General features: G+C 48.1%; 1 protein-coding gene and 1 pseudogene across 8 annotated transcripts; both read left to right on the top strand.

Annotated features, from left to right (window-relative positions):
* Positions 1-15432: 15432 nt before the first annotated feature.
* Positions 15433-16114, top strand: LOC309808731 (large ribosomal subunit protein mL40-like; annotated as a pseudogene). The gene is made up of 2 exons: positions 15433-15438; positions 15542-16114. The product of its transcript is annotated as a large ribosomal subunit protein mL40-like (transcript).
* Positions 16115-35219: 19105 nt separating this feature from the next.
* SPINDOC (spindlin interactor and repressor of chromatin binding) lies at positions 35220-50894 on the top strand. Of its 7 annotated transcripts, none has more exons than XM_082629594.1 (7): positions 35220-35596; positions 35842-35931; positions 38914-39243; positions 39322-39471; positions 39622-39774; positions 39913-40113; positions 50872-50894. In XM_082629594.1, exons 1-7 carry the CDS (start codon positions 35470-35472, stop codon positions 50877-50879), a joined length of 1059 nt encoding a protein of 352 aa, XP_082485720.1. In that variant the 5' UTR covers positions 35220-35469; the 3' UTR covers positions 50880-50894. The 7 variants fall into 7 exon arrangements, with proteins under 7 accessions (XP_082485720.1, XP_082485715.1, XP_082485718.1 ...); XM_082629589.1 differs by lacking the exon at positions 50872-50894 and adding an exon at positions 46594-47393 and having other exon boundaries at positions 39622-39759; XM_082629592.1 differs by lacking the exon at positions 50872-50894 and adding an exon at positions 46632-47393.
* Positions 50895-51291: the final 397 nt, after the last annotated feature.

The raw sequence follows: 51291 nt of genomic DNA, 5'->3' as shown, positions 1-51291 counted from the left end.
CCCACTTCTGACACCAGAACAGTTAAAAGATAAACTGAGGCATACTAAATTTTTAGGGAATTTATTTGAGCAAAAATCAATTCAAATAAGGCAGTGCCAAACTGAAAGTGGTTAGAAGTGCTCTGTTGATGGGAGCTGAAGAAAACTTTTATATGGAAAAACTGGAAGCAAAGTAAGGAAAGTATTGATTGGCTATAACTTAAATCCTAGTTGGCTCTTTGTGGTTGTTTGTCTTTAGGTTTTGCTTTCATAACCTTGAGATATTCGCAGGCTTAGATTTTGGTTTGCTTCCGTAGGTGATGTAGCATTAGAGCCCCCTCAGGCTAATGGCCTCCTTGCTTAATTAATTTCACACCATCATCTCTCCTGCACCACTGCATCAGCCTCCTCCTCTATCTCCCTGCCCCAGTCTTGTCCCCTGCAATCCATTCTCCACAGAGCACTAGAATGATCTTTCTAAAGCAAATCTGGTGCAGTACCTCCCTTGCTTAAAGCCCTCTGGCTTCTCATTGCCCTCAGAATCAGAATCCATTCCTTCACAGCCCAGATTACCCCTTATCCTCATCTCTAACTACTAGCACTCCAGGACCCCTCAAGGAGGAGGCTGTACACATACTGCACCTGGAATGCATTTCTCCCCCTGCTCCTGGTTCAATTGTCCTCATACTTTAGGTTTCCTGTAGGCATTTCAAGGACCTATGGTGGTCTGCTGCAAAACCCAGTCAGGAAAACACAAGAATATAATTACCTTCTTATTTGTATGTCAAAATAATGTACTGAAATGTTAATTAGTCTTCTGTTCTCACTGCTGTGGAAGAATTAGCAGGTCGTTGATCTGAAAGCCTGGGTTCACAGAAACAAAGCAGCTGGATTGTTCCAGAGGGGAAGGATCTCAGCAATTGAAGGTAATCCTGGCAGGATTCCAGGGGAGGCAGGGAAAAGATACCTGTGGACATCTCCTAGGTCTTGAGAGCAATGGAGAGGGTCTCTGTGGACAGGAAAAGGCTCACCTGAGAAAGCCAGGGTAAAGGAAAGATCTGAGGGCAGAGCAAGAGTGTGTCAGGGGAGTGGAGGTAGGGAAGATTATTCTAGGCATTCCAGCATGTGCAAAGGTCCTGTGGTGGAAGGAAACAGACTCATATAAAGAGGAAAGTGGCATGGATGAGATATGGCTTGAGGCAGGGCCAAGCATGCAGGATTTTAAAGGCTTTGTTAAGGATTTTGGTTTTTTTTCTAAGAGTAAGAGGAGGTAACCGAAGGGTGTTTAAACATTGTGAGGGAGGTTGACATTATCAGATTTATATTTTGAAAAGATAACTGTGGAAAGATATTGCAGGGGAACAAAGAGTAGAGGCAGGAGATGGATAGAAAGCCTTTGAACTGGACCAGGAGAAAAAAGAGGAGCTGCTAGGAATATGACAGTGGATGTGGAAATGTAGAATGCAGGCAGATTCCAGAGTCACTGAGGAAGTTCAGCAGAAATGGGTGAGGGACAGTGGGAGGAGAGGGAGGCTCCAGTGATGATGTTGAAGTTTTGATTTGCATGAAAGGAAAGGTGATGGTGTTATTTTATTTTATTTTTTTACATCTTTATTGCAGTATAATTGTTTTACAATGGTGTGTTACTTTCTGCTTTATAACAAAGTGAATCAGTTATACATATACATATGTTCCCATATCTCTTCCCTCTAGCATCTCCCTCCCTCTCACCCTCCCTGCCCCACCCTTCCAGGCGGTCACGAAGCACCGAGCTGATCTCCCTGTGCTATGTGGCTGCTTCCCACTAGCTATCTACCTTACTTTTGGTAGTGTATATATGTCCAAGCCACTCTCTCACTTTGCCCCATCTTACCCTTCCCCCTCCCTTTATCCTCAAGTCCATTCTCTACGTCTGTGTCTTTATTCCTGTCTTACCCCTAGGTTCTTCATGACATTTTTTTAAATTCTTAAATTCCTTAAATTATTTTATTCTTAAATTAAAATTTTTATTCTTAAATTTTATCCTTAAAAAGTTTATTCTTAAATTCCTTAAATTCTTAAATTTCTCTTTCTGACTTACTTCACTCTGTATGACAGACTCTAGGTCTATCCACCTCATTACAAATAGCTCAATTTCGTTTCTTCTTATGGCTGAGTAATATTCCATTGTATATATGTGCCACATCTTCTTTATCCATTCATCCGATGATGGACACTTAGGTTGTTTCCATCTCCAGGCTATTGTAAATAGGGCTGCTATGAACATTTTGGTACCCGTCTCTTTTTGAATTATGGTTTTCTCAGGGTATATGCCCAGTAGTGGGATTGCTGGGTCATATGGTAGTTCTATTTTTAGTTTTTTAAGGAACCTCCATACCGTTCTCCATAGTGGCTGTATCAATTCACATTCCCACCAGCAGTGCAAGAGTGTTCCTTTTCCTCCACACCCTCTCCAGCCTTTATTGTTTCTAGATTTTTTGATGATGGCCATTCTGACTGGTGTGAGATGGTATCTCATTGTAGTTTTGATTTGCATTTCTCTAATGATTAATGATGTTGAGCATTCTTTCATGTGTTTGTTGGCAATCTGTATATCTTCTTTGGAGAAATGTCTATTTAGGTCTTCTGCCCATTTTTGGATTGTGTTGTTTGTTTTTTTGTTATTGAGCTGCATGAGCTGCTTATAAATTTTGGAGATTAATCCTTTGTCGGTTGCTTCATCTGCAAATATTTTCTCCCATTCTGAGGGTTGTCTTTTGGTCTTGTTTATGGTTTCCTTTGCTGTGCAAAAGCTTTGAAGTTTCATTAGGTCCCATTTGTTTATTTTTGTTTTTATTTCCATTTCTCTAGGAGGTGGGTCCAAAAGGATCTTGCTGTGATGTATGTCATAGAGTGTTCTGCCTATGGTGATGGTGCTATTTATTGAGCTGTGGGACATTGGGAGAAAAGCAGGGGAGGGGGAGGGGGCAGATGAGCTGGGGAGCACGTGGCTGCAAGTACCAGAAGGCAGAGGCTAAACTATAAGGCTGTTTATTGTTTACAGATGAAGCCCGGAGGTTGGAGTTTCCAGAGTTTTCTCAGACTCTTTCCACTCTTCAGCCCCGTCATTTTTTGCATGATGGCTTTTTACTCCTATGTTTGTTGTCTCATGACAGATATAGCTCCATATATCATGTGCTCACACCAGCGTTCCAAGTAAAAAGTAGGGTGCAGGGGCACAAGGTCCTTCCCTTCAGGGGCTCTGTCTTTTTATCTGGGAAGCAAAATCCTCTCCAGAAACTCCCCAGCAAATTTCCCCTTGCCTCTCATGGGCCAGAACTGGCTGCATGACCATACCTGGACACAAAGGAAGCTAGGAAGATTTGTATCAGTGACAAAGATTCTTCCTTGACAAACTCCAGTCAGGCTCCTTTGAACTCTATTCTCAACTATGCCCTGACTTTTGGGCTTCTGTATTCATCTCTGCATCATTCAGTTTTAGCAAGACTCTGTTAGGTCAGTTTAGCCACAATCCCACCCTCACCCCTGAGGTTTCCATTTAGTAATTTTCCATCCACTGACCCCCACCCTGCTCCTTGGCTATAAATCCCCACTTTTCCTTATTGTGTTCGAAGTTGATCCAGATCTCCCTCCCCTAATACAAACCCTCATTGTAGCAGCCCCTTGAATAAAGTCTACCTGATCATCGTCAACAATTGTCATGAATAATTTTCTCTTTAACACCAGTCATTTGGCAAAAAAGAAAAGGATTATCACTGGTAGTTTAGAGTAATCATAATTTATCCCCCGAGGCTGAGGGCAGAGCCTATATTCCTAAAATCAAGGGAGTGCTATCTACTTCCCGTACCAAATGGGGATCTCTCAGCAGGGATAAAGGAGATGGGGAAGGGCTAATGGGTTGCAATGAACTGGGTGTGCACAGAGAGTATCAAGGTCAACTATCATTTGTGCAGTCCACATCCATGCTTCTTTCTGGAAACAGCAACTCCATTTTTCCTTTTGGAATTGTGCTTCTCACACTTAAATCAAGTGGTTCGGGTGTGGCTGATCTCATCCCCCACATTGTGGGACTGGTGTATGACCCAGGTAATGTTGCCAGATAAAGTACAGGATGCCTACTTGGGACATATGGATCTTCACATTTTATTCATTATTTATCTGAAATTCAGATGTAACTGAATGTCTCTTGGTTTTTTTTTTTTTTTTTTTTTTTTTTTTTTTTGGTGGTACACGGGCCTCTCACCATTGTGGCCTCTCCCATTGCAGAGCACAGGCTCCGGACGCGCAGGCCCAGCGGCCATGGCTCATGGGCCCAGCCGCTCCGTGGCATGTGGGATCTTCCCGGACCGGGGCACGAACCCATGTCCCCTGCATCGGCAGGCGGACTCTCAACCACTGCGCCACCAGGGAAACCCTGAATGTCTCATATTTTTATTTATGAAATCTGGCAACTCCAGATCCAGGCCTACCAATAGGACACAGACATTGGTTTGGAAAAGGCCATGAGTCCTAAGCCAGGCAGATGAGAACCCCCTTCAAACATTTGATGGAGCGCTCAGGAAAGAGGCTTTTTTATTTCACTGGGTTGCAAATCTAGCAGAACATAACTTCAGCTGCAGGAGTCAGCCTAAGACCTAGATCTGGCTCATCCAAAGATTCCTTCTACAAATTACAATGATTGGTTCATAGCAAGGCATAAAACCCAAGCAAAGGCAGCAAGACTTGAGCCTGGAGCTGATGATGGAATTATTGGGAAAACAGAATCTCTGTCTGCTGGAGTCACTGAGCTGGAAGCATGTAAGCCTGTTGGTGCTGGTGACCATCTCACCCTAATGTGAGGAGGGTAAGCCTAGAAGTTAAGTCAGCAGAGGGAATTCCCTGCCAGTCCCATGGTTAGGACTCCACGCTTTCACTGCCGAGGGCCTGGGGTTAATCCCTGGCGGGGGAAACAAGATCCCACAGTGTAAGTCCTCAGAAAAAAAAGCAGAAGCAAGAGATGGAAAAACAGATACTGTGTCTTGTCAATATCATTGAGCCTCTAATATCAATCAGCCAGGCCTGAAGTTATCCTACCCCTGGACTTTTCAGTTAACTAAGCCAATAATTTTGCTTTACGGCTTAAACCAGTTTGACTTGGAGTTCTGCCACTTGCCACCAAGGGAATACTGATTAGGGGAAGATCCCTGGTTCAATTTTGGACATGTTGAGTTTGAGATGCCTCTGATGTCAAGTAGGCTGTTGCATGTGTGAATCTGAGCTAGAGGTTTAAATTAGTAAGCCTCCTTTGTATAGTTGGTGATTGAATTTCCCATGCCTAGAACCCAGCCTGGCATAAGTTAGGCATTCAATGAATATTTGATGAATACGTGAATGAATGAATATAACAGTCTGATAAATTCTTAGTAGCCCTTCAGAACCAGAAGTGCTGATCAGTCCAGGTTGATGGGATAAATAAAATGAATACAGCTGAAGAAAATATTAGTGAACTGGAAGACCAAATTGAATAACTTTCCCAGAAGGAAGATTCAAAAAAAATTAGAAAATATAAAAGAAATAATATAAGTTACAGAGTATTAAAGTAGAAGTAAAAATATCCAGATAATAAGACTTCAGAAAGAGAAAAAAAGTTGGAGAGGAGAAAATATTTGAAGAAATAATGAAAGTAAATTATACAGAATTTAAGAAAAGATCAAAAGACTTCTGTTTCCAACCAGGATATAGAGGTTTTCAGCAGACCAATGCTCCCACTGCAGAAGTTAGAAGAAAAACAAAAAATTGCAAGAATTGTCTTTTTAAAGTCAGCAGAGAGCTATGACTGAGTGAGAGGAACTAAAATTCCAGAGAGAAGAGCCTTCATTCCTGAATAAGCTGAGGATCACTGGTCAAATATTTTTCTCTGGAGGCATTTGCCAATTCTGGACACAAAAGCTTAGCTCAGGCAAAGGAACATTACTGGGAGAAAGAGAAACCAGCAAAGATTTTGGTGGTCATGAGGAGCTGGAGGCTCCTGGAGGCCCCTAAAAGGTGGAGGGAGCAAAATCTTCTGCAGTCGCGTGGTGTTTAGGAGACAAAGTCCAATTACAGAAAGAGGGCCTGCCTGAAACAAAGGGGCCAGATTTTGAAGATATGTGGGGCGGGAGGTGGGAGAGTTAAACTCAAAACCTCCAAAAGACAGAATAAAACTTCCCACAGCCCACAGGCTGAGACAGAGAATGTCTAGGCTCTCATTCAAAAGCCCAGAAGGCTCATGCCTGAGAAATGAGGATGAAACAAAGGTAGATAGAGTATTCATAAAACTGGAACTTATCCCCAATCCAGCTCAATCCCTAACTTGACGTGATCAATTTCTTAGTGCAGGAGCCCAAATGTAGAACATCCTCTGGTGAAAGATTAAAGTCATCTGGATAAAAGATAATGGTCCTTTGGGTGCAGCACATAAGCAGCTTGGAAGTTGCTAGTCTGTCCTAACAGCAAATAAAAAGGTGAACAAACTGAAAAATCAGCAACTCTTCTTGATGTGTAAGAGAAGTGAGGTCCCAAGTGACAGAAGGTCACAGAGAGCCAGGGACCTGTGACAGTGAGGTCACAGAAGTGAGGGCAGCAAACTGCCATGCCCCAAATTGGAGAGATAGGCAAATATGGAGATTCAGATCTACTCAAGCAGAAACCCACAAGCTGAAACATCCATGGGCACCAGTGCTGGGTAGGGAAACCTGAATTATAGTTGATGAATTGATTGCAGCTCAGAGTGGACACTCCGAGTTAAAATCTCTAGGGGGACCCTGTCATAGGAGGATCCACTTATGGGAGATTTACCTCCAAGGGCTCTACCTGGTTCTCACAGTGAATATCAGAGAAAAAACCCTCATGCTCTGTCAAGGGGAGGGGGAAAGGAACCATTCTGAAATATGCCAAATATTCTGTTCTTAACAAGGTCTGCCTTCAGGAGAAAATGTTGAACCAGAGCCTAACCTGCTGGGGTTTTATCAGAACCTAACTGACCTTGAGGAAAGGAAGTACCCAACTCCAGACAATTCTAGTCATCCTGTCCCACCCTAGAGGGGTAAAAAAATGAAGAAACACATGTGAAGTTCACAGTCCAGAGGCACAGGCTCACTAAAAGAGTGAGACCTAATCATGGGACTATAGAATGCTTCCCCCCCTCCCACACTTTATCACCACATTACTAAAGGCTGATTTACAGCAGTTCCTTTTACCTAGTACATTATGCCTGCCTATCAAGAAAAAATGACAAGACATGCTAAAAGGAAAAAACAAAAACAAAACAAAACAAAAAAAAACCCACTACAGTTTAAAGAGACAGAGCAAGCTTCAGAACCAACCTTGGCAGGGATGTTGGAAAGATCAGACCAGGAATTTGAAACAACTATGATTAATATGCTAATATGATGTCCAAAAGGGCTCTAAAGGATAAAGTAGACAGCATGCAAGAACAGATGGGCAGGGCTTCCCTGGTGGTGCAGTGGTTGAGAGTCCACCTGCCAATGCAGGGGACATGGGTTCGTGCCCCGGTCCGGGAAGATCCCACATGCCACGGAGTGGCTAGGCCCGTGACCCATGGCCGCTGAGCCTGCACGTCCGGAGCCTGTGCTCCACAACGGGAGAGGCCACAACAGTGAGAGGCCCGCGTACAACCAAAAAAAAAAAAAAAAAAAAAAAGAACAGATGGGCAATAATCAGAGAGAAGGAAATCCTAAGAAAGAAGCAAAAGAAATGCTAGAGCTCAAAAACACTGTAATGTAAATGAACAGGCTTATTAGTAGACATGACATAGCTGAGGAAAGAATCTCTGGGTTTCAGGAGACATCAAGGAAACCTCCAAAACTGGAAAAGCAAAAAGAACAAAGATGGAAAATAACAAAACAAATTATCCAAGGACCGTTGGACAACCACAAAAGGTATAACATACACATAATGGGAATAACAGGAAAAGGAGAAAGAGAAAGGAACAGAAGAAATATTTGAAACGATAATGACTTTTCCCAAATGAATGTCAGATACCAAACCACAGATCCAGGAATTTCAGAGAACATCAAGCAGGATAAATCCAAAAAAATAAATAAATAAAATAAAACTATACACAGGCATATCATTTTCATACTACAGAAAATTAAAGATAAAGAAAAATACTAGAGATCCTAAGCCAGAAAGGAAAAAAAATACCTTACCTATAGAGAAACAAAGATAAGAATTATATCTGACTTCTCAGGAACCATGCAAGCAATAGAAGAAAGTAGAGTGAAATATTCAAAGTGCTGAGAGAAAAAAAAAAAAAACAACTTAGAATTCTGTACTCTGTAAAATTATCCTTCAATAGTGTAAGAGAAATAAAGACTTCCTCAGACAAAAACTGAGAGAACTTTTTGCCAGTACACCTGCCATTTCTTTTTAAAAATGTTAAAAGAAGTTCTTCAGAGAAAAGGAAAATAATATAGGTCAGAAACTTGGATCTACATAAAGAAAGGAAGAATATTGAAGAAAGAATAAGTGAAGGTAAAACTTTCAGTTTTCTTATTCTTTTTTTAAAAATGCTATTCTATTCTATTTATTTATTTATTATATTTGGCTGTGTTGGGTCTTAGTTGTGGCACTCAGGATATTCGTTGTGGTGCGTGGGCTTCTCTCTAGTTGTGGAGAGTGGGTTTTCTCTCTCTAGTTATGGTACACGAGCTCCAGAGCACGTGGGCTCTATAGTTTGTGGCATGTGGGCTCTCTAGTTGAGGCACGTAGGCTCAGTAGTTGTGGCACGCGGGCTTAGTTGCCCCATGGCATGTGGGATCTTAGTTCCCTGACCAGGGATCGAACCCCCATCCCCTGCATTGGAAGGCGGATTATTTACCACTGGACCACCAGGAAGTCCCCCAGTTTTCTTATTCTTAATTGATCTAACAGATAACAGTTTGTTCAAATTAATAATAGTAACAATGTATACATATATAATGTATATTTATATATAAGTGACATGATTGAGAGCAAACAGACAGGAGGGAAGAGTTATGATTATTTTGCTATTGTAAGAAACTCATTACCCACGAGGTAGTATACTGTTATTTGAAAGTGGATCTGGATTACTTGTAAATGTATATTACAAACTCTAGGGCAACCACTAAAAAAACTAAAAAAAGAAGTATAGCTGATATGCTAAGAAAGGAGAGAAAGTAGAATCATATAAAATGCTCAGTTAAAACCATGACGGACTTCCCTGGTGGCACAGTGGTTAAGAATCCACCGGCCACTGCAGGGAACATGGGTTCGAGCCCTGGTCCAGGAAGATCCCACAAGCCGTGGAGCAACAAAGCCCATGCACCACAACTACTGAGCCTGCTCTCTAGAGCCCGCAAGCCACAACTACTGAAGTCCACGCGCCTAGAGCCCATGCTCCGCAGCAAGAGAAGCCGCCGCAATGAGAAGCCCACACACCATAAGGAAGAGTAGCCCCCCCTCACCGCAACTAGAGAAAGCCCACGTGCAGCAACAAATACCCAATGCAGCCAAAAATAAAATAAATAAAATAAATAATAAATTTATTTTTTAAAAAACTCAACAATAAGAAAACAAACAACATGATTAAAATACAGTCCTGTCTTAGTCCACTTTGGCTGCTATAGCATATCATATATTGGATGGTCTATAAACAACAGAAATTTATTTCTCACAGTTCTGGAGGCTGGAAGTCCAAGATCAGGATGTGACTATGGTCAGGTTCTGGTAAGGACCTGATTCCTGGTTCATATATAACCATCTTCTCACTGGAACCTCACATGGTGGAAAGGGAGATGGAGCTCTCTGGGTCTTCTTTATTTTTATTTATTTATTTATTTATTTATTTATTTAGTGGTACGCGGCCCTCTCACTGCTGTGGCCTCTCCCGTTGCAGAGCACAGGCTCCAGACGCGCAGGCTCAGCGGCCGTGGCTCACGGGCCCAGCCGTTCCGCGGCATGGGGGATCTTCCCAGACCGGGGCACGAACCCGTGTCCCCTGCATCGGCAGGCGGACTCTCAACCACTGCGCCACCAGGGAAGCCCTGGGTCTTCTTTATAATGGCACTAATACCATTCATGGAGGCAGAGCCCTCATGACCTAATCATATCCAAAGGCCCCCACCTCCTAATGCCATCACATTGGAGGGTAGGATTTCAACATATGAATTTTGAGGGTTTGCAAACATCCGGTCTACAGCAGGGCCAAAGACTTTAACAGACACCTCACCAGAGAAGATATAAAGATGGCAAATAAACACAGTAAAGGATGATCTGCATCACTTGTCATCAGGGAAATGTAAATTAAAACGACAATTAGATAACACTACACATCCATTAAAACGGTGAAAATTCAGAACACTGATAACACCAAATACTGGCAAGGATGTGGAGCAACAGGAACTCTTATTCACTGCTGGTGAGAATGCAAAATGGTACAGCCACTTTGGCAGTTTCGTACAGATCTAAATATACTCTTACCATATGATCCAGCAATTGCACTCCTTGGTACTTATCCAAAGGAACTGTAAACATATGTCCAGACAAAAACCTGCAGAGGGATGTTTATAGTACCTTGTATCACAATTGCCAAAACTTAGAAGTAACCAAGATATCCTTCAGATGAACAGATAAAAACTGTGGTGCATCCATACAATGGAATATTATTTAGCACTAAAAAGAAATGAGCTAGCAAGCCATGAAAAGACATGGTGGAACCTGAAATGCACATTACTAAGTGAATCTAAAAAGGTTACATACTGTAGGAGTCTAACTATATGACATTCTGGAATAGTCAAAACTATGGAGACAATAAAAAGATCAATGATTGTCAGAGGTTAGTGAGAAGAGAGAGGGGGATGAGTAGGTCAAGCACAGAGGATTTTTAGGACAGTGAAATTACTCTGTATGGTACTATAATGGTGGGTGCATGTTATTATACATTTGTACAGCACATGTAGGTGGGAACTCTAATGTAAATTATGGTCTTTGGATGATAATGATGTGTCAATGTAGTTAATCAGTTGTAACAAATGTACCACTCTGCTGGATGATGTTGATAATGAGGAAGGCTATGCATGTGTGGGGACAGGAGGTAAATGGGAAATCATGGTAACTTTCTCTCAGTTTTGCTATGAACCTAAAACCGCTCCCAAAAATGAAGTCTATTTTTTTTTTTTTTTGGTTGGACTGGGTCTTAGTTGTGGCAGGCATGCTCCTTAGTTGCAGCAGGCAGGCTCCTTAGTTGTGGCTCCAGAGCTCCTTAGTTGTGGCATGTGAACTCTTAGTTGCAGCATGCATGTGGGATCTAGTGCCCTGACCAGGGATCAAACCCAGGCCCCCTTCACTGGGAGCATGGAGTCTTATCCACTGCACCACCAGGGAAGTCCCTATAGTCTATTTTTTTAAAAATAATTGTTCTTTTGTACAAAATATCCAACACACAATCAATATTTACTAGACATGCAAAGAGGCAGGAAAATAGGACCAATATTCAAAAGAAAAAAAAAAGGACAGAAATTAGAAGCAGAGTCACAGATAATTCAGAAATTTCAATAAGTAGACAGACTTTATCAATAATATGTTAAAGAAAATACAAAAGAAGAAGAGAAAATGGCTGAAGAGATGTAGCAGAATTTCCCTAGAGAATGAGAATCTATTACCAAAAAAAGTCCAATGGACAAATATAATTCCTGAAATTAAGAACTCATTGGATGGACATAGTAGCTTTATGTTGTATTTTTGGCTAAGATGGAAATACATATCCCAAAAACCCCTTTCTTTTGTGGTCCTGGGTCAGAGTTGGCCCAAAGAGACAATTGTGAGAGTCTGAGGAAGCAGAAGTTATGAAGCAGCCCTTGCACTTTGGTTAAAGATGCCAGTGGATTCCCAGACTGTCCAGCCCTTCTTTCCAACCGCTGGCCCTGCTACCCACAGCAACATCCAGCCCAGCACCAGATGCAGAGGCAACAGCCTTCCCTAGATATCTGTACCAGCTATACTTTCTGGTCCAAGTCTGGCAGCTGATGTGCCTGACTTCCCAGATTGCTATGGTGCCTACTCTAATACATGGCCTCTTCTCTCTCCCTATAGCCTGATAGGGTATTTCTATGAGCAGCTAACCAAGGAAGAAAAACTTTGGGCCTGGTTTACAAGCAGTTTGGCATAGCATGTTGGCACTGTTTGAACTTACACGGCTGCAGCACTACAGCCCCACTGAGGGCTGGTCCTGAAAGACACTGGTGAAGGGAAATACTCCCGGGAGACAGAAACTTGAGAAGCACACGTTGTGGCTCACTTTTTCTAGAAAGAGAGATAGCTAAAGGTACAGACCTACACTGATTCATGAAGAGATAACCATGATTTAATTGGATGGTCAGAGACTTGGGGAGATGTGATTGGAAAATTGGTAGCAAGGAGGTCTAGGAAAGAAATAGGTGACTGGACCTCTCTGAAGTGGCACAGAATGTGAAGATATTTTGCTCTGTGTGAATGCTCACTGAGAAGTCAAACAGCCCACTAAAATGGGCAAAAGGCTTGAACAAGTTCATCAAAAAAGAGGACATTCCAGGGAATTCCCTGGTGGTCCAGTGGTTAGGACTCGGCACTTTCACTGCCAGGGCCCAGTTTCGATCCCTGCTGGGAGAACTAAGATCCCGTCAGCCATGCTACACAACCAAAAAAAAAAAAAAAAAAAAAAAAAAATTGTGCACTTTATTGCACACATTTTAGCCTCAATTTTAAAAATTAAAACCTTACAGAAAGCATCATCCTAAAAAGAAAAACATTAGAATTATTCGCCTGGAAATCAGGAGTGTCTTAGTCAACCCAGGCTGCCATAACAAAATGATAGAGACGGGGTGGCTTAAACAACAGACAATTATTTCTCACAGTTCTGGAAGCTGAGAAGTTCAAGATCAAGGTGCTCACAGATTCAGTTCCTGTGAAAACCCTCTTCCTGGCTTGCAGATGGCTGCCTTTTCACTGTGTCCTCACAAGGAGGAGAGGGAAACCTGATCTCTCTTCTTCCTCTAATAAGTACACTAATCCCATCATGAAGGCTCCACCCCCATGACATCATCTAAACCTGATTACCTCCCAAAGGCTCCACCACCAAATCCCATCATATTAGGGGTTAGGGCTTCAACATGAATTTTGTGAGGACACATTCAGTCCATAACAGAGCCCAACTGTGTCTTTAATAGATTCACTTAGGCTGCATTTCCCCCAATAAAATTCTTCCTGTGCTTTTTTTAGCTCTATTAAAATAAGCCTAAAGGAGCACAAAGAATGAAATCAGTAAACCCAATTTCACGGTCTGCTGGCTAAGCAAGACTTCTCCATACTAACTGGTTGCTGTCAGGGCAATTCCTTGGCTTTATTGCTTTTCCCACTTGCTTCTGTCCAGCTGGAGCCCAGTGATGCCTATGGCAGCCAGGCCCACTCCTAGGATGCCTGCTGCCACACTTACTATCATGACCATGTCAGTGACCTCCAGCAGAAGAGAAGGAAAGGTTCACACTCAACATCAGGGGTCTGATCATGGATACATACACTCATCCTAAAATCCAAATAGAATCTCAAAGAGCTCCAAATAGCCAAAACAATATATTTTTAAATTTTTATTTATTTATTTATTTATTTTTGGCTGCATTGGGTCTTCGTTGCTGTGCATGGGCTTTCTCTAGTGGTGGCAAGTGGGGGCTACTCTCTTCGTTGCAGAGCACGGGCTCTAGGCGTGCAGGCTTCAGTAGTTGTGGCACACGGGCTCAGTAGTTGTGGCGCACAGGCTTTGTTGCTCCACAGCATGTGGGATCTTCCTGGACCAGTGCTCGAACCCATGTCCCCTGCATTGGCGGGCGGATTCTTAACCACTGTGCCACCAGAGAAGCCCAGCCTAAACAATACTGAAAAAACAAACACACAAAAACAAAAAACAAAAAAACCCCAAAGTTCTAGGACTTATACTTCCCAATTTCAAAGCTTACTATAAACCCACAGTAATCAAAACAGCATGGTATTGGCATAAAGATAGACATACAGATCAATGGAATAGAATTGAGAGTCCATTAAAAAAAAACATATATCTATGGTCAACTGATTTTTGACAAGGGTGCCAAGAACATTCAGTAGGGGAAAAAATAGTCTCTTCAAGAAACGGTGCTGGGGCAGCTGGATATATCCACATGCAAAAGAATGAAGTTGGACCCTCACTTCACACCATATGCAAAATTTAACCCAGAATAAAACATGTGGGTAGGGCTTCCCTGGTGACGCAGTGGTTGAGAGTCCGCCTGCCAATGCAGGGGACACGGGTTCGTGCCCCGGTCCGGGAAGATCCCACATGCCGCTGTGCGGCTGGGCCCGTGAGCCATGGCCGCTGGGCCTGCGCATCCGGAGCCTGTGCTCTGCAACGGGAGAGGCCACAGCAATGAGAGGCCCGCGTACCGCAAAAAAAAAAAACAAAACAAAACATACACAAAAAAAATGTGGGTAAATCTTCATGACTTTGCATTTGGCAGTGGTTTCTTAGATATAAAACCAAAGGCACAGGAAACAAAAGAAAAAAATAGACAAATTGGACTTCAAAATTTAAAACTTTTGTATATCAAAGAACACTATGAAGACAGTGAAAAGACAACCCACAGGAGAGGAGAAAATGTTTGCAAATCATACCTCTGATAGGTCTAGTATCCATACTGTTTAAAGAATTCTTACAACTAACCAACAAAAAGAAAATACTCAATTAACAAATGGGCAAAGGACTTGAATAGACATTTCTCCAAAAAAGATATACAAATGGCCAAAAAGCACATGAAAAAAATGTTCATTGTCATTGGTAAGTAGGTAAATGCAAATCAAAACCACAATAAGATACCACTTCACATCCACTAGAATGACTATAATCATAAATGCAGAAAATAGCCAAGTGTTGGCTAGGATGTAAAGAAATTAAAACCGTTCTACATTGCTGGTGGGGATATAAAATGGTGCAGCCACTGTGGAAAACACTTTGGCAATTCCTCAGTAAGTTAAACACAGAAGTACCACATCGTTCCACTCCTAGGCATATACTCAAAAGTGAAAACAGGTGTTCAAATGAAAACTCGTACATGAATGTTCATAGCAGTATTATCCACAATAGCCAAAAGGTGGAAACAACCCAAATGTCCATCGCTGATGAATGGGTAAATAAAATGTGGTATATGCATACAGTGGAATATTATTCAGCCTCAAAAAGAAATGATGTACTGATACAGGTTGCAACATAGATGAACCTTGAAAACATTATGCTAAGAAGCCAGATACAAAAAGCCACATACTGTATAATGATTCTATTTATTTGAAATATTCAGAATAGGCAAATGCAGAAAATAGAGCAGGGATGGCCAGAGGCTGGGGCAAGGAGAATTGGGATTTCCTTTTGGAGTGATGAAAATATTCTGGAACTAGATGGTGGTAATGGTTTCATACATGGTGAACATACCAAATACCACTGAGTTATACACTTTAAAGTGGTTAGAAGGTCCCTTCTGGAGTGCCCCTGTGCCCCTCGAACCAGCTTCTGGGAGCTTGGCAGACACAGATGAGAGACACCACCAGAGCTTCATTGTTGTGCCTCTGGGGACTTGTTCCCAAGAGAGCAGAGCCCCTGAGGAAGAGTAGGAGAAGCAGGAGAAAGAGGAAGAGGAGGAAGAAGGAGAAGAAAAATCCAAACAAAAGGCCAAGCTGCAAAGGACCGCTTGAAAAAGAGGATGCCACGACAGGAAAAGGACAGCCACGAGCTAATTCCCCTTAAGGATTTTATCACGCCTGTGAAGTTCCCAGGGAAAGTGAGACACCGGCCTGCGGTGCAGCTCCCCTTGGAGGAGAGCAAGCAGAGAGCTCTGCTTCGGAAGAAGTGGTCGCTCTACAACATGGAGTTGGAGAAGGACGCCGTCAGGTCCGTGCTTGAGGCCCGGCATGGAGTCTGCAGGAGCTGCGGCTCACATCCCCGGAACACCATGAGGCAGCCACCGAGCGGGACCCCAGTCTGTTCCCCTTTGAGAGACAGGGGCTAGAGTACACACCGCCGATCTCCAACTACCAGCCCCCGGAAGGCAGGTACCATGACATCACCAAGGTGTACACATAGGTGGAGTTCAAGAGTTAGAGCTGCAGGCAGCTGTCCACAGAACTCACTGTCCCAGAAAGCCGGAATGACCAGGCTCAATGCTTGACTTGGGCCACCTGGACATCTCAGAACATATTGATCTATTATAGAGGGAGTCATTCTGATTGCACAGGGTGAGCAAGAAATGTCTAGTACACTGGAAGCATGGTAAGATGCATGCAGTTTTTGTTGTTTTTTTAATTGAGGTGTAGTTGATGTACCATATTGCGTGGGTTGCAGGTGTACAGTATACTGATTCACAATTTTTAGAGGCTGTGCACCATTTATAGTTATTGTAGAATACTGGCCATATTCCCTGTCTTGTACAGTATATCCTGTGGCTTTCTTTTTTTCTTTTTTCTTTTTTTGGCCCCACCATGTGAGTTGTGGGGTCTTAGGTCCCCGTCCAGGAATTGAACCCGAGCCCTCGGTAGTGAAAGAGCTACATCCTAACTACTGGACTGCCAGGGAATTCCCTTCATCTATTTTTTCAAATTGAAGTATAGTTGATGTACAATGTTGTCTTAGTTTCTGGTGTACAGCAAAGTGATTCAGTTATATACGTATATTATACACATATACACACACACACATATATACATATTCTTTCTCAGATTCTTTTCCATTATAGTTTATTACAAGATATTGAATATAGTTACCTGTGCTATACAGTAGAACCTTGTTTTCTAATCTATTTTATATATAGTAGTGTGTATCTGCTAATCCCAAACTCCTAATTTACCCCTCCTGTCCCCTTTCCCCTTTAGTAACCAAGACATGAAAGCAACCTAAGTGTCCACCGACAGATGAATGGATAAAGAAAATGTGATATATATATATATATATATATATATATATATATATATATATATAATGGAATATTACTCAGCCATAAAAAAGAATGAAATAATGTCATTTGCAGCAACATGGATGGACCTAAAGATTATCATGCTAAGTGAAGTAAGTCTGACAAAGACCAATATCATATGATATCACTTACATGTGTAATCTAAAAAAATGATACCAATGAACTTATTTACAAAACAGAAACAGACTCACAAACATAGAAAACAAACCTTGTAGCTTATTTTATATGTAATGGTTTGTACCTCTTGATCCCCTGCCTCTGTGTTGCCCTTCCCCACTTCCCTCTCCCCACTGGTAGCCATCGGTTTGTTCTTTATATCTGTGAGTCTGTTTCTTTTTTGTGTTCACCAGTTTGTTTGTTTTAGATTCCACATATGGGTGAATATCATACAGTAAAAACAAACAAACAAAAACAAATAAAATAAATTGGTTAATATGGTGAATTTGATGTTTTGTGTATTTTAGCACAATTTTTTTTTTTAAGTCAAGAGAAGGTACTAAGTTTAGATAATTCAGCTTCTCAACAAAGGCAGATTGATGCATTGCCTTCTCTGTGAATCTCACTTTCTCTTCATGGTTTCAAGATGGCTGCCACAGCTTTAAGCTTCTCATCTTCCCATGACAATATCCAAAGAAGGTAGGCAGAGGCTTCTCCTTGATGTCCTCACTTATTTTCTCAGGGAGGAAAATATTTCCCAGGAGCCCTCCAGCAGCCTGCCCCTTAGATTCTCATTGGCTAGAGCCAGGTGACATGCAGACCCACAAACCAATCACTATAATAGGAATAGGATTCCAGGCCTTGGGTTAAACCAATTATGATTCAGCCCGAGGCTGAGGGAGGGGCTCTCCTTCCCTTAGCATCTTGCTGCCTAAAAAAATTTGGACTCTGTTAGCAAGGAAGAAGAGGAATACAGTTGGCACTTCCCTGGTGGCGCAGTGGTTGAGAATCTGCCTGCAACTGCAGAGGACGGAAGTTCAAGCCCTGCGTCGGGAAGATCCCACATGCCCTGGAGCACCTAAGCCCGTGCGCCACAACTATTGAGCCTGCGCTCTAGAGCCCGCAAGCCACAGCTACTGAAACCCACACGACTAGAGCCCGAGCTCTGAAACAAGAGAAGCCGTCACAATGAGAAGCCTGTGCACCGCAAGGAAGAGTAGCCCCCGCTCTCCGCAACTAGAGAAAGTCCGTGTGCAGCAACGAAGACCCAACAATGAAAACCCAATGCACCCAAAAAAATTAATTTTTAAAAAAGAGGAACACAGCTATTTCTTAGGCGATGGTGTATGCCACATCCTCCTCTTAAAATAATATCATCTCAAATATCCTTTGGAAACACCCAAACATCACTCTCAAAAAAGTCGTTCATTTGGGGTGATCCCACCCCCAAAGCATCAGAAGTGGACAATAAACCAAAAGCATGGTCAAGGATGGGTATATGACCTAGCCTCACTAATAATAGGCATCCTCTGAACTTTCCTAGAATTTACTGGACAAGTTGCATTCACTCCCCGCTGAGTTTGAGAAACTACCAGATTATAAACCTGAAGTCACTATGTGTTCCTCTCTGCCACCACATAGTGGATTCTCCCTGAAAATGAAGCCAATACAGAAGACAGAGCCTGGAGATAGAGAGAAATGAGATTCCCCAAAATATGTGTGCTTCTGAATCCAGCTGTGCCTGAAGCCAGTGTAGCTCAGGACTTTTCATATATATGGGCAAAGGCTTGAAAGTGAGGCTAATAATTTTGGACTTTATCCTTGAGTAACTGGGAACCATGGATGAATTTTAAGTAAGGAAAAGACATGACCAGATATATGAGACATGGTCCCCATTGTGGAAACTGGGGAGTCCTTCCCTCTGCCCTAGAATAAGCCAAAGTCAGATCGGCCACATGTTATACTGTTTAAATCAGGAAGAATTACCAAATTCCCCAACCCCACCACTATCAACTTTATCAGAGGGAGACTCTAAATCAAAAGAACTTAATGAAAACTACTCCCTGGGTCATAAGTCAAGCAGCCATTGAAAGTGGGTATGGATTGAGACTTCCCTGGCAGTCCAGTGGTTGGGACGCCGCATTTCCACTGCAGGAGGTGCGGGTTCGATCCCTGGTCGGGGAACTAAGATCCCACAGGCTGTGCAGAGTGGCCATAAACAAACAAACAAATAAATAAAAGTGGGTATGGATTAATGATGCCCCCAAGACCCAAGCAGTACAGGAAGGAATACTTTCTGAGAGAGCCATGCAAATGGGGAAAAATTTTTTTTAGACATTTATCCTTACTGCTTCCAGAAACTTTCTGGGGGTCTTTGAAAGATGTGCTTACCTAGGAATAAAATCTAATAAGGGAACCAGCAGGCCCTGCAGCTTTCACTCTTCCAACCAAGCTAATTAAATTGGTGGCTCCACTGTAGGCATCCTTGCTCTGGGTCCTAGAGGCCATTCATCACCCATAGCTTGCTGGGCTGGCAGGAAGCGAACATCAGTGCCCTTCCGGCTGAAGCCCAGGACCCTGCTCTCTTTAGACAACAGGATTCAGGAAGGAACCCAGAAGGAAAACCTCCTCCTGTGGAAGAGGGCTGGAGCCTTCCTTTGGAGGAGAGAACTCATCTTACATAGAGACTAAGAAGGAAGTTCACGTACACATGCTTGGTGCATCTGAGGACGGGAATGCCAAGTCAGAAGAGGAAAAGCATCCATGAAGATGGAGATGGAGACAGACAATCATATAGTGCTTTTCTGTGTGATGCAAGGGAATGTTCAAGTGTGCCAGGGCTATAATCTCTGCTCCTCTTATAATGTAAATTCCTTCAGAAAACGCCCTAGTTCAGTGTTTTGCAAACTTGTTTAGTGTGCATAGGAGTCACCCGTAGGGCTTGTTACACGTATAGATTCCTGGGATCCGTCTATAGATTCTTTTTTAGTAGAAAAAGTGGGTAGCTGTTGTTTATGCCTGTTCAGCATCCTTCACCCCTTCTTTTGGTATCCTTGGGGAAACAAAGTGAAGGACAAATGTGTAAGCACTTATTCATTAGCTCCCATCCCTTTTGGTCAACGATGGCCCCAGGGGCATTCATTCCACCCTCTTCTAGGGTGCGCATATATTAGTGCTGAGTGGGTCTCCAAGCATCCCACACTGAGGGGTCAGAGAAGCCCCAGAGCAAGAAGTGAGAGGTACAAAGTATGGGCAAGATGCAGTCGGGCTGTACCTGTGCGAAGTTGGCAACAGTGGCTGGTAAAGAGGTGTGTGCCTGAGAAGATGTGAAGTAATGCACCAGAGTTTCCTGTATGGTCCACATCCTGAACTCTCAGATCTGTTCAGGCCCTCCATTAAGTCCAATCCATTACAAGAGCATATACAAGATAAGCTATATTAATTATCCTACTGGTCTATACCCATTCTTGATTTCTCTCGCCTACACCCAGCATTGTGCTCATCTGGCAAGTGACCCTCAGGTGAAGGAAACACCACCATTAAGTGGTAGCACTAGTGGGGGTCTGAACCCACACAGTTTGTCTCCAGAGCTTGGGCTTTTAACCACTACAATGCCTACAGCATAGTGTTGAGGAAAGTTCCAAGGTAGGTGGCATCCAGTTTCAGTGAGAAAAAAATGCCATAACTGCTTCGGGATGTCGGCCACGAACAAGGAGGCTGGTAGACACACCACCAAAAGCAAAAGTGACCAAAGAAAAATAAATTGGACTACATCAAAATTTAACACCTTTGTGCTGCAAATGAAGAGAGTAAAAAGACACTCCACAGAATAGAAAACATTTACAAATCATATATCAGAGAAGGGTCTAGGTTCCAGACTGTATAATGAACCCTTACAACTCAACCATACAAAGAGTAATAACCTCATTTAAAAACAAGCAAAGAATTTGAATAGACATTTTTCCAAAGAAGATACACAAATGGGGAAAGAGTACATGAAAAGATGTTCAACATCATTAGTCATTAGGGAAGTGCAAATCAAAACCACTATGATATACCACTGTGCACCCACTAGGATGGCTGTAATATAAAAGACGGACAATAACAAGTGTTGGCAAGGATGTGGAGAAATTGGATTCCTCTTACACGGCTGGCAGGAATGTACCGTGCAGCAGCTGTGGGAAACAGTTTGGCAGCTCCTCAATAAGTTAAACATAGAATTACCGTATCACTCAGCAATTCCACTCCTAGGCATACACCCAAAAGAACTGAAAACAGATGTGCAAACAAAGACTTGTACATAAATGTTCATGCAGCACTTTTCACAGTAGCCCAAAAGTGGAAACAACCCAAATGTCCAATAACTGATGAAGGGGTGAGTAAAATGTGGTCTATATATACAACTGAATATCGTCCAGCAATAAAAGAAATGGAGCACTGATACATGTTACAACAAGGATGAACCTAGGAAACATGCTAATTAAAAGAAATCAGCCACAAAAGGCCACACTGTATGATTCCATTTATATGAAATGTCCAAGATATGCAAATGTATAGACAGGATGTAGATTACTGGTTGCTGTGGGATGGGGGGTGGGGACAATGGCTAGTGACTGCTGATGAGTCTGGAGCTTCTTTTAGGAGGGACAAAAATGTTCTAAGATTAAATTGTTGTGACGGTTGTACAACTCTGTGACTATACTAAAAAAACATTGAATTGTACACTGTAAATGAGTGAATTGTATGGAATGTAAATTATATCTCAATAAAGCTACTTTTTAATGCATTTTGACAGTTGGTTGATATTTTTTTGTGTGAAATTTATTTATTTATTTATTTTATATTTATTTTTGGCTGTGTTGGGTCTTCGTTTCTGTGCAAGGGCTTTCTCCAGCTGCGGCAAGCAGGGGCCACTCTTCATCATGGTGCACGGGCCTCTAACTGTCGCAGCCTCTCTCGTCGTGGAGCACAGGCTCCAGATGCGCAGGCTCAGTAGTTGTGGCTCATGGGCCTAGCCGCCCCACGGCATGTGGGATCTTCCCGGCCCGGGGCACGAACCCGTGTCCCCTGCATTGGCAGGCGGATTCTTAACCACTGTGCCACCAGGGAAGCCCAATAAAGCTATTTTTAAAAACCTGCAAGTCCCATGTCCTAGGAAACCCCTCAATCACTCAGACAAACCAAGGTTTGTCCCCCTAATGCCACCCTCGGCCATATAAAATTTTTTTCAAAAAAGAACAAGGGGATTGGGGAGAAAATGCAGGGTCTGGAGTGTTATTCAGCTTCTTGCTGTGTCAAGGCTGTGTAACAAACAACCCCAAAATGCAGTTGTTCAGAAAAGCAAACACTGGGGACTTCCCTGGCAGACCAGTGGTTAAGACTCTGCGCTTCCACTGCAGAGGGCTCGGGTTTGATCCCTGGTTGGAGAACTGTGATCCCACATGCTGCGTGGTGCAGCCAAAAAAAAAAAAAAAGAAAAGAAAAGCAAACATTTATTTCTTGCTCACAGGTCTGTAGGTCAACTGTGCCTCTACTGGGCCAGCTGGACTTGGGTGTCTCCCATTCTAGGACCCAGGCTGAAGAAAAAGCATTTCCCTGGGGCATGCTCTTCTCACGGTGGGTGGCACAAGCAGGAAAGGCCAAGGCATGTCTCACAAACATTCATGAAGCCTCAGCTACGGTATAGCTTACCTCATGCCCGCTTACACTCCATTGGACAAGGCAAGTCTGCCAAGCCCAAAGTCAGTGGGATGGATAAATATTCATTGCCTAATGAGAGGCACTAAAAAGTCTCAAGGCAGCGGGGCTGGGCCTGTAATCTTATTATGGGGGGAGTGGAATAGTTGGAAATAAGCCAACCTACCGCAGCCAATGGGCCAAATACTTGCCGTTCCTGCACTATGAGACATTTGTCTAATGTCTGTTGCATTGGGAGCCTTTTTTCTTTGATAGAAACGACTGTATATTAAGTTCTGATTGTAAAAGTAAAAAAATCAGACAGTACAGAAAACTTTAAAATGTAAAAGCTATAATCCCACCATTCAGGGCTAACCAACGTTAACAGCTTAGTGTTTAATGTTATACAATTTCTTACATATATATAATCACACTGATGTTATTTTTAACATAATTAGGATTACGATATACATACCGTTTTGTAATCTGTATTGTCAGTTAAAATTTTATGAATATCTTTCTATATAAAAATATGTCATCGCAATTTTTAAAATAAATTTATTTATTTATTTATTTATGGCTGCATTGGGTGTTCGTTGCTGCGTGGGGGCTTTCTCTAGTTGCAGCGAGCAGGGGCTATTCTTCGTTGCAGCATGCAGGCTTCTCACTGCGGTGGTTTCTCCTGTTGCAGAGCATGGGCTCTAGGCACACGGGCTCTGTAGTTGTGGCGCACGGGCTCAGTTGCTCCACAGCATGTGGGATCTTCCCGGACCAGGGCTCAAACCTGTGTCTCCTGCATTGGCAGGTGGATTCTTAACCACTTCACCACCAGGGAAGTTCCTATCATGGCTTTTTTTTTTTTTTTTAGATGTTAGGGGTAGGAGTTTTTATTAATGTATTTATTTATTTTGCTGTGTTGGGTCTTCGTTTCTGTGCGAGGGCTTTCTCTAGTTGTGGCAAGTGGGGGCCACTCTTCATCGCGGTGCGCGGGCCTCTCACTGTCACGGCCTCTCTTGTTGTGGAGCACAGGCTCCAGACACGCAGGCTCAGTAGTTGTGGCTCACGGGCCCAGTTGCTCCGCGGCATGTGGGATCCGCCCAGACCAGGGCTCGAACCCATGTCCCCTGCATTAGCAGGCAGATTCTCAACCACTGCGCCACCAGGGAAGCCCTCATCGCTATTTTTAATGTTTGTATTTTTTCACCAATAATTCTGCCATCATAACAGACTTATTTCCATTTCTCATGTTTACTTCCAATCTGTAGCAATGTTATTCAAGTTTTTACTTCAACATAATCATAGTGTACAGGTGGTCCCTGGCTCACTATGGTTTGATTTATGATTTTCGACTTTATGATGGGCGGAAAATTATATACATTCAGTAGAAACCATACTTTGAATTTTGAATTTTGATCCTTTCCCAGGCTAGCAATATGCAGCCTCTCTCATGATGCTGGGCAGCGGTAGCCACAGCTCCCAGTCAGCCACATAATCACAAGGGTAAACAATCATTCTGCTTTTCACTTTCAGGAGAGTATTCAATAAAACATGAGATATTCAACATTTTATTATTAAATAGGCTTTGTGTTAAATGATTTTGCCCAACTGTAGGCTAATGTTTAAGAAAGGCTAGGCTAGGCTACGATGATCAGTAGGTTAGGTGTATTAAATGCATTTTCTACTTACAATACTTTCAACTTGAAACAGGAAGGAAGGGGGCAGGGCACGATCTTTAAAAGAATGACATAGGGCTTCCCTGGAGGCGCAGTGGTTGAGTCCGCCTGCCGATGCAGGGGACAGGGGTTCGTGCCCCGGTCCGGGAAGATATCACATGCCGTGGAGCGGCTGGGCCCGTGAGCCATGGCCGCTGAGCCTGCGCGTCCGGATGCTCCGCAACGAGAGAGGCCGCGACAGTGGGAGGCCCCGGTACCGCAAAAAAAAAAAAAAAAAAAAAAAAAAAGAATGACATAGCCAAAGGACATAACAAAAACTGGTTAGAACCAACTAGGTCCAAGATGGCAGAAGATTTGACTTCCAGTAGACCTTGAGCCTCATTATGTGCGCATTGTAATACATTCGCATATGCTAAATGACACACCCACCAGTGCCATGGCAGTTCTAAGGCTAACAATAAAAGGTCAAAAAGTGGGCGGTGTCCCAATCCCTGGAAATCTCTGCCCCTTCCCCAAAATAGTTGGAATAATCCTTCCACTTGTTAGCCTATGAAATTACCCAGCCCATAAAAACTAACCACAGCATAAATATTTCGGGGCCTCTCGCCTTCTGATGGCCCACAATCTGTCTGTGAAGTGTGTTTCTCCCAAGGCCCTTCTCACCTTTTGAGACAAAATGCGTTGGTCTATGGAATGTGTATCTCTCTAAATAAGTCCACTTCTTAATAATCGCTTTGTCTCTCACTGAATTCTTTCTGTGATGAGACATAAAAAACCTGAGCTTCATTAAGTCCTAAGGCCAGCTGTGTGATCTCAATTAAAAGACCGTGGGTTCAAGTCCAAATCTGAGTTGCACCATTTCAAACTTAAGATGGGTTTATGGGGATGTAAATCGAGGAAGATCTGTGTACGTTTGTGGGTTTGCACACTTAACATTATTCCATAAATGATCTTCCATGTTGTGACAATCTGGAAATTTGTTCTTTGTGGTGCTATCACACCATCATTTAATTAGCCAATTCCTATTATTGGACCTTGTGGTTATTTCTAGTATTTTACTATTATATTAATTCATTCCAAAAATTCCTGTTGCATTCGATTGGCTTTTTCTCCCTTCTTTCCCACCATTCTTCCCCTCGTGTCAAGTGGAGGAGGGATGGCCATTGGCAGTTCCCAACTGTTGAGTTCAGTAGCGGTGTAGTAGTTTGGTAGCAGGAGCTTACTGGTATAGATGTGTATCGTTCGTAGCCACTTCTCTATACAGTTACTGATAACTGTCCTGAGTAGGGATGGCTTCCAGAAATTCTCCTAGTGCCCACTAAGCTGACTCAGGTCACTTTGTGACACCAAAGTGCAAGGCCAGAAGTCATCTGGTGATAGGAGTGTGGTCTACAGCGCCTGGCACCCGAGGCCCATGTGGGCAGTGGAGGAGAAACAAGGTTTGAAATGTACTGAGCTAGAAGCTAGTGGATGGGAAATGGTGGGAAATCTCCTGCTAAATGGGAAAAAAAAAAAAAAACATCTAACAAGGAGAGAATAAGGCTGATGCACAGAAAGAGGCAGAGACTAAGATGGGATGATCGTACTGGTGGCGTTTGCATCCTGCCTGTCTCCCTGCCCTCCCCCATGTTCAGGCATTCAGCCCTTCCCTGAATTCATGAGCCAATAAATCCATTTTGTTTGAACAAGATCTTTGCAGTGTAGACACCGAGCTGGTGCTAACACCATAGCTCCCGGAACAGTGCTGGAACTAGAAAGGTACACGAGAAATAAACTTGCCCTCTGGGAACCCACAGACTGAGGGACTGGGAGATGCTGACAAGTGATTATAGCACGAGTTACACAGTAGAGGTGTTGAAACTGACTCAGGAACCAAGAGAAGGGGACCCCGAGCCTTATGCAAGAACTGAGTAAGATTTCAGCAAGGAGTGACAGTCTAAGTTTTAGGGAATGAATAGTTCAAGCAGTGACCGCTACTATGACGTCTTTGTTAGGTTATCATTTTTCTGCTTTCAGATGACTTTAAGGTAACCTATGGTAATAGGATTATTGAGCTAAAGAGCATGGACATATATTTATTATGGCTTTTGTAGACAGCTACAAAATGCCAAGGAAGTTAGGAGTGAAGCCACACCCCTCCTCTTAGCCTTCAAACAGCCCTCTCATCATCTAGCTTCATTTCCCACAGCAGCCCACCCGCCCCGCCCCGTCTCATCACCAAAGCCCCCAATGCCAACAGTAAGAGCTGTATCAAAAGGAAATGCCTCCATTCCACATCTGGTAACAACCTATCATGGAAAAGTATATAAATGTATATATATAGGGGCTTCCCTGGTGACACATGCCAACACAGGGGACACGGGTTCGAGCCCTGATCTGGGAAGATCCCACATGCCACGGAGCAACTAAGCCCGTGCGCCACAACTACTGAAGCCCGCACACCTACAGCCTGTGCTCAGCAACAAGAGAAGCCACCGCAAAGAGAAGTTCGCACACGGCAACGAAGAGTAGCCCCCAATCACCGCAACTAGAGAAAGCCCACGTGCAGCAACGAAGACCCAACACAGCCAAAAATAAAATAAAATAAATTTATTTAAAAAAATAAATATATAAAAGTCACAACAATACCCATTTTTAAAAATATATACTGAAAAAATATATATATACTGAACAATAAAATTTGAAAGTTTGAATCACTTTGCTGACACCTGAAGCTAACAACATTGTAAATTAACTACAATTTTTTTTTTAAATGTTAAAAAAAAAAAAAAAGGCAATGCTTCATCCCAGCTTGGGCCTCCAACCCAGGAGATGATGGGCTGGAGCAGCTAATTACTGTAACAGAGGCCATTGTTTTCAACTCTCCTATCTCCAGTCTGTCCTTCCCATGTTTTAGGAATCTCATAATCCAAGGCCAAATTCACAAGTTACAGACATACCTGTCTAGTAAATCTCTACCCTCTCTCCTCCACACGGGGCTAGCTCAGCAATTAAAATTCCAATTCCTTCAAAAAGGACTCAGCACGGACTACGTAGCTGGGATGGGAACTGGTAACAACTCCATCTGAGATGGTCCAGAGTTTCCCCTCCGATGCTTGGTGCAGAGAGGGCTCCCTCAGCAGCAGGCATGATGGAAAAGAGCTGAAGCTCTGCATTCAGAATCGCTCTGTGACTTGCAAGTCATTTGATCTCAAATGACTTCTCTCGGATTCAGTTTGTGTGTGTGTGTATGTGTGTGTGTGTGTGTATAAAAACTAATAATATCTACTCTTTTATTCATTTAACAACTATTTAAAGCTCACTGTGAGGCAGCGTGGTGGTGCTGTAGTGGAAAGAGCAAGGCCAAGGAACTGGCAGAAGCAGAGTTGAGTCCTGCTTTTGCAACTGATTGGATTTCATTCAATCTAGGGAAAGATGCAACATGAACCATTATGTTAGGCAACCCTAACAAAAAACGCTGCCAAGTTCTGACACAATGATTTCTTATCTCTTGGAATTGTATTTTATAGTTATTAAAAGGTCTTTAGACTTACTGATATCTTAAGGTAGATTTTTATCATATATCATTCTTCATATATCTAAAAATAGAAAATGTAAGCAAAATAAATTGGTTAAGGTTGTCAAAGCCCTTGACCAAAGACCACCAGAAACACACTCATAGTCAAAAAAAGTCAGGTTTATTTAACTTGAAGCAGTAAGGAGAGTGCATCCTGGGGACACCCTTGTGTGTATCTCCTGGGCTTTTGTTCCACGGTTCTGCAGAGGGATTAGGGAAGTAGGGACCAGTTCTGGATTAAATGGTGTCAAGAAGAAGAGGCAATTCAGACTGGGTATCTTTATAATGCTTACCTAGGAGGCAGGAGGATTCACAGGGGGCTAGAGTTGTATCTTTGGTAAAGAAGCACCAATCGGGAATTCCCTGGTGGCCTACTGGTTAGGATTCCAGGGGGGCCCAGGTTCAATCCCTGGTCAGGGAACATCCCACAAGCCGCGTGGTGTGGCCAAAAAATAAAAAATAAAAAGGACCGGGCTTCCCTGGTGGCGCAGTCGTTGAGAGTCCACCTGCCGATGCAGGGGACACGGGTTCATGCCCCGGTCCAAGACGATCCCACATGCCGCGGAGCGGCTGGGCCCGTGAGCCATGGCCGCTGAGCCTGCGCGTCCGGAGCCTGTGCTCCGCAACGGAAGAGGCCACAGCAGTGAGAGGCCCACATACCACAAAAAAAAAAAAAAAAAAAAAGGACCCAGTCACTCAGAGAAAGGCCAAGTCATTTTTGTGGTCACAAAGTGGCCCCATCTGAGCATCTAAGCATGTCTCATTCTAAGCACTGATAAATAACAAAATTCAACTGAATAAATCTGAAGATTTAATTGGCTTTATTTAATGATTCAGCGTCCTATCCAGTAAACAGAAAAGTGCTCCGCGGAATTGTACAAAATGGAAGGGTTTTACAGAAGGAAGGACGGATGGGTAGGGAAGTTATTAGCAAAAGGAAAGAACTGTTTCAGGCCAGGTCATATTCTTTTTGGGGGGAAGGGAACGGAAGGGGTCTTTATGCAGATTACCTTACTAGTGCTGATCAGGAAATTTCAGATTATCTGTTTATAGGTCACATTCCTGGGAGAGGTTGAAAATGCAATTAAGTCTTGGTTTGCTGTCATGGGGGCAAATGACTCTGCTCTGGGGCCTGTTGTTTCTTCTTCTTCTTTTTTAACAGCATGGTTTATGTTCTGCTGGTATCATCACTATCTGAATATCAGAAGGGCCATCTTACACTTTCTTAGTTCCGGACCAGGGATCCAACCCATGCCCCCTGCAGTGGAAGCACGGAGCCCTAACCACTGGACCTCCAGGGAAGTCCCCATCTTACACTTTTCTGATAGTCTTAAAACTTCACATTGATGTCCATTAGAGAAAAAAGCACCCCCATCTCAAAGATGTTAACATGTAGGGAAAAATGCTCATGCTAGATTTGATGAAATAGGATTCGTGCTGTATTACCCTGGGCAAGTAAGTTAACCCTTTAAGGCTCAACTTCCTGCTCTGTAAAATGGGAACAACACAGTCTACTACAGAAGACTTGTGAGGTCTAAGAAATAATGTCTACAAAGTGCCTGGTATAATACTGGCTGTATCGCTCAGGGTCCAACCACACAAACAGGAACCACTCTAAGAATGTAAAAACAGAGAATTTAATGCAGGGGATTGGTGACACGGGTGATGGAAGGGCTGAGAAACCCAACAGCAGACAAGGAGGCAACCCAGAGATTAGCAAAAACCAGAAGCTGCCCACACTCCTTAACTGGAGGGACAAATAGAGGAGATGGAATTAGTGGAGCCTGGCGGGGAGGACCACCATCGGAAGTTGGAACCACAGCAGCCTAATCCAGTAGGAGGTGGTACCACAGGGGAGCCTCGCCTGCTGCTGGAGACCTGCCAGAGCCCGAGGAAGAGAGAGAAAGAGAAGAAGTAACCTGGCTTTTTCATACCTCCTAACTTCCAGTCTCCTGCCACTGTCTCCCACTGGCCAAATCCAAGCCTGAAAGGCAGCTGTCCTGGAAGCCTGAGAAACTGCACCCTGCAAGGCAATACAGAGCAGAGCAGAAGCGCAAGGAAGGGATCTGTAGCAAAAGGGTAGAGAACAACCATTAGATAGAAATAGGTTAAACAGGCTTGGTAATACCTTTATTTGTAAAACCTTTAAAGTACTGGATACATGTGAAAGTAACAAAATCATTCACTTAAAACCATACTGTAGTCCACATAAACTAGTTCACATCTCCCCTCCCACCCCAACCTACTACATTATTCTGATTACTACTGTGTCTGGTCTAATACCGTGGCATTTTAAGACGGATTTTCAGTGTCAGGCATGTTCTCCACTGAAATTTCATGAGGGCTTCTACAGCAGAGGGAGATGCCCATTCTATGTCACAGAGGTCAAAGCTCAGCCACAATAGAATTATGATGCAGCAGCGTCATGGCAACTGGACCAGCGTGGAGCTGGAGCTCTCAAGGACTTCTGCGTGACCTGTGGGGAGGGTCACAATCTCTGGACTCACTTTTAAAAAATGTAAATCACGAGATGCCTGCGCCAACACCAGGCCGCGCGGGGTCTCTGGAGCGCGGCATGGGGGGGTCGGCGTAGCTGGGGCCCGTGGCCCTATGTCTTCTGGCTGCGACGCCGGTCCTGTGCAGGCTGCGGGGCCACAGCCGCCAGGCGGTGGGCGCCCGAGGGGCCGGGGCCCCCAGGCGGGTGTGGCCATCGTGTCCGCAGCCAGCGTTCCCGAGGCCGTGCTTGGGCCATGATCACTCGGTGAAGCTGCGCCGGGACAGCGCGGCCGATTTCTTTCCGCGCTCTGAGGACCTGTGCGCGCTGCAGGACTTGGTGCCTCTGCCCTCTGTGCGCGCTTCCCTGCGGGATGCCCCGCTGGACTTAAGGCCGACTGCCTCCGCGGGGTGCACTTGGCGCCGCTCCTGAGCACCCGCTGCCCCTGATTTGTATCCAGAGCTTCTTCCAGCCATGGCTTGTCGAGACAGGATGCTGCTCCCAGAATGCGAGAAGAAGAAACACTCATCAGAGGTCAAGAATATCAACCCCAGGCTGGCCACATTTTAGGATGCACCCTATAAATGACCCAGCTGAAGAGCCCCCTGAGGACCTGTTGGAGAAACTGCCCCATGTGAGGACAATTAAAGTGGCTCCTGCTACCTCCAGGGTGGATTGGACAGCAAACAAAACCGCTCTCCCTGAGGTTTCGGTGGATGACCTGCACCGTGCTAGGACAGAAGAAAAGCCCCCGTGGATCCCCAAGGTGGCCTTCCCAGAACGTGAAAACGGATGCTGCTCCCAGAATGCGAGAAGAAGAAACACTCATCAGAGGTCAAGAATATCAACCCCAGGCTGGCCACATTTTAGGATGCACCCTATAAATGACCCAGCTGAAGAGCCCCCTGAGGACCTGTTGGAGAAACTGCCCCATGTGAGGACAATTAAAGTGGCTCCTGCTACCTCCAGGGTGGATTGGACAGCAAACAAAACCGCTCTCCCTGAGGTTTCGGTGGATGACCTGCACCGTGCTAGGACAGAAGAAAAGCCCCCGTGGATCCCCAGGGTGGCCTTCCCAGAACGTGAAAACGGATGCTGCTCCCAGAATGCGAGAAGAAGAAACACTCATCAGAGGTCAAGAATATCAACCCCAGGCTGGCTGAAAAAGATCGGCATCCGGCCACATTTTAGGATGCACCCTATAAATGACCCAGCTGAAGAGCCCCCTGAGGACCTGTTGGAGAAACTGCCCCATGTGAGGACAATTAAAGTGGCTCCTGCTACCTCCAGGGTGGATTGGACAGCAAACAAAACCGCTCTCCCTGAGGTTTCGGTGGATGACCTGCACCGTGCTAGGACAGAAGAAAAGCCCCCGTGGATCCCCAAGGTGGCCTTCCCAGAACGTGAAAACGGATGCTGCTCCCAGAATGCGAGAAGAAGAAACACTCATCAGAGGTCAAGAATATCAACCCCAGGCTGGCTGAAAAAGATCGGCATCCGGCCACATTTTAGGATGCACCCTATAAATGACCCAGCTGAAGAGCCCCCTGAGGACCTGTTGGAGAAACTGCCCCATGTGAGGACAATTAAAGTGGCTCCTGCTACCTCCAGGGTGGATTGGACAGCAAACAAAACCGCTCTCCCTGAGGTTTCGGTGGATGACCTGCACCGTGCTAGGACAGAAGAAAAGCCCCCGTGGATCCCCAAGGTGGCCTTCCCAGAATGTGAAAACGGATGCTGCTCCCAGAATGCGAGAAGAAGAAACACTCATCAGAGGTCAAGAATATCAACCCCAGGCTGGCCACATTTTAGGATGCACCCTATAAATGACCCAGCTGAAGAGCCCCCTGAGGACCTGTTGGAGAAACTGCCCCATGTGAGGACAATTAAAGTGGCTCCTGCTACCTCCAGGGTGGATTGGACAGCAAACAAAACCGCTCTCCCTGAGGTTTCGGTGGATGACCTGCACCGTGCTAGGACAGAAGAAAAGCCCCCGTGGATCCCCAAGGTGGCCTTCCCAGAATGTGAAAATGGATGCTGCTCCCAGAATGCGAGAAGAAGAAACACTCATCAGAGGTCAAGAATATCAACCCCAGGCTGGCCACATTTTAGGATGCACCCTATAAATGACCCAGCTGAAGAGCCCCCTGAGGACCTGTTGGAGAAACTGCCCCATGTGAGGACAATTAAAGTGGCTCCTGCTACCTCCAGGGTGGATTGGACAGCAAACAAAACCGCTCTCCCTGAGGTTTCGGTGGATGACCTGCACCGTGCTAGGACAGAAGAAAAGCCCCCGTGGATCCCCAAGGTGGCCTTCCCAGAACGTGAAAACGGATGCTGCTCCCAGAATGCGAGAAGAAGAAACACTCATCAGAGGTCAAGAATATCAACCCCAGGCTGGCTGAAAAAGATCGGCATCCGGCCACATTTTAGGATGCACCCTATAAATGACCCAGCTGAAGAGCCCCCTGAGGACCTGTTGGAGAAACTGCCCCATGTGAGGACAATTAAAGTGGCTCCTGCTACCTCCAGGGTGGATTGGACAGCAAACAAAACCGCTCTCCCTGAGGTTTCGGTGGATGACCTGCACCGTGATAGGACAGAAGAAAAGCCTCCATGGAAAATCAAGGTGGCCTTCCCAGAACGTGAAAACGAATGGATCTTGGAGAGCATACATAGCAGTGATGCTGAGGACGATTCACATAGGGTACAACTCTCAGGTCTCCCTGAGGATGTGGCGGATGACCTGCACCGTGATAGGACAGAAGAAAAGCCTCCGTGGCAAATCAATGTGGCCTTCACAGAACGTGAAAACAAATGCATCGTGGAGAGCATACATAACAGCGATGCTGATGACGATTCACGTAGCGAACAACTCTCAGAATGCATATGGTGGAGAGCATACATAGCAGCGATGCTGATGACGATTCACGTAGCGAACAACTCTCAGCTCTCCCTGAGGATGTGGCGGATGACCTGCAGCGTGATAGGACAAAGAAAAGCCTCCGTGGATCCCCAAGGTGGCCTTCCCAGAACGTGAAAACGAATGGATCGTGGAGAGCATACATAGCAGTGATGCTGATGACGATTCACGTAGGGAACAACTCTCAGAATGCATGGTGGAGAGCATACATAACAGCGTTGCTGATGACGATTCACGTAGCGAACAACTCTCAGCTCTCCCTGAGGATGTGGCGGATGACCTGCAGCGTGATAGGACAGAAGAAAAGCCTCCGTGGATCCCCAAGGTGGCCTTCCCAGAACGTGAAAACGAATGGATCGTGGAGAGCATACATAGCAGTGATGCTGATGACGATTCACGTAGGGAACAACTCTCAGAATGCATGGTGGAGAGCATACATAACAGCGTTGCTGATGACGATTCACGTAGCGAACAACTCTCAGCTCTCCCTGAGGATGTGGCGGATGACCTGCAGCGTGATAGGACAGAAGAAAAGCCTCCGTGGATCCCCAAGGTGGCCTTCCCAGAACGTGAAAACGAATGGATCGTGGAGAGCATACATAGCAGCGATTTTGATGACGATTCAGTATCGACTTTGGATAGCATTTGTGGCCGCGATAAGGAAAAGGATACAGGTCTCCCTGAGGATGTGGCGGATGACCTGCACCGTGATAGGACAGAAGAAAAGCCTCCGTGGAAAATCAAGGTGGCCTTCACAGAACGTGAAAACAAATGGATCGTGGAGAGCATACATAGCAGCGATGCTGATGATCATTCACTTAGGGAACAACTCTCAGAATGCATGGTGGAGAGCATACATAGCAGTGATGCTGATGACGATTCACGTAGCGAACAACTCTCAGAATCGACTTTGGATAACATTTGTGGCTGTGATAAGGAAAAGGATACAGATGACGACGTTTGTGACAAAGAGAGCAACATGTGGATGATGTCAAGATATTCTCTGTCCCCCTTCTGGAGAGAACTTTTTGAGGAATTCCTTTCTGCTGAAGAGGAAGCCCAGGAAGAGGAAGCATGAACGTGGAGGGCTGGGGGTGAAAAGGTTCTGGTCTCACTCCTGTAAAGGCCTGGACCTGGAGCCCAGGAGCGTCATCTGAACCAAGATCGGGAGCGACATCACTTCTAGTCTCCTGAGGCCTCTTCATTTAATAAAAGCTCGGTTGTTTCATTGGGCAGATTGAGTATTAGTTTTAGCTACAGTTTTATCTATTATTTATATATCTATGTTCTATATGTTCAATATGTATCTATATATTTGACGTTTATGTTTTTTAATTAAATTATATTATCTATCAAAAAAAAAAAATGTAAATCACAACCCTCGGGGTGGTTTACGCGCGCCCACGACACTCCACTTGGCTCTTCATCTTTCCATTCCCTTGTCCAGAAGGCTCCACAATGTTTTTTGAAATAAAGGATGAAATTGTCTAAGAAAACAGATAACGTACCCAAGATCACAGAGCTAGCGAATCGGAAGGAATTCATTCTCTACTCTTCCCACGCCAAGGCGCTTTCCGCTCCCCCACCGGTTCTTTTCGCGCCCCGGACATCCTCTGGCGGAGGAAGACTTGTTCAGGGAAAGGCAAGAGAGACCCCGCTCAAAATCCTGCGGCACTTGGTAGCGCTCTTCGTGCCAGCCAACGTGCCCGACTGGCGTCTCAATGAAGGGCGACCCGCCAGGCTCGGCCGGCCGGCTCAGGACGCTCCCGGCTCGGGGGAGCTCAGGGTCCTCTCCCGCGGGCCCAAGACCCCCACCTCCGCGCCGGGGAACAGCCGGAAGCAAGCTGCCCTGCCCGCCCCCTGCGGGTCGCGGGGTTTCTAACGGAGCCGCGTGCCCGGGGCGGGGCCACGCGCGATTGGCCGCTCGGAGTTGGGGGCGGGCCCGCAGCGGGCCGGCCGGGAGGGCGCCGACAATGAGCCTCCATAAAAGGGAGCGGCGGGGGTCTAGAGCCCAGGATTGAGCCCTCCCCCCCGGGGTCCCGACGCCCTAGGTATCGGGGAGGCCCAGACGCGCCCGTCGCAGGCCGGGCCGGCGAGCGGCGGGCGGCGGGGAGGGGCCTGCACGGGGCGGGAGGCGGCCGCCGGCTTGCGCTCAGGCCTGCGCGCCAGTCCTCCGGCGTCCGGTCACTGAGAGCCCCCCCGGCCGCGCCATGGCCCTGAAGGCCGAGGGCGCCGCGCTCGACTGCTTCGAGGTGACCCTCAAATGCGAGGAAGGGGAGGACGACGAGGAGGCCATGGTGGTGGCCGTAATCCCGCGGCCCGAGCCGATGCTTAGAGGTGAGAATGGGAGGGGAATCCCACTTGCGCGTCACGGTCCGGGGCTCGGGCTTCCCCCCACACCAGTCGGGGGTCTGGGTACCCCCTCCCGCACCTCCAGTCTGGGGCTCAAGCGCCCCCACTCCACTCCGGTCTGGTGCCCGGGCGCCCCCTTCCCCCTTGTCTGAGGTACTGGCGCCCTCTTGTTCCACCCCCAGCGGGGTTTGGAATCTCAGGCCTCCCCGAATTCCCCCTCCCCCGCCCAGGGTCTGGAGCCTTCGATCCACGCCCCGCGAGCTCCGGATCTTCCGGTGCCCGAGCGCCCCCTCGCCCGGGCCCAGCACGACGGCTTCGAGGTGACGCTGGCGGGTCCCTCCCCTCCCCCCTCTCCCTCCCCCCCCCCCCCCACCGCGGAGGCAGAGGCAGAGGCAGGCCCAGGGGCCAGGCCGTGTTCTCGGCCGAGGGCCGAGGGCCGAGGGGCGGCAGGGCCTTCACGCCGGAGCTAGCGGCCCCGCACCTTGGTGTCCGGAGCTATTCGGTGGGTGGAGGCAGGCGCCGCTGCAGCCCGCCAAAAGGTGGATTTTAAGGGCGCTCCGTGCAGAAAGCTTTCCTACGCCCCCCTCACCATCCCCGGGCCTTGCACTTGCATAAGCCACAGGTGTCAGATTCTAGCGCTGCAAGGGTGAAAGGGGTTGCATAGGACACCTAGTTTTGGAAAAGGAGTGCTTGCTACGGGCGCCCTCAGCCACTCTAGAAGGGGATTGGCCTCGGGAAGGGGTTTGAGGAGCAGTCTGGGAGCACTCGCTTTCCCCTCCTCCCTCACCGATTTCAACAGTCCTCAGGATCTTGCAAACCGTTAGAAAACAAAGAGCCACCTTAGTGGAAGACACACTATTCATGAAAATGCAAAATCTTTTCATTCCTAGATACCCCGTCCCTCAGGGGGACAGTACCCAAAAGGTTAAGAGCAAGGCCGTTCATTTAGCCTCAGCAGGACATGGTGATGTCTCCCTGCACTGCCTCTCCTTTTTGGAATCAAGAGTGCTATAAAATGAGGGAAATAAAGGCCACTACCTTTCTCAGAGCTTTCAATCCAAAAGAGAGGTTCTTTCTGTACTTCTGCTTACATTTCTCGAGTGCTCAGTGCCAGGCTGTCTCAGTTAACCCTCTCAACAACCCTGCGAGAGCATCCTCCTTCCCCAGAGAAGTGAATTCATTCAACAAGTGTTTGGGGGCACCTCTTATATGTCAGGCACTGTTTTAGGCTGGGCATGCTAATCGCTATAAAGAAAGTCGAAACTCTGCTCTTCTGAAACATATATGTAGATACTAATGACCAGAGATAAATGAAGGTAAATAAATGTATAGCATGTCAGGTGGTTCAGAGAACAGGAAATCAAAGTAAGGAGAAAAGAGTGAGGGTGTTTCATTTGGAATATCAAGTGGTCGGGAAAGCCTTCTCTAATAAGGTGAATTTTGAACACAGACCAAAGGAAGCGAGGGAGAGAACCCTGTAGATAATTGGAGGTTAAGAATTTTCGGCAGAGAGAATAGCAAGTACAAAGGTCCTGAAGCAGAAGCTTCTTGAAAGATTTGGGGTGGGAAAGAAAAACAGACGAATTCAAGGTTTTTGGCTTGAGCGACTGGAAGGATGGACTTCCCATTTGCCGAGATGGGAAGACTGGAGTGCAGGCCTGCGGGAGATGGGGAGTTAAGGTTTGAACATGGCAAGTTTGAGAAGTTTATGACACATTCAAGCACAGATGTCAGATGGTAAGTAAGGCATGTAAATCTAAATTTCCTGGGAGAGTCTGGTTAGAGGTATAGACATGGGAGTTGTCAGCAGGCAGGCACTGGGCTGAGACCATCAGAGGAAGGAGGTAGATAAAGATGGGGTCCCAGGACGGTTGTGGAATGCTCCAGTGATTCCAGTTTGGAGACTGAGTCATTCCTCATCAGACACTGCTGAATGCCACTACATGCCAGGCACTGTGCCGAGTGCTGGAGATACAGTTGTGAAGGATCAAAAATCCATGCTGTCTTGGACCTACAGTGTAATCAGGAGACAAAGGGAACGAGTAGGAAATGAAGCAGTGAGGGGAACAGGGAGCTCAGGTGGGGCAGATGGCAGCTTTCTAAGGGACGGCAGACAAGCCTTGGGTGAGAAGACGACTCTGTTCCAGAGAAGGGACTGGCACGGGTGCCCAAAAAAGAGCCCCAGTGAAGTAAGAGAAGAACCAATAGAAGGTGGTGCCCTGGAGTCCAAGGGACAAAAATCAAGGTGGAAGAAGCCATCTGTCAAAGGACAAAGTTGAAGAGCTGACTGCTGGGTTTAGCACTGGTGACCTTGACAAGAGCTGTTTCGGAGGAGTGGTGGGAAAGAAAGCCCAACTGCAACCAAGGGATTCCTGCCCATGGTCACATGGGAGAGGGGTACAACCCAGCCTTGGAGCTAGACCTTCTGAGACCAAGCCAGTTCTCAGACCCATTTCAAATGCCACCTCTTCCAGGTAGCCCCCAGGTGTTAGGGTCTCCCATATTTGTCTTTCTCTCCATCTTCTCAGGTGGGAGGGAGGTGCAGCGACAAGGGATCAGAAGCCCTGAGCTGCCAGGCTAACGTGGGTCTGAGCCTGCATCCTTTGCTGAGCTGAGAAGGGTTCCCATCCTGTCGGAGCTTATGGTCCACACGCACAGGGAACAGATGCTGTGTCGACCAGTAGGGACGAGCGAGGTCACTGCTGCAAAGGCTTTGGGAGGGGAGGCTATTTCCGACAGGATGGGAGGCCTCTTGAAGAGGCCTCAACAAGTGGAGGAACAGGCATGGATGCCATTCACTGACCCGAGAAGGCTCATTGAGCGTCTCCTCTCCTATGTGCCAGGCCCTGCGGGGACAGAAAGATGACAAAATTTACCATTCTTGTTCTCAAGGAAGTGCTTCGCCGTGGCCTGGTAGTCGCACGTGGATATAATCACCTGCCAGGGGTGGGAGGTCAGGAAGGCTTCACAGGGCTGAGGTTTTGAGCAGGGCCATGAAGGAAGTAGAGGACTTTGCCAGACTGATAGGCTGCCGAGGCCGAAGACAGGCAGGAACGCAGTCTGTTGGAAGTACCTGTTGGGCCTGTGGTCCGAGACTAGATTGAGGTAGCAGGATGCCGAGGCATGTAGGCTGTGTTTATCGTGGCGAGTGCCTCGTGGGCTCCAGGGGAAGGGAGAAAGAGACTCTAGGTGGGAAAGTTCCTTCCCTACATATGCCACCAGGTTTGGGGAATCCTGTTCTCTGTATTGTTGGTTGTGGGCACCTTTACTGACAGTCCCCACCTCCTCCTCTCCCTCCGTAGTGGCCCAGCAGGAGAAGACCCCACCGCCGAGGCCCAGCCTGCTAGAGGCAGGCGGTGATGGCTGTGAGGAGCCCAGGCAGCAGGTGTCTTGGGAGCAGGAGTTCCTGGTGGGGAACAGCCCAGGAGGCAGCGGGCGGGCGCTGTGCATGGTGTGTGGGGCCGAGATCCAGGCCCCCTCGGCGGACACGGCACGCGCCCACATCCTGGAGCAGCACCCTCACACCCTGGACCTGAGTCCTTCCGAGAAGAGCAATATCCTGGAGGCCTGGAGTGAGGGGGTGGCCCTTTTGCAAGACTTCAGGGCAGAGCAGCTGTCCCCACCCCATTCAGGTAGCTGGGCTGGGGGAGGGGTGGAGGGGGAAGGAAAAGTCAGGATTCTTGTTGCTCACTGGCATCTGCCCCCTTCAGACTCGGGCCAGGAGGTCGAAGTGGACCCAGACTCCAACCCGTACCCTGCCGAAATGCCAGCAGAGATTGTCGTTCTCCTCGACTCCGAGGACAAACCCTCCCTCCCTAGAAGGAGCCGGCCCAGGGGACTCCGCCCTCTGGAGCTTCCTGGTCAGTCATCCCAAAGCCTCAGAGGCTGAGTTGCGGGGAGGGGAAGCATGGGCCCTGCCATTTGAGTGGAGAGAGGCTGCTGGGCAGGTACCTTCAGCAGCCCTGTGGTTACGGCAATCAGGCCTCTTAAAAAGGTCTTATCTTTTGCAGCGGCCCCTGTCCCAGAGCCGGTAAGCAAGAAGCCACGTGGTCAGAGATGGAAGGAGCCCCCTGGGGAGGAGCCGGTCAGAAAGAAAAGAGGCAGACCCATGACCAAAACCCTGGACCTGGACCCAGACCCGGACCCAGGTGAAGGCGAGGAAGGTGTGGGTTCCAGGAGGAAAGCTAGGACCCTGGCGGGGTGGGGGGATGTGTAGCAGAGGGCACCTGCACCTCAGCTGAGGCCATGGGCTCAGCCCTTGGGAGTCTGACCTCACAGTTCCATCCTGTCCTCTGTTCCAGGTGCCCCCTCACCCGACTCACCCACCGAGACTTTTGCGGCTCCCGCCGAGGTCCGGCACTTCACCGACGGCAGCTTCCCCGCTGGCTTTGTCCTCCAGCTCTTCTCCCACACCCAGCTCAGGGCCTCAGACAGCAAGGACTCGCCCAAAGAGGGGAGAGTGGCAGAAGGAGGTCTTCTGCAGCCAGAAAGCCCCTCCCCAGGTGAGCTCCTGAGAGGGGATGACAAGTGCGGGGTCAGGAAGGCCGCATCCCTGGGGTCTGGCCTCCATGAGGCTGCTTGGCAGCAGAGCCCAGGGTAGAGGTGGCTGGTGCTCCAGTCCCCTGGGAGAGGGGCCGAGGGCAGGTGGATTTAAATACAGCGGCCAGCCAGAGAGCTGAGTTTTTTGCGAGCTCCTTGGCAGTGTCCTGGCTGGTTGTTAGGTTGGGTTAGGCCAGTGCTCCCCAAAGCCCGACACCCATCACCACAGTTAAGGTTGATTGATTCCAGCTGGAGCCTGAGGTGCCCACCTTGGCCCTGGTGGACCAGGGGCCTAAATGGGACCGATAGCAGAATAGAAGGGGCGAACACTCAGCAGACACCTCAGCTCAGTTTACGTCTAATAATAGCAGTAAGCGCTTGTGTTTTTATCATGTTCTCTGATTTTAAGAAACTTTGATATGCAGCTCATCTGGCCCTTATAAAAGTATCTTTTCCAGATGGACCGACTGAGTCTCAGAGAGATGGTTCCTCCTCTACGGTCCTTGTATTCATTTCCTGAGACTGCCGAAACAAACTACCACAAACTTCGTGGCTTACAACAACACAGATATACTACTTTTTAGTCCCGGAGGTCAGAGGACTGGAACAGGTCTCACTGGGCTACAATCAGGGTGTCAGCAGGGCTGAGTTTCTTTCTGGCTCCTAAAGGAGGAAGTCTTGCCTCTTCCAGCTTCTAGCAGCCGCCTGTATTCCTTGGCTTGTGCCCTCCTTCCATCTTCAAAGCAGGCCATGGCCAGTGCAGTCTTTCTCAGGATGCCATTTTTGGGTCTGACTCTTCTGCCTTCTCCTTCCCCTTTAAAGACCCTTGTGATTACACTGAGCCCACCCAGATCATCCAGATCTCTATTTTATTTTAAAGTTGGCTGATTAACAATGTCAGTTCCATCTGTAGTCTTAATTCTCCGTTGCCGTGTAAGATACCGTATTCACAGGTCCTGGGGATTAGGACTTGAACATCTTTGAAGGACCAGTACACTGCTACCACAGTCACGTAACCTAGCAGTAGCAGAAATGAGATGAGACTGTCCTGTGTTCCAGCAGGGCAGGGCTGAGCCTGGTTCCTCTCTCTCTTTATCTTGCCAGGCCAGGCCCTGCTTGCAGCATCTTAGACGCAAAAAATGGTTTGTTTTTTTTTGTTTTTTTTTTTTTGGCTGTGTTGGATCGTCGTTGCTGCGCACGGGCTTTCTCTAGTTGTGGCGAGCGGGGGCTACTCTTCATTGCGGTGCGCAGGCTTCTCATTGCGGTGGCTTCTCTTGTTGCAGAGCATGGGCTCTAGGCGCGCAGGCTTCAGTAGTTGTGGCTCACGGGCTCAGTAGTTGTGGCTCGCGGGCTCTAGAGCGCAGGCTCAGTAATTGTGATGCACAGGCCTAGTTGCTCCGTGGCGTGTGGAATCTTCCCGGACCAGGGCTCGAACCCACGTCCCCTGCATTGTCAGGCAGACTCTTAACCACTGTGCCACCAGGGAAGCCCCAGAAAGTGGTTCTTGAAGGAGTGAATGTGTGACACACAGAGTGCCTCGTCCCGCCTGCCTGAAATGGGCGTTTGGAGTTGGAGCCCTGAGAAAGATGGCACATGGGGTGCTGGAGGCGCCCCAGAGCAGGGCTCTCAGAAAGGAGGTGTACTTTTTGCCTAAAGAAAAAGGCAAACCTGTCACTTCAGCCCACATCACTCAGTGGTGACCACTGTCAAAAATTTGGCTTGCGTCCTTCAGACCTTTTACAAAGCTCTGTGTGCACGTCTCTGCACGTGTGCTTTCATCTATTTATTTTTTACCACTTTTTCTAGTCTGGAGGCAGGCCTCACCCCTGTGAGGTTTTAACTGTCTCAGGATTCAGCTTGAGTCACCTTCCCGTCCTGCTTCCCCAGGACCGTGCTCTGCCTGGACTTGAGTGTTTCCCAGGCCCCCTCGTATTGTCAGTGGACCCCTGCTCTAAATGGCTGATCTCTTCCACTGGCTGATGAGTCTTCTGGTTTCATTCTTGAAAGTGGGGCCTTTATTTTGACCCCTGGAGTACCCTGTGCCCAAACCCCACCTGTGTGGAGTGACCAGTAGGTGAGAAGGGCATCCTTGAGATCTCAGATTTATTTGGGGTGAGTGGGCAAAGCCTGAGATTTGGGGTTCAGCAAGCTGATTGAATGATGTGAGAGGGATGGAGGGGGCTGAGAGGTGTTCCCGGCAGAGGAACCTAGGGAGGTTGGAGACAGTCCAGAAACTGCAGGAGGTACTAAGTGACACAGCAGCAAGTGTTCCTGCAGCCCAGCTATGGGAAATGACAGGAGTGCCATAGCCTTTGTCCCCACGAAACTCACAGTCTGCCTAAGGGTACAAGTCAGCAAATAGAGAATAGTGTGGTGCCCACGATGGTTCTGTGCAGAGCACAGGCTCCAGACCAGTGGTTTCAGGTTGGTTTGGGGTTTTAAGTACCCAAAGCTCAGATTTCTCAGAAACCTGTAAGGCTTCAACCAGAATGTCTCTACTTTGAGTTGTTTTCTTCATTGAAGCTCTCCAAAGATCTTATTTGAGTAAAGATCCTACCACTTTAAATCGAGGATATAAAAGTTGGGGGGCGGGGAGTCACTGTGGTCAGGTCAGCTGACCTGATGGATATGTGTGTCAAGCAGTCAGGGACGACTTGGCTGGACTTCCAGGGACCTCCCAGGCTGAAGGTGGGGAAGGAGTCCCGGCCAGGAGAGGAGATGAGCCCTGAGGGCCCACTCGGAGACAGTGGAAAAAAGCCTCCTGCTGGGGGGTGTGTGTGTGCAGATAGTGAAAAAAAGCCTCTTTGTCCTGCTGGTGTGTGTGTGTGTGTGTCAGCACCTAGAACAGGACCTGGTTTGTGTGTGTGTGTGTGTGTGAGCACCTAGAACAGGGCCTCTGTGTGTGCGTGTGTGTGTGTGTGTGTGTCAGCACCTAGAACAGGACCTGGTGTGTGTGTGTGAGCACCTAGAACAGGGCCTGTGTGTGTGTGTGTGTGTGTGTGTGTGAGCACCTAGAACAGGGCCTCTGTGTGTGTGTGTGTGTGTGTGTGTGTGTGTGTGTGTGAGCACCTAGAGCAGGGCCTGGCAGCAAGAAAGCCCTCAGGGAAGATTTTTTGACAGATGAGTGGATGGCGGCTGCCTTCACTTGTCATTCTGGTGGTGACATTTCCAGAGTCTCTGCTCAGAGACAAGCCTTAGTGAGAAACGAGAGAAGTGGGCCCCAGCCACCCCCTGGAGAAGGTGTACACATTTACACACACATGCACAAGTGTGGAGGAAGGGGAGAGGGATGAAGCTGGGGAAGCAGACCAGTTTGGGCCAGGAGAGAAGTAGAGGTGGTTCTGGGGTTGGGGTGCTGCAGCTTGTCCCAGGGACAGAGAAGTTCTCTTGGCTTGCTCTCTGATGGCCTGGGGCTCTGCTCATGCACTGCTTCTGAAAGAAGATCTCTCTACCGCACCTCAGGCCTCGCTCTCCTGAAACTCCCCTCCCCACCACCCACCCCTTTGCCCTCCCTGCTATCAGGAAGAATTGGCACTTAATTCCAATGTACTGAGTTCTTTTAATGTATTTTTTCCTGAAATCCACAGGGCCACCTTATAAAGGATTTTTTTTTTTTTTGCTGTACACGGGCCTCTCACTGTTGTGGTCTCTCCCGTTGCGGAGCACAGGCTCCAGATGCGCAGGCTCAGCGGCCATGGCTCACAGGCCCAGCCGCTCCACGGCATGTGGGATCTTCCCGGACCGGGGCACGAACCCATGTTCCCTGCATCGGCAGGCGGACTCTCAACCACTGCGCCACCAGGGAAGCCCTAAAGGATTATTATGTCCACTTTACAGAAGAGGAAACTGAGCCTTGGGCAGGTGTGTTTCTCCCATGCGGCACCCCGCCTGCAGTGAGGGCCAGGAATCAATTCTCCGTCAGACCAGGAGCTGTTCTTTTCTCTGGGTCTTCCCCATCAGCCTACGCAAAGCTGTTGTTTCTCCCTTCTTGACCCCTCTTCCTGTCGTAGCCACTGTCCCATTTATCCCCAAGCCTTTTCAGCAAAGCTGGAGAGCTCTTCTATATTGTCTCCAGTCTGTCTCTAGAAGCCACTTGAATCAAACTCATGCTCACCACCTGACACCAAAATGGCTTTTTTGGCAACATTGCCGTTGACTTCATAAAGTTAGATCTGGTGGTCAGTTCTCAGTCCTTATCTTTCCTGACCTGGCAAAAACAAGGAACCCCTCCCTCCTTCCCTCCTTCCTGGAGACTCTTTCTGCCCTTGGCCTCTCAGGCAGCAGCATGCCTGGGTTGCACCTGCCTCTCTTGCTTGTTCTTTCCTAGCTCCCCAAGTGGGATCCTATGTTTATTTTTCTTCCCATTTCTAGAAGATATGCTCCTTTGGGTCAGGATGTTTGCCTGTTTCATTTACTGTAATATCCCCAGTGCCCAGCACAGAATAGATGCTCCTTCTGTATTTGCTGGATGAATGAATGACCCAACTGTGGGTCAGGATCTGCACTCACGCCCTGGGTGATCCCTTCCAGGCTCACAGCTTGAAGGACAGTTCTTGTGCTCACAGTCCCGCCTTTCTCCTCCACCCCAGACCTCTCCCTTCGGTTCCAGCCTCTCTCTTACCCATATGACGTGTCTGATTGGTTGCCTAAAAGATCCCCCAAACTCGGAGTTTCTGACGGCGTTTCTGAACGGAACCCCCAGTCTCCTCCCTTCACCTCCAGCCACTCTATTTGCCCCCAGTCTTCCCTTCCCCAGGGAGCTGGCAGCCCCGTTCTTCAGTTTGCTTGGACCAAACCCTCAGTCATCTTCTGTCTCTCTCAGACCCCACATCCGTCCATCAGCAAATCCTGTTAGCCCCACCTCCAAGATGCTCAGAATTGACCCCCCTCTCACTACCCCTACTGCTGCTACTTTCATCCAAGCTTCCTTAACAACCTTTGAACTTGTCTCCTAGCTTCTGATCTTTGCCCTCTGTGCCAGAGCCCCTGTTGAAACACAAGTGGAATCCTGGCACTGCTCTGCTCAGAGCCCTCCAGCACCGTCGCTGTCGCACTTCAGATAAAAGTCAGAGTCCTCGTGGAGACCGGTGGTCCTCAAACCAGAATCTTCACCTCTCCTGCCCACCAGGGCATCTGCATTTGCTCTTCCTCCCGTCAGGAACGCTGTTCCCCAGCTAGACACGCCGCTGACTCCTTGCTTCCTGCATGTTTTGCTCACACATCAGCTCTGTGAGGCCCTCCCTGCTACCCCGTCCCCTTCCCTGGTGTACTTTTTTACTTTGCTTCTGTCTGTATATATTACATTGCATTCTTGCTTTGTTCATCCTGTTTATTGGCTCTCACCACTGGAATGTAAATTCCAGGAAGGCCACTTGGCCTGCTCCACGTTCTGGGGAACCCCCAGCAACTGGACTAGTGTTGGGCACAGTATAGTTGCCCGGTAAGTTATTGTTGAATTAAGGAGCCAGTGAGTAGGCTCCACCTGCCCTCAAGGAGCTTAGAGTTTGTCAGGGAGACAAACCAGCTCATGTGACTACAAAGCAGAGTTTGTTCGGTCGCACGACCCCGTGGCCGCCGTTGAGTCATTTTAAATCTCGGCAAACAGTACAGCAAAATTGTACCTGTTTTCTCTGCCAGATTTTAAATCACTGGGTCTCTAGAAACAGTGCAGAAGAAAACCACAAATAATACAGACACCGCAGCAGTTACAATCACCGTTTTCTGGCTTTGTTTTTTGATGTAACTTTTGCACATGCCCATGCCGAACCGGACATTTTGGTACCTGAACGGTGGCTGTCAGCAGTTCATGTTCCCCTGTCTTAAGGCCTGGTTTTGCCCATTGTGAGTAGCTTCTCCATGCTGCTAAGGTGGACATCTGACCCCTGTGTGGTAGGTATTGACTCGGGAGATGAAGAGCCTGGTTGAGGTTCCAAAGCAGAGTTGGACGTTAACCCAGGACTCTCCGTCCAGTGCTCTCTCCTCCACCCTGCATATTCACCTGGGAGCTCCTTTGTGGGCACAGTCATGTCTTTTTCTGCTTTGGGGTGTTCCCCACCCCACCACCTCTGCCCACACAAGGCAGAACCCATCAGGCTAGGGTGCCCAGTAAGTTCTAGATGAGACAGAGTCAGCTGAAGGTAGTTGAGGGGAGCAGAGTACAGCACTAAGCATCCGTGTGCCAGAATACATGAGGGAGGAGGGTTGCAGAGGACCTGCGCTGATGCCTGCGGAGGCGTGATGCCCTTGTGGTTGGTGCTGGTCCTTGGATGAACTAGGAGCACAACCTCCCACTGTCCCCGGGCTTCTCCTCAGACCACAGGTCCTGGGCTGTGGAATTGAAGGCCAGGAAATGGGGGTGTGGTTTACAGAGACCCTCGGGGGACATCCTCAAGGTAGATTGTCTGGAGGACCCTGACTCTCTCTCTGCTCCCATCCTTGCCCAGCTCCCCCTCCGGGGCTTCGCGGGACACTGGATCTCCAGGTTATCCGCGTGCGGCTGGAGGAGCCCCCGGCAGTCAGCCTCCTGCAAGACTGGTCCAAGCATCCCCAGGGCACCAAGGGTGTGGGAGCAGGTGACAGCCCAGACTGGCCTGCGGTTCTGTCGGAATCCAGCACCGTCGGGGGGCAGCCAGAGGCAGGGAGTGGCCTGTAGGTTCTTGCTTTTCAGGGCAGGGAGAGGAGGCATTGTCCGCCTTCGGCTTATCACTCAGAGCTGCCCAGCTCGGCCACCTGATGGAGAGAGTAAAACTAGGTGCCAAGGCAGGATGGAGGAGAGGAAGGTGGGTAGCATCCGCTATGACTCGGGGACGCTGGAAAAGTCTCCCCAAGGTGAGGCGTGAGGCCAGGCCCTGAGGGGGACGGGGGTGCCGAGGGCTGTCGCTCGGTAGGGCATTGGGCCTATGGAGAACACCCACCCGATCCTTTTGCTGACCCAGACCTCTCTGTCCCCCTGACCTCCTCCCACCTTCTCAGCCCCCCACCATTCTCCCTTGGCACAGTGCCTTACGCAAGAGGTGGTCGTGACGGTGTTGAACTGAGTCCCACTACCTCGGGGGACGCCTCTCCTCCCCCACCCGTTTTGGCTCCTAAACCAGGAGGCCTCCATTACCTCTTCTTCCTGCTCCATCCCTGCAGGTAGCTGAAGCAGCCTACCTGGGGGCTCCGTCACTCACACTCTCCTCTTCACCCCTTTTCCTGTTGTATATATCTCCTTTGTTGACAATAAATTATTTTTTTTTATTAAGAGAGTTCCGTCTGGGCCATCATTGGGGGAAGGGGTTTGCTAGCAGGATATCTGGCCTCCTGGAGCGACCTTGAGGAGGGCTAAGAGATGGTTCTGGGTGTGAGCCAGAAAGCTGCTGCCCCAGAGGCTGGAACAGGGTCAGGGCAGGCTTTGTTCGGCCAGCAGACTGAGGCTGAGTCAGTTAGCAGGGCACCTCGCCCCCTCCCCTTACCCGTGCCCTCCACATGGGGTCAGAAACACCTTTAACATGTACCTTCTGACTCACTTGGTAAGCCTTTGTAATTACTCACTTTGTAATGACCTTTACAGAGTGCCCTGGCTGTGGCCAGCGTGCAGGGGAAGAGAAGCCTCCCCTCCCACTGCTCCAGGAAAGGAAGGCAGGCGGTGGGGTCCTGAACGCCCCCAACCTTTCAGCGCTGAACACTCAGCCTCATGGTCTGCCCGCCCTTTCCTTGGCTTAATTACACCAAGCCTTTGGCTGGTTTTCCTGTCCCCCGGACTCGGAGATGGGTCCACTTGGATCTCTTCACCAGATTCCTAACCCCTTATCCTCCTAAATTAACTGTCAACAGCCAAATCTGTGTAGGGTTGTGTTTTTCCTCTTTGGTGAAGGGGGCTCTCGAGAGGCACAGAGGGCTCTCATATCCCAAACTTCACTGTCCTGTTCAGAATCCAGGGGTGAGTGAGGTAAATAGGGCCATCCACCCTCTGCACCTGGACTGCCCCACTGCCCCTGATGGATCCCGCGCAGCCGGGGAGAGGCGGGGCAGAGGCAGGGCTCACAGGGCAGTTGTTCCTGTGTGACACCAACCCCATCAGGTTTTGAGACTGACCAGAGAGCTGGTCCCTAAATAAGGAAGGGTCTGGGCTTGAGCACGCTGTGCTGTGTGCCTGTCTGAGCGGGTGTCACCCGTGGGCTCAGCCAGGTGTGAGTGATCTCAGCGTGGTTGACTCATGGGAAGTGGTCCTTTCTCCCCATCTGACGAGCTCGGGAGAAAGAGCCCAGGGACATCTGGGGCCCTCTTCCAGGGGAGACCAGAAGATTTGTGGTGTGGTGGGGGGAAAGAGGGCAAGGATTCAGGACCCCTTGTGTCTAGGGCGGCTGCACCAGCACGTGATGTCAGGGGGCCATAGAACTCCCCTGTATCTCTACCACCATTTCTGCAAATTGGCAAAACTTGCATCCTTCCTAATAGGAAGAAATAGGTAATGCTGAAAGTTTGGCTCTGAAACACAGACTATGAATTGTCACAGGTGGTCGCTGTCCGTCCTTTCAATCGTGTGACTGTGTTTACATTTATGCCAATGTGCTTTTAAAACAATGTGGGTGTTGACAGTTGGGAGAACTTATATAAAAGCTCATTGTGCAATTGTGAAGCTAAATACACCTTCGCGGCTGTTAATTATGATTGAAGGTTTGGCCCGCTAGACTGTGAGCTCCTTCTGGGCAAGGGCTGGACTGCGTTGACTTCACTTTCCTAGCTCCCTGCATAGGGTCTGGTGCATAGTAGGTGCTTAATAAATGTTTGTCTGGTGCCCTCTTAGTGTGTATTCCTATGCGACGTTTTTGCAGTGCAGGCTGGTCCCTGCAGTGTGGTCCTCTGCACGAGGTGGCTGCCATGGTGACTGCTGGTGACGTGGTTGTTCCATGGCTTAAGCCCCACATCCTGGGTGGCAGGGATCTGCCCAGCCTCAGCCAGGACCCCAGGGACTCCATGAGCATGTGTGGCTGGGAGCTGCCTGTGGGCATCTCTGGGCTTCCAGGGAGAGGCGGAGAGAGTGGAGCCCGGGGCGTGGCTCCACCCAGAGTGCAGAAGGGAGTTTCTGAACATAGGTGAAGGATTGCTTGGGGTCCGCCACCTGGGCCAGAGCCACAGTCCTAGAGCCTGTGACACCAATCAAACCTCCTTTGCAAATATCAGCGACCCGAGTGGCTGATGGTGGTGACGTTTTCCAGGTGTGATGCTGAAGTCCAGCCACGACCAAGTGAAGGAGCGGGGGGAAGAGGATGCCGCCGCCCGACCCCTGAGCCGTACCCCCGCCCCTAGTCCCCAGTACTCCTTTGTGCTCTGAAGGCGGCCACCTGCCACCCTTCACAACTGCCCTCCTTGTGGTCCAGTCAGGGAGCTCTTTTTGGAGACCAGTAACAGCCCTGAGGGCAAAGCCAGTCCGAGACCAGGGAAGAAGCAGCCCCTTCCCTCCTTGAAGAGAAACTGCAGTGTGTACGGCCGTGGTTGGAAAGGGGGGAGGGTCACTGGCTGGGCCCCCAAGCAGCGCCCAGTCCTGTCACTGCTCTGGTCCGGACTCCGCGTCTCCTCCAACCCACTCTCCCTTTCCAGGGGCCCCCCACCCCCACACACACAGCCAGGCTGCAGAGTGGCTGGAATGAGGCTGCCTTCAGGGCCCTTTGTGAAGTCCTGCACAGCCCTGAGGTGTGGAGGAGGCTGGGGGCTGGGGTGGGAGAGTGTCTCTGAGGGGACTGCAGCCTCTGCGTCTGTCCCCACGGAGGGTCTTTTGGGAAGGGGGCACCCAGCTGACCTCCCCAAGGCAGGATGGAGGCTGCTGCTTGCAGGTGTGACAGGTAAGGTGACTCCACAGCACACCAGTGTGTCTGTTTCCCACCTTCCCGGAACCAGGTGCCTTCATATCACCGAATCTGGCCAGTCCCTTCCTTCCCTCGAGCAAATAGCCTCACTCTGTGGACAGAGTGCACCACGAGAAAGGAAGAGAAAGGAAACAGAGCCACCTTTTTGGCCTCCCTAACACCAACAGCAAAGCCTCAGGTCTCCTCAGGCCCTGCATCTAGGAGGCCCGGGGCAGCAGGGGCTGGGACAAGCACCCTGCAGGGTCAGCTCGCACAGCCGTGGATGAAGGCCTCTGGGCAGCCACGGTGCTGGGAGCTGTGGGGTGCAGACGGGACACCTGCCCTGGTCTCCACTGTGGGTCACCCGACCTTGTGCCCATGATACAGGTGAGGAAACCGAGGCACCTTGAGCTGCACGTGATACCTTGCCTGCCATCCCAGAGCGGCTAAAGGAGCAGAACCTGGCTGAGCCCAGGTCCGTCTGACTGCAGAGCTGCTGTCTCTGGCATGCCATGGCCTGTTTGTGCTTTAGGAAGACCCTGACACACCTTCCCTCCAGAGCCTGGGGACCCATGGTGGGTTCAGGGGTTGGGGCTGGAGTGGACACAGATGGTAGTCAGGAAGCTCATTCGAGACAACAAGCGCTCACACCTCCTTTGCTCAGGAGCATGATAGTGGTGCCCAGTGCCCCTGCCTTGCCAACTTCCAGAGCCCTCCAGGGCCTGGCCCCTGCTGGGATCATGCCCTGTGCCTGGCAGTACCCGCTGGAGGGGCTCACAGCAATGTGGAGGGGTGCTCATCACACCTGTCTCAGGTGATGATGTCTGGGAACCAAGCTGAGGGTTTTGAGGATGTAGGGAGTCCTGTTCCTCACTTGCCTCTTTCTCCTGAAAGGCTTCTGAGCCCCTGGTGGGTCCCGCCTGCTGGCCCTGGCCTCCCTCAGCGACCTCTGACCCTGGCTCAGGCTGGACTTGGTACTTGGAGGCTACAAAAGCAGTGCCAGGTATGATGATGTCCACATGAGCTTGGGCTGCCCTAGGGGACAGGGCAGAGGGAGGGGCTTCTCCTTTCCAGACCCTGCCCTGTCCCTTCACTCCCTCTCCTTGACCCGACCACTTGCCCACCATGGCACCCACATCTTCCTGGGTGAGCAACTGCCTCAGAGAGACTAATCCATGGCCCTCCAAGGTTAAGGTCACTGTGCTGTTCAAAGCTCAGGCTCAAGGGGCCACGCAGACCCGGGCTCACAGCTGCCAGCTGGATGAGAGGCATTCACGGTTCAGGTGTTCTGAATATAGCTGTGAACGAGAGAGA

Source organism: Mesoplodon mirus, assembly GCF_964341445.2.
Source record: "Mesoplodon mirus genome assembly, chromosome: 7".
NCBI classification, from domain to species: Eukaryota; Metazoa; Chordata; class Mammalia; order Artiodactyla; family Ziphiidae; genus Mesoplodon; species Mesoplodon mirus.
This window is presented reverse-complemented; position numbering and strand designations above follow the sequence as displayed.

Excerpts from the sequence above, each read along its gene's own strand:
- SPINDOC (XM_082629588.1), top strand. The coding sequence starts at position 35,470 with ATGGCCCTGAAGGCCGAGGGCGCCGCGCTCGACTGCTTCGAGGTGACC. Across the intron at positions 35,932-38,913 it reads CCCAGCACGACGGCTTCGAG|TGGCCCAGCAGGAGAAGACC; the intron begins GTGACGCTGGCG and ends CTCCCTCCGTAG. Across the intron at positions 39,775-39,912 it reads CCCAGGTGAAGGCGAGGAAG|GTGCCCCCTCACCCGACTCA; the intron begins GTGTGGGTTCCA and ends CCTCTGTTCCAG.